Source organism: Rissa tridactyla, chromosome 9 (genome assembly GCF_028500815.1).
Source record: "Rissa tridactyla isolate bRisTri1 chromosome 9, bRisTri1.patW.cur.20221130, whole genome shotgun sequence".
In the NCBI taxonomy this organism is placed as follows: domain Eukaryota; kingdom Metazoa; phylum Chordata; class Aves; order Charadriiformes; family Laridae; genus Rissa; species Rissa tridactyla.
The window spans coordinates 725,694-778,638 of record NC_071474.1 but is presented as its reverse complement, the minus strand read 5'-3'; the positions used below and the strand labels follow the sequence as shown (position 1 = coordinate 778,638).

The 52,945-nt window shown below is 67.6% G+C and overlaps 7 protein-coding genes across 11 annotated transcripts; 3 read left to right on the top strand and 4 right to left on the bottom strand.

Annotated features, from left to right (window-relative positions):
• The first annotated feature begins 12,550 nt into the window (after window positions 1-12,550).
• Window positions 12,551-14,143, top strand: ANKRD34C (ankyrin repeat domain 34C). The gene has a single exon (XM_054214361.1). It carries the CDS (start codon window positions 12,551-12,553, stop codon window positions 14,141-14,143), a length of 1,593 nt encoding a protein of 530 aa, XP_054070336.1.
• A 2,186-nt stretch (window positions 14,144-16,329) lies between these two features.
• Window positions 16,330-19,331, top strand: TMED3 (transmembrane p24 trafficking protein 3). Its single transcript, XM_054214362.1, has 3 exons — window positions 16,330-16,511; window positions 17,183-17,431; window positions 18,010-19,331. The coding sequence occupies exons 1-3, from the start codon at window positions 16,338-16,340 to the stop codon at window positions 18,244-18,246; spliced, it is 660 nt and encodes a 219-aa protein (XP_054070337.1). The 5' UTR covers window positions 16,330-16,337; the 3' UTR covers window positions 18,247-19,331.
• A 1,359-nt stretch (window positions 19,332-20,690) lies between these two features.
• LOC128914917 (gonadotropin-releasing hormone II receptor-like) lies at window positions 20,691-22,947 on the bottom strand. The gene is made up of 4 exons (XM_054214628.1): window positions 22,905-22,947; window positions 21,929-22,482; window positions 21,335-21,539; window positions 20,691-21,145 (listed from the first exon to the last, which is right to left on the bottom strand). The coding sequence occupies exons 1-4, from the start codon at window positions 22,945-22,947 to the stop codon at window positions 20,691-20,693; spliced, it is 1,257 nt and encodes a 418-aa protein (XP_054070603.1).
• Window positions 22,948-24,535: 1,588 nt separating this feature from the next.
• LOC128914915 (mesoderm posterior protein 1-like) lies at window positions 24,536-25,935 on the bottom strand. The gene is made up of 2 exons (XM_054214626.1): window positions 25,024-25,935; window positions 24,536-24,598 (listed from the first exon to the last, which is right to left on the bottom strand). Exons 1-2 carry the CDS (start codon window positions 25,933-25,935, stop codon window positions 24,536-24,538), a joined length of 975 nt encoding a protein of 324 aa, XP_054070601.1.
• Window positions 25,936-29,888: 3,953 nt separating this feature from the next.
• LOC128914914 (mesoderm posterior protein 2-like) lies at window positions 29,889-31,046 on the top strand. Its single transcript, XM_054214625.1, has one exon. The coding sequence runs from the start codon at window positions 29,889-29,891 to the stop codon at window positions 31,044-31,046; it is 1,158 nt and encodes a 385-aa protein (XP_054070600.1).
• Window positions 31,047-32,095: 1,049 nt separating this feature from the next.
• Window positions 32,096-43,690, bottom strand: ANPEP (alanyl aminopeptidase, membrane). 4 transcript variants are annotated; one of them, XM_054215012.1, is made up of 21 exons: window positions 43,025-43,690; window positions 37,243-38,175; window positions 36,842-36,987; window positions 36,622-36,755; window positions 36,409-36,535; window positions 36,144-36,298; window positions 35,955-36,068; window positions 35,685-35,828; window positions 35,537-35,602; window positions 35,322-35,387; window positions 34,943-35,115; window positions 34,778-34,854; window positions 34,479-34,612; window positions 34,303-34,358; window positions 34,051-34,198; window positions 33,804-33,895; window positions 33,514-33,624; window positions 33,259-33,426; window positions 33,042-33,182; window positions 32,824-32,905; window positions 32,096-32,576 (listed from the first exon to the last, which is right to left on the bottom strand). In XM_054215012.1, exons 2-21 carry the CDS (start codon window positions 37,851-37,853, stop codon window positions 32,412-32,414), a joined length of 2,910 nt encoding a protein of 969 aa, XP_054070987.1. In that variant the 5' UTR covers window positions 37,854-38,175; window positions 43,025-43,690; the 3' UTR covers window positions 32,096-32,411. The 4 variants fall into 4 exon arrangements, with proteins under 4 accessions (XP_054070987.1, XP_054070986.1, XP_054070988.1 ...); XM_054215011.1 differs by lacking the exon at window positions 43,025-43,690 and adding an exon at window positions 41,690-42,979; XM_054215013.1 differs by lacking the exon at window positions 43,025-43,690 and adding an exon at window positions 40,906-41,107 and having other exon boundaries at window positions 37,243-37,924.
• Window positions 43,691-43,897: 207 nt separating this feature from the next.
• AP3S2 (adaptor related protein complex 3 subunit sigma 2) lies at window positions 43,898-51,783 on the bottom strand. 2 transcript variants are annotated; one of them, XM_054214983.1, is made up of 6 exons: window positions 51,208-51,392; window positions 50,802-50,893; window positions 50,571-50,682; window positions 48,861-48,932; window positions 45,272-45,379; window positions 43,898-44,734 (listed from the first exon to the last, which is right to left on the bottom strand). In XM_054214983.1, the coding sequence occupies exons 1-6, from the start codon at window positions 51,274-51,276 to the stop codon at window positions 44,606-44,608; spliced, it is 582 nt and encodes a 193-aa protein (XP_054070958.1). In that variant the 5' UTR covers window positions 51,277-51,392; the 3' UTR covers window positions 43,898-44,605. The 2 variants fall into 2 exon arrangements, with proteins under 2 accessions (XP_054070958.1, XP_054070959.1); XM_054214984.1 differs by lacking the exons at window positions 43,898-44,734; window positions 45,272-45,379 and adding an exon at window positions 45,386-48,436 and having other exon boundaries at window positions 51,208-51,783.
• Between the last annotated feature and the right edge of the window lie 1,162 nt (window positions 51,784-52,945).

Genomic DNA, 52,945 nt, shown 5'->3' with positions numbered 1-52,945 from the left:
CGAGCCCCAGCGCCGTAGGGCAGAGCAGTGCCGGCGGCGGCTGATGCCGGAGCCCGTTGGTGGGGTCTTTTCCCAGCACGGCTCGGGCACAGCCGCCCCGGCACTCACGGCACCACACCAGGCCTCACGCACACGCTGCTAAAATTCACCCGTCAGCTCCTCTTTGCCAAGGCTCAGGGTGGTAGACGGGGCCGGGAGGGCGAGCGGCACCGCACGTGCCTCCCACAGCGGGACAGGGAGCGAGCAGGGGGGCCAGGGAAGAGACCCCCCTCCTTGGTGTCACCCGTGAGTCTCGAGGAGCACCCATTCGTGGTGCAGGGGGGCACCAACCCTCGGGGTGCGGGTGGGCGCCCGCAGACCCCCCCAGGGCAGCGGCTGCCGGTCGTGTCCCACGGGTGCTCCCCAGGGAGAGCCGGGGTGGGGGAGACGCGGGCTCCAGCCAGTCCCCCCCAGGCCCCCACTCAGCCGCGGGGTCTCTCGGTTCCTGTTGGAACGCGCTGTCCTGTGCACCGCAGGATCTCGCCTGTCGGTCCGCAGCCCCGCGCCCCTGCCCGCCCCGGCACCGAGGCGCTGGGCGTTCGCTTTTGCTGTCCCGCGCGCTGCTTTGCGTTTCGCTTCTAACCTCACAGGGTGAGAAGTGAAATGCCACCCAAAGGCCATTGTAATCACTTCTCAAGAGAAAACGAGTTTCTAAAATTAAACCAGCGAAATGAGAGAATGGAATATTTTTGCATTGATTTCGTTGCCATGAACGTTTATAACATGTAGTTTAATAATATGAAATAGAATTAAAAAAAAGAGGAGCGGGTAGAGAACTACTGCCTGCATCTCTCTGTTCCCATCGAACCGCAAAGCACACATGAGAAAACACCTCGACGACGGCCACTCCGGCGCCCCAGCGATGGCACACACGCCGCGGGTCAGGGCTGCAGCAGCAAACCCATTCCAGCAGCTCGGGGCAGGGACCCGCCAGGTTAGAAACAGGTAAAATCCCCCGAAAGATCCACAAAACCCCATGGAGGTTCTTGCCCACTGCCCAGCTCACTCCCCGGAGAGGCCCTGAGTCCCTGGGCACCCACGTGTCTCGCCAGCCCCGGCGTGACCCCCCCATGGCCACGGCGGTGTCTCGGGGGCGACCGGCGGGCTCGTGGCCCTGCCGGACGCAGGCGGAGCGGGAGCGAAAGATGGAGCGGGGGGGGCGAGCGCTGGGCATGGCTGGAGACGTGCCGTGTCTCGGGCGCAGGGTGCCGGCACCACCAGCCCCGTCCCTTCCCCTGCTCGCCTTCGCGCTCCCACCTTCCCCTCCGCCTTTCCAACCCCTGTCCTCGGACCGCGCGGCCTTTTTCTCCCGTCCCAGACGCTGCCTGCGCACAACTTAATTGGCAAATAATCGCTACAAATTGAACTGCCACTCAGCTCCTCCTACGCCTGCCCGTTAACTCGGGAGTCAGCGGGTTCGAAAGCCCCCGTGTGAAACCGCTCTCCGCCACAGGCTCCAGCCCAACTCCAAGCTCCAGCCCCAGCCTTGCCCACCTGCTCCCAAACCCGCTGCGGGGACCTGCCACCCGGACCTGCCCCGGCCCCAGGAGACCCCGGGGGGGGTTACGGCTTTGGGGAGCGGGTGGCATCGTTGTGACAGCCCGCGGCGTGGGAAGGACACAGGACACCGTCCACCGGGGTGAGACGGAGCAGCACCGCTTCACCCAGCTGCGGGACGACGGTCCTCACCTCCCAGCGCCGCCTCCCTCCGCCCACCTCCGCCATCCCAGCCTGGCCCAGGGCGCAATTCCATGGCTCTCGACCCAACAGGATTCTCTGCGGATCCTCCAGAGCGCGGCCCAGACGAAGCAAACCACAACGTGGAGGTGCGAGAACAGAGAGATTCCAAAGGAAAAAGGATGAAAAAGTGCACGGAGAGGGATACGTTGCCAAGGCAACCACCGACTGTGGGGACGAGAGAGGGAGGCCCGGGGGGAGCGGGGGCAGAGGGGAGCGGGGGCACCCGGCGCTGGTGGTGGCCCAGGGGAGCCGGGTGAGAGGCTGCACCGTGGCCGGAGGAAACGCGGTTCCCCAGCTCCGCGCAGACAGGAGCCAGTTTGCAAATGCTCTTCCAGCCCCTTTCAAAATACATTCCCACCCCACCCGTGATCCTCGTGTGAGACGAGGGGGAAAAGGAAGGTTTTTCTGGAGTGACCCTTCTCTGGAGCCCGGGGCTCCGCTGATGGAGACAGCGGGGCCAGAAATCCCAGGGTCAAGGATGGGGCGGAGAAGGGTTGCCCCCAGCCCCTCTGCCACTGGGTCAGCTCCCGGGGCCACTCTGAGCGAGGGAGGACTCCCGGCACAGCAGCATCCCCTGAGCCCATCACCCTGTGTCCCGCCTGGTCCCGCAGCCCGGCTCCCTGGAGCCGAGCGGTCAGGATCCAAGGGATGGAAACTGCAGTTATCTGAGGGCCAGCACATTGAGTTAATTGAGAAAAATGTCAACCGTTAATTAGAAAATGAGAAGCAGTTGCTGTTCAGTGACACATGGCAGTGGCATTTCTATTTTCAGACCTTAACACAACTTATTAGAGTCGAAGTCTAATTAATGCACCACACTGTCGAGCAGAGATGGAGAGTGACCCAGATCTCCCCCATCTCCAAACAATCCCCGCTTACAGCAAGGTTTTAAACTTTGTTCACGCCTCAGACGTGGATCGGGAGGAGGCAGGCACCGAAGTGCCCAGGGCAGGGCGAAGCGCTGGCGTGGTACGGGGGCTCGCTCCCGGGCTCCTCCTCTCCCTGGGCAGGTGCCGTCTGGGGCTTTGTTTGCAAGTGGAAAATGAAGCGATGCCAGACCCGTCCCGCCGGGGAGCAGCTGGCAGAGCCGGGCCCGCGGAGGCGCTGGCAAAGGGGAACAAGTGGATTTCCACGTGTGGTCTCCATCTCCGCAGCAGGGAGCGATGCCGTGAAGCTGCTGGCCGCCAGCCGGGCTGTCCTCACGGCACGTGGAGGAGGCCACCAGTGCCCTCGGTGTCCCCAGGTCGGTGCGATGCCCAGCAGAGGATGCTGCACCCAGTTGCCCAGCCCTGGTCCCAGTGAGCATTGCAGAGTTGGGCCACCGACGGGACAGCCGCAGCCCTGGCACATGTGGCAACATGTGGCACCGGAGCGAGTGGGTCTGTGCAGAACAGGCAGAGCCTGCATGTACCAGGCGTCCCCGTCCCTGGGGAACACCCCCGGAGGGTCCCCAAAGCGTGGGGAGTGCTGGGAAGCAGCACAGCCCACCCCTGCCTGGGGACAGCCCTGCCTCGGTCACCACAGCAGCACCCCGGGACCGCAGCGAAGCCCCAGTTCTCCTGTGCGCCCCCCTCCGCAAACCGCTGGGGGTGACAGATGACCCCCCCCAACCTGCCCCAAACCTGGGCTGAGCCCAAGCTGGCTGTGGTGTAGCTGGAGATCCCTGTCTCTGACAGTCAGAATTGAGCCCCCAAAACCCCCTGGGGACCCTCAGGCTGGCCCCGAAAATCACTGCCAAAAATTTGGGCTGCTTCTGTGCTCACCTGGTGCCAGAGTTTTGACGGCTCCCGGCCTCCACAGGGTGGGCAGCCAGCGCCGCCGTGCAGAGCCCGGGGGGCTGAGCGCAGCCCCTGCCCGGGGGGCACGGCCGAGACCCAGGGCACGGCTCCTGCGGGAGCCCCAGGCGCGGGGAGGGGGACAGCCAGGCACAGCCACCCAGGACTCGTGGTGGCCGAGGCGGCTGCAGAGCTGCCCATCCAACATGGGGCGGCGGCAGGGAGGGCAGCCTTGAACCCACGCTGAGGAACACAGCGGTGACCGTGCGCGTGTGCTCCGGGCACGGCAAATCCTTGGCGCTCGGTCACCTAAGAGCATGCAAACGCCCATCACCGTGCCTTCGGCCAGGAGCCAGCACTGGGCGAGCACGGGTGCTGTGGGGCCGAGGGGACAAGCAGGGGCTCTGCGCCGCCATGCTCAGCGTCCTGAGCCCCACATCCTGCTCCCTCGGCCGCCTGGAGCATCCCTGGGACAGCCAGCAGCAGCCGGCAGCACGGCGAGCCCTGCCCGGCGGGTGAACGCCTGCTCCCCCAAGCACCGCATCCCGGGAGCTCTCGCTGCCGGGGCCGACAGCTCTGAAAAGCTGCTGCACTATTTTTACCCCGCGGTTGCTATAGAGACGTGAGACCCGCTCACAGTGATGCAGCCGCTTTCGGAAGCGCTGCATCGCCCGCTGCCTCCCACCTCCGACGATGCACGGGGCAGGAGGCCACCGGTTTGGGCAGAGCCCCTACGCGGCTGGAGATAACGCCGCCCTGCAGGACAGCCGGGCCTGGGGAGACCGAGGGGTCCAGCGGAGGGAGGGAGGTGGGGATGAGGGAGGGGGACAGCAGCGTTTCAGCGCCCCAGCAGCCTGTCCCTGCACCCCTCGCCCTGCCCACCCCATCCAGCCCCGCTGCTCTTTATCCCCTGGGCAACGGGGGCCTAGACCTTTTAAAAGCAAGAAGGGAAAGGTAGAGGCTGTCTGACTCGGGACGCGTCAGGAAGGGTTTGGGGCCCAGGAGCTCCCAGAGCCCAAGGTGAGGGAGCACAGGTGCAGGATCCATCCCCTCTGTGGGCTGTGCCCAGCCCTGCCATACCCAGCCCTGCAGATGCGAGAAGAGCTCGGTTGCAGCCGTGCTGGAGGAGGAATGGGATGTGGGCCCCCCTGAACCCCCCCCTCCAGCCCTGGAGAGCTTTGCCAGCTCCCCCAGCCCTGCCGAGGGGCGATGCTGCAGGACACGGGAGCAAACGGCCGCCTGCTCCATCGCTCCTGGTGCCCCCGCATCGAGGGTGAGCTGCTGCCCCCCCAGCCCGGCCGGGGTGCGGCTGTGCCCGGGCCATGTCCCTGTGCCCGGGCTGTTCTTCCCCGGCACTGCAGCCAGCTCGACCCACTGGCCAAAGCCAGGGACGGGAGGGGACGCAGAGGCAGCTGTACACAGCACGGGTGCAGCACCGCGTGGCCACACAAGGTGTTAGGGACAGGGCTGTCACCGGCAGAGGCCATCACGGATATTAGCTAATTCATCGCCATCACACCCTGGGAGCTGGTGCTTGCTTGCTTAATTTTTCCAGCAGGAGAAATCAGGGTCAGGGTTAAAGCAGATGCAAACCCTCACCGGGCTTTGGCCCCGCTCGGGTCCGCAGGGAAACGTGGGATGCCGCAGGAATGGCCGGTCCCCTCGCCCGCGAGACCCACCGAGGAGCACAGCTGGGCTGGGAGCCAGCAGGGACCTGCTGGCCCCCCAGAGAGCGCGGGCAGGGCTGAGGGCCTGACCCTGAACTTCATAAACCTGCCGCCCGTCCTAATTCGCACCACACACCCGCAGCACCCTCCCACCTCAGGGGCAAACACAGACCGCTGCGAGTTACAGCCACGCTGAAGGGCTGGGACCCCTGGCTGCCCCATGGCGGGCATGCGGACCCCCCTGTGGCCCGTGGGTCAGGAGACGCGGGCCGTGCCCCCGGCAGGGTGCAGGGTGGCAGCAGCGCCGGCGGTCCCCTCCAAAACGCCGGCGCTGGCAGCCCTCCCTCACCTGCGCTCATCCCTCCGGGGACGCGTGTTTATAAAAAGCGGCTGCGCGTGGATGAGCTGGCAGAAATAGCCGCACGCAGCCCTCCCCACGGCGGGGGGGATGATCACCAGCTGTTCTGCAAAACACCCGAAATAGAACCAGCACCACACGGCCCCCGGGGAGACCGTCCCTATTTAGCCGAAGCAGCCGGAGCGGCAAGGCTGGGCTGGCGTCCCACCGCGTCTGCGTCCTCCCCCTGCTGCTGGGGCACCGCTGCTCCCAGGGGAGCCTTCGGGAGAAGCCCCTTCCCCAGGAGACAGACCAGGCTTGGACAAGCCATGGGCTGGTCTGCAGCCCCTCCCGGGGCTTTCGAAGCACAAAGAGCCGCGATGGCCCCGTGCCACCCCGTCCCTGAGCCTGCACCCGCGGCCTCAGCCCCCTGCGGGATCACTGCAGCCCCTGCGGGTCACAGCTGCAGCACACACAAACCAGACAGGCCCATTATGGTCCCAGCAAGCAGCTGAAAGCAGCTCACTCCTCCTCTGGGCTGGGCCAGACTCTAATTATAACTTTGGAAAGCTGTAATAAGCCGATGAGAGCTGCCCGACGGCTCGTCTGCGGTGAGATATTGCTGGAGTGGCCCAAGGAAGCACTCGACATCTCTGCTATTCTCTTCGGTGTCACAGTTGTGTCACCTTCACCTCTCTCTCTGCCCGGGAGGAAGGCACAGTGGGGGAGAAGGAGCCCCTCCGCTGGGATAAGGGTTCTGGGAACCGGTGTCCCCCGTGCTGCTGCCCCAGGGCTGCTCGGGCAGAGCGGAGCCCAGAGCACGCACAGGATGGCACCCCAGGCACCTGCAAAACCGCCTCCACCCTCGTCTTGCCCCAAAATGGCCGGGTCTGGCCACCCCACCCCCCCGGCAGCCCCCAAGCCTGCCCAGGGCACTCTGCAGCACCGAGGATCAAACCGAGCACTCGCAGCCCTTGCACCGGAGCTGCGGCTTCTCCTCCCGCAGCCATCCCTGCCAGCCCCGTTGCCATGGCATCCTCAGGGATGGCACGGATGCCGGTGAGGATGAAGGTAGGTGGACCTGTTGGCTCTGCATAGCCAGGATGGGGCAGATCCAGAGGCTGTCCTGCAGCAGGCAGGGACCATTCCCATTCCCTCCGTGGAGGTCCCAGCTCTCCGGGATAACTGCAGCAGGTGTTCCTGGAGAGCCGTGTGCTCGCTGGGCTCACCGGCGGCCACGGGAGGTGCCGGGCTGGCCTTGGCAGCACAGCCATCGCGCTGCCCCGGGCTCCGCCGCTGCCTCCCCGATGCTGGCAGAGCTTCTCCTCTCCCTGTGGATTGACAGGGACGGGGGAAGGAATCGCCCCCTGCGGACACCCTGCACCGGGTTATAAACATCAAATGAGCTGAGGGCCCCCAGGCCCACCCCTGCTCCGTCTCCCTCGCTCTCCCCTGGTCAGACAGCACTGAGACCTACACCTGGGCTGGCAGCGACCAAAGAGCGAGTCACGCTGCTGCTGCTCCTGCAACAGAGGTGACCTAGAGATGCTCAGTCCAGAAGGACAGCGGGGTTAAAGCTGAGGCGACACAGATGACACTTTCCAGGTGTCTCTACACCTCCCTGGGCTCAGCCAAGCCCCCTTCCTGTCCGCTATCCTGGTAAACCACGGGGGGAGCAGGGATATTTAGCCCAAATCTCCTACTTAACCTATCGCCCATCTAACCAAAAGCTCCCATTTTAGGCACATCCCATCTTGCTTTCACAGCGACTGAACCTCATGCTTGGAGCCTGGTGAGCTGGCCCTGGGCGTGCTGTGCCCGAGCCCTGGTACCCAGGCAGGGAGCGGGAACGGTTGCCCGGATCCCCCGGTCAATCACCAGGGAGTTAAACCGCAGCCCGAGGAGCAGCGCAGACATTACTCAGCAAATCACTGTGAATAACTAATAGCTCTGAAAAAAACACAACCTGTGATCGTGTGCGAATAGGAAGGGGCGGAGGGGGGGGGAAGGGCATCTCCGTTAATCACTCATTATGAATTATTCAGCAAAAAAGGAAGCAGAAGACAAACACAGCAGCGGTTTGTGTAGAAAGGGGCTGGGGGGTATCATCAGCGCTCAGCCCCCTCCGCAGCCACCCCCAGGCCGTGGTCCCAGCAGCGCAGCCCCGTCAGGGCTTTCCCCAGCCGGCACATGGTGGCCCGCGTCCAGCCCTGCCACCGGAGCCAAGAGCAGGCAGCCCGGCCACGGCAGCCCCTCTCCGTCCGGGCAGCCGGAGCTCATCCCTCCCTGCTGGGAGCCGGGGCATCTCCCACCCCGCCGACACCGGGAAGCCAGTGAGTTCAGGCTGGCGGAGCAGGAAAGCAAACCTTCAGGTCTGAACACGGGCAAGGAGAGGTCACTCCTGCTCTCCAGCCAGGCCCAGCCCCGGCAGCGCTGCAGCCACTTGGGCAGCGAGCGGGAGAGCCCGGCACTGCAGCTGGGGCTCTGACCCGGGGACCGTAACTCATGGGAGCGGCAAAGTTCACGGATGAGGGAGGGCTGCTTGCAGGTCAGGGGGTGTCAGCTCCCCTTTGCTTGTTGCCGACACTCCTAATTAAGAGGAGAGCAACCAGGAGGAGTAATTGGAGCCTGGAGAGGGTTGTGTGTGACTCTCAGCACCTCAGCACCCCTCTGCCTCCAGCCACGGCCACCCCGCTCCTTGCTACAGCTCAACGCTGCACACTGGGGGCAAGCGACCCCCCCAGTTTGAAACAGCCCCGACAAACCTTTCCATGAAGCTGATGGCAGATCTCCTGCCCTCCAGGACGTGGCCAACCCTGGCACTGCAGAGAGAAGCCAAGGTGGGAGATGGGACCCCTCAGCACCCGCCTGAGGGGCCGGTTTCCACCTGCCTGGGGCAATTTCTGCCATCTCAGCCTGTGCCGGGGCTGCAGCTCCTCTCCCCGGTGACCCAACCCCAAGTCCTAAGGCAAAAGCAGGGCAGACAAAACGCTTTTTGGTATTTCATAAATTAATTATAAATTGCCAGGCATTTATGTAATCCCACATTACAGAAGTGTGTTGGTTCTAAATTTGTTTTGGGGTGGGTTTTTTTTTTTTAAGTCCAGCTTTTCTACAAATAATCTGGTTGTGTGCATGCATCTGAAAATGAATAGACAAACACACGCATTTTCAGGGCTTCTATGGCCAGTGTAAGAAGCTACTGAGAAGTCTCTGCCTTACTGGAGCTAACAAGGAAGCTGCCATAAGGTTTTCCTAAATGTTTGCTAGCGTAACAAAACCTACTTCATTTCTCTGTGAGCTCTGATTATTATTGTTATTATCATCTTTTATCAAAGAGGGTTGCAATTTTAGACTGTATTTTAGTAATCACAAGAGAAATTTCCCCTAATGTTAATCTAATCTAAGAGAGTGCTATGAGAAATACCGTTACAGCCAGCAGTAGTTGGGTAAATTACAGAGCCATGTGTAACTCTGCGTTTATTGTGTATTTATGACCATTTCCCCACCTTCCACCTAATTACCTGTTTCTGCTGGGACCAGTCCTAAAGAGCCAATCTTCCCAGCAGCCGCGGAGTAAAATGGGCTGGAGACTGCAGAAAAGTGGTTTTCTGCCTGGGTGAGGGATTCAGGGACCGGAGAGGCCTGCGCAGGGAGAGCAGAAGACCACTGGTCCCAGTAACTTCCCACCGCCATCAAGGGGAGGTTTGAGCCCCAGCGAGCAGTACGCAGGGACTCCGGCTTCCCTCCGCACCGCACCGGGCACTCGGGTACCCCAGATGCACACTCAGACCACAGGGTCACTGACATTGGAGGGGACCTCAGCGGGTCTCCAAGCAGGGTTGGCTGTGGACTCAGACCAGTTTGCCCACAGCTGGGTCCCGGAAACCCTCCACTGGCGGAGGCAGCACAGCCCCCCCAGGGAGCCCCCACCAGTGCTGGGGGGTCCTCGCAGTGATACCTGGGCACCGTAACACCCGTGGGGAGTGCAGCACAGCAGCAGGCACAGGGGCACTGGCAGCACACGCGCACCAGTGTGCGTCCACCCCCAGCGCCTGGGCACACATGGCACCAGGGAACACGTGTGGCACAGCTCCCCCCCCACTGCACGTGGGCACACGGACACACGGGGACATGGGCACCCCCCGCACACGCACACACCCTTGTGCATGGGCACACACGCAAATGCACACGCGCAAGGACATACGGACCTGGACACACAGACGCAAGGATGCCACCCACAGAGGGACGCACGCCCACAGCACACCCTCGCAGCCAGACGCCCGGCACACCCCCCCACGGCAGCACACGCAGGGCTCTGTGCCCGTCACACACACGCACAGGGACACACCTGGCACACACATGGGGACACACACACGGGGACAGACACACACACACCCCCCCCGCACACCGGCACGGACACAGACACCTCCGACGTGTGCACACACCCCACACCCCCCCGCACGCACACACACTCACCCCCACGGACCTACAGCCCGCACACGGACACCCGCGCACCTCCCACCCCGCACACACCCCACACACCCCCCCCCCGCTCGCGGCCGCACACACGGACACGCACCCCCGCACCCCCTCCGCCGGCGGGCAGGGACACAGACCCCCGCCCCCGGACACCCCCGGCGGCGGGCAGGGGGACGCACCCCCGCAGCGCACGGACACCCCCGCCCCGCCGCTCCCCTCACCCTCCCGGGGGCGGACGCGCCGCCCCCCGTCCCCGCGCAGCCCCGGTGCGGGCCGGGCAGCGGGTGACGCAGCCGCCCGGAGCGCACATAAGGGACGATGCGGGCGGGGGCGCCGGGGCGGCCGCAGGGGTAGCCCGGCACCGGGCGCCGGCACCCCGCCATCAGCACCGCGGACAGCGGGAGCGGGGCGGCCCCGGCGCGGGGGGGCACCGGCCCCGGGGTCCCCGTTCTCCCTCCGGTGCCTCCGCGGAGCCCGGCGGGACGGGACGAGGCTGCGCCCGGGCCGGGACCCTGCGGCGGCAGCGCGGAGCGGGGGACGCGACCGGCGAGGAGGCGGAGGTGAGAGCCGTCAGGGGGGGACTCTAACCCGGGCCCCCCGGGGGGAAGGGGCAGCTCACGGACAGGGCTGCGGGGAGGGGGCTGGGGGGTGACGCCCCCCGTGCGAGCAAGTCCCGGAGCTGCAGATCCCCGTCCGCCGGGGCACGGAGGGGACGGGCAGAGCAGCTTGTGCGTGCCCCGGGGGGGGCCTGTTGGGGGGCCCGAGGAGCGCAGGCTGCCCAGGGCTCCGGAGCGACCCGGGCAGGCTCGGCCGGGCCCCCCGCAGGTGGGGGTGCTCCGGGGAAGGGACGGGCACGGCCCGGGGAGGGAAAACTGCAGCTCAGGGCTGGGCAGGCAGCAAGGGGCAAGGAGAGCGTGGGGCAAGCGGGCAGCAGGGCCCCCGGCCACGCCGGCAGCGGGTCTGTGTCTGCGCCTCTGTGGTGTTTCCATGGTGCTGGGCATCTGCTGGTACCTCCAGTGCAGCCCTGAGCCGCTACCTCTGCCATGTGCACTGAGCCCACCAGGTCTCGGAGCTGCAGGGACGGGTGGTGGTATTCCTCAGGGACACAAGGCGCTTGGGGTGCGTAGCGTGGCTGTGGAGCGATGCTCGGGGGCCTTACCTGGCTGAATTTCCTGTGGCCAGCCCACGCCAGGCTGTGGCAGGGAAGCACTTGCCAGCAGAGACGATCCTCCTGTTGATCCTCCTGAGCTGGTGCTGCTGCAGAGACTGCCGTGAGCGGAAGCTGCTCTCACAGCACTCTCCTGCACGAGTGGCTCACACCACCGAGAAGCCGCATGGGGCTACGGACAGCGTGACCGCAGCTGCTTCGCATTTCCTTCAGCAGTGGGGAAGCAAAGTCCGTGGCTCCAGACCAAGAAGTGCTGGGAGATGCTCACGTTGTCTCCAGTGGGCTCTGCCTTACCGCCCGAGAGACCTGGAAGACGCAGTGGAAACCATCTCAGCATCAGGACCAGCCTGATTTCTCTGGCACTTGGGGAAATGGGCTGCATCCAGGCAAACGCCGGCGTGGCTACTGGGCAAGCAGAGCTGGAAAAGAGCGAGGCAAGATGAACTGAGACCTATCGCTGAGGCTGCTTCACAAGGAGGGGCGAGCCCCAAGCTGAGGGTGACCACGAGACAGGCTGGGGGCGAGACCTCACGAGCAGGGCAGGGATGAGCCAGTGACAGGTCCCACCAACAGCAATCATCAGGCCAGGGCAAGGTGGCAAGTCAGGTCCCAGGTCAATGAGGAAAGCCCAGTGGACAAGTCTGGTCTGACGGGTGGATGGAGCCTCAGGCACCTTCAGAGCTCAAACCAGCACTGGGGGCCTGGGCCAGCATTTAAATAGAGCCCCCAGCTCCAGGGCAGAGGGAGGGCGGGTCCTGGGGGTCTCAGCTGAGGCTGCTCAGGCCAATTAAGGGTAATTGGTGCCCTCAGGGCCCTGGCAGCCATGTCCTCTGGAACAAAGGGAGCGCAGAGGCTCCATGGCCGATGGGAAAACGCACTCTGTGCTAAAGACGAGATTATTGAGAGGGGGCCAACGCCATGGAGCAGATGCGCAGTACGGCGGTGAGAAGGCAGGGCTGAGGCAGCTCCCCGCTGGCAAAGATCAGCCCTTTCTCCCCAGGTGACCCCAAGGAGACCAGGCATTTGCTCCTGCGGCCACTCCCCTGCCTTGCACCCCCCCGGCACCCCCCCAGGCAGCAGTGGACCCCGTGTGCAGGGGGCTGTGGCGCTGCCCACGGGCAGGGGGGATGGCTTGGGGGGCTCCTGGTGCCACAGAGTGGGGTGGACGGGCTCAGGGACGTGGTGGGATGTGGAGCGGTGCCAAGAGCATGACCCCCCCCCGAGGAAGGCAGGGCAAGGTGAGAGCCGGGGCTGAGGAGCAAGCCTCATCTCTCCTTCACGGTTCCTTCCGCAGCTGCCGGCTGACGTCGCCTTTGCCCACCAGTAAGCGGCGGCCGGTGCCATGGATGAAGTGACGGAGCTGGAGGTGGGGGGGAACTCCCTCCTGAAGGCAGTGTGGCTCGGCCGGCTCCGGCTGACCCGGCTGCTGCTGGAAGGGGGGGCTTACATCAACGAGAGCAACGAGAAAGGAGAGACTGCCCTGATGGTGGCCTGCATCACCAAGCACGTTGACCAGCAGAGCATCAACAAGGCCAAGATGGTGAAGTACCTGCTGGACAACAGAGCCGACCCCAACATCCAGGACAAGTCTGGGAAAACAGCCCTCATGCACGCCTGCATCCGCGGCGCCGGGGGGGACGTGGTGTCCCTGCTGCTGGAGAACGGGGCAGACCCCAGCCTGGAGGACCACTCGGGAGCATCCGCTCTGGTCCACGCCATCAACGCTGACGACAAGGACGTGCTGCAGCACCTCCTGAACGCCTGCAAAGCCAAAGGGAAGGAGGTGATCATTATCACCATGGACAAATCGGCCTCTGGCACCAAGACCGCCAAGCAGTACCTGAACGTTCCCCCCTCGCTGGAGTTCAAGGAGAGGGCCCCCCCCGAGGGGTGCACAGCACCCTCCAGCGCCCACCTGAAAAATCCCGTCTCGGCACCTTCCCCCGCTGAGGAGAGCGGCGTTTTCAGCCCGCACCCGTCGCACCCCGGGGACGGTCCCTCTGCCAGGGCGGCCGCCGAGCCCCCCTCCCCGGGCCGCAGAGCCAGCGCGGCCAGGAAAGCCCGCCTGCCCCAGCTGAAGCGGCTGCGGTCGGAGCCCTGGGGTCTGGTCGCACCCTCGGTGCTGGCGGCCTCCGCGCACCGCGACGACACGCAGGTCTGCGCCAACGACGAGGTGATCATGGGCATCGGCGACCTCTCGCTCTCCAAAAAGGCCCCCCTCGCCCGGAGCAGCAGCAGCAAGGGCAAGGACCCCTCTCTCTTCCCCCCGGTAGACGAGCAGGCTTTGAGGACGCCGCCAGCCTCTGGGCCACTGCCGAGGAAAGCAGGCTACGAGAAGAGCCAGCCCACCCACCAGCGCCTGCCCCGCAGGAGCACTGTCCCCGAGGAGCCGGAGAGCGTCGGCCCCACTGCCGCCAGCTCGGCCGCGGCCATGGACACGCTGCACTGGCGGAGGCTGGGAGCCGAGCACTACGACTGCGACCCCCAGCTCTCCGGCGTCCCTAGCCCGGCGGAGGCGGGGAAGGTGCAGTCGGAGCGGAGGAAGCTCAGCGGGTCCCACCTGGCCTTGCTGGGCGGCTCCCGGGAGTCCCTGGACAGCATCGCCCGCACCTCGCCCGGGACCGCCCGGCGCCGACCGCCCGGCTTGCTGGAGAGGCGAGGGTCCGGCACCCTGCTGCTGGACCACATCTCCCACACGAGGCCGGGATACCTGCCCCCCCTCAACGTGAACCCCAACCCCCCCATCCCCGACATCGGCTCCAACAGCAAAACCCCCTCTCCGCTCGCTGCTGGCCTGAAGTCCCTGGTGCCCGTCGCTCCCAGCTCGCCCTGGCGGGGCGACTTGAGAGCCAAAAGGAAGCTTCTCCGGAGACACTCCATGCAAGCGGAGCAGATGCGGCAGCTCTCCGATTTCGAGGAAATAGCGGCCCAGTAGCCATGCCACCGTTTGCTTCCCAGGAAGGTCACCAAACCAGTGCTGTCCCTGCAGAAACGTGACGGTTCCCTCACAGAGCGGTCGCTCGGCCCCGGGGAAGCGCTGGCGGCCGTGGGGGTCAGATCTGTGCCCGGGGGGGGAATCGGGGGGTTCCTGCTCCCACTTGCCAGACCTGTAAGGGGAGCCCGGGCATCCAGCCCAAACAGCCGGAGTCTCTCTTGCGTTCTTCGTTCACCTCTGGACCTTTCCCCGGGAGGAGGTGGTACCTGGGAGATCGACCCCAGGCCATCTGGGATCGTCACCCTTTGCACCAAGGCTCCGGCCTGCAGCTCCCTTATTCCTCATTAGTTACAATCCGCTTTTCTTCCATCCCGCCGGTTCTGACACCAAAACCCGTCTGGAGCCCCGCGCCAGGGGGCCGTGGGGCTGGTGTGTTTGTGAAGTGCCTACCAGGAAGGAGAGGAGGTTAATGCTGCAGGGGGTTGGAAGAGCAGAAACCCCCCTCCCCAGCCACTGAATGTATCGGTCCCTCGCCGCGCTGGAGAGGGAGACAATTCTCCGCCTCAGAGATTCCCAAGCGCTTTGAAACTCCGGAGGCTGAGCTGAACCCGTTACTGCTGCAACCCGGCGCCTTCGGTGGGCCTGGATCGGGAACGGGTTCGTCTCTGTCTCTGAAGCGACCGAGGTTCGGGGGTATTTCCCACCGCACTGAGCAACTCTGAGCACCGAATTCCTGGGTGGGGAGCGCTCCCAGCCTGCCTGCGCAGGAGGTTCTGCCAAGGATGGGGGAGCAAGGATGCCACGTCGCCGAGGATGGCACGTGGTGAGCGTCAGGGGTTGGTCCCAGCAGAGGAAAGCTGCAGGCTCAGCACCGCAGCCAGGACAAGGGACCCAGCACCCAGCCCTGCAGACGGGGGACCCAGCGCCCCGCTGCGGGACTGCGCCTGCACCAGCAGCACGTGGCAGCTTTGCAGCATCAGGGCAGCGAGACCGTGCACCGCTGGACCCCCCCTTCCACCCCCACGGCCCCGGCCCCAGCCCAGCCAGGCACAGGCGGGTGGTGGGGTGGCTCCTCACCCCTCGCTCCGTTGGGACGGGGAGCTGGATGTGCGCTGTAGCTGCCGTCGGTCTCGGCCAAACCCACCCCACAGAGCCGGCTGTGGAGAGAAACCAGCCCTCGGCCCTGTGCCGCCGGCTCGGCGGGTGTTTCGGATCTGCAGCCGACCCCGAACGTGGTGCCGCTTGTGCGAGGCCAAGCGAGAGCATCGCCTGTGAGGTTACTGAGGGAAGCCTCACGTGCCCTGACGCCCACCACACGGGCAGCGGGGCTTTGCCACGCAAGTGGCAGCAGTGTCACCCTGCCGGGGCTGGTGTCGGGGTCTGCCCTCGTCTCCATCAGCCCAGCTCGCGCTTCCATCCGCCCCTCAAAACTGCTGGCGACCAGCCGGCTCCGTGCCCAGGGCAATTGCCCTCTTTCTCCAGGCTGTTGCAAAGCTTTGTACAGTTCCTGCACAGAGCAGCGTCGCAGTTTGGTGTGAACTGCACAGGAATGTTCTCTGAAAGTGCATTTTAGATTTAAATATGCTATTTAGAGTAAAGGTGGGTTTATATTTTTACAGCCTTAAAGTTTATACTTTCTGCAGGTCAAATGTCTTATAGATTGAATTTCAGGCCTATTTTCCCTATAACAGTGACGTTTGTCTTATATTTCGTAGCGTGCAATTTTAAATCCTGTAGTCCACCTTTTCCGTTCACTTCTAAATATTCTGATGTTTTGCGTTTGTCCTTTTTTTTTAAGCACCGTTTGGGGCCTTCGTCGGGCGCTGGGAGACGGGACGCGGCTGGCGTGAGGAGGGTGCCGCGTTCTGCGCGTGGGAGCGGGGAGCGCCAGCGGCGCGGGGCTATTTCGGTGGGTTTATTGCCCCCGGCGCGCGGTGGCGGGGGATGCCGTGGGACGGCGTGGATTTCGTATGTCATCGCGGCGTGCGTAAAGAGCTCGGCGTGGGCCTGAGCCCCGCCGTGCGGGGTCCCGGCCGTGCTCGGCTCCCGCTGCCGGGGGGTGCCCGGTGCCGGGGGCGGGGGGGGGGGGGTGGCGGGGGGAGGCACCGCCTCCGGGGCCGCCCCCAGCGGAAGCGCCGCCGGTGCCGGTGCCGGGAGGGCGCCACGTCAGGCGGGGCGGGGCGGGAGCGGCGGGATGCGTTGCGGGATGCGGAGCGGGAGCGGCGGGATGCGGGCGCTGGCGCTGGCCCTGCTGCTGGGCGCGCTGCGGGCCGGCGGCACCGAGCTGACCTTCGAGCTGCCCGACAGCGACAAGCAGTGCTTCCACCAGGAGCTGGAGCGCGGCACCAAGTTCACGCTGGACTACCAGGTACTGCCCTGCCCGCGCCCCGGCCCCTGCTTGTGCCCGTCGCCCTCTGCCCGTACCCCCAGCCCCGTGGCCCTGCCCGCGTTCCCCCACCTCTACCGCCATCCCCCCGCCCGTGGTCCTCTACCCATCCCCCTGCCCGTGCTCCCTCACTTGTACCCCTGGCCCCGTGCCCCTGCCCGCATTCCCCACTGTGTGCCCCAAGGCCCTGCCCGTGTTCCCCCACCCGTGCCCCTGCCATGCCCCGCAGAGCCCCAGACAGTGCCGCAGCTGCGCCTCCCCCCTGCACCCCCCAGCTCCCCCCGTGCAGCACCGGGCGACGTCCCCAGCCCTGGCCCCCTGCCCGGCAGTGCCCGCCTCAGAGACAGTACTGGGGTGTGCCCACAGCGGCCACGGGAGCCCCCGGCCCGGCCATCAGGGCTGTCGCCCTGTCCAGGCACCCCTACCTGAGCCCCGGACACCCCACCTGAGCTGCAGGCACCGTGGGGCACAGCTTCCCCTGGGGCTCCCCCAGCCTGGGCCCCCGTCCCGTGGCGGGCAGCCATGGGCACGGCGCCTGCTCGCTGCGGGCACGGCTGTGCGCACAGGCGTGGGGCCGGGCAGAGCTGCTCCCTCCGGGGCGGGAGGCTCTTGCCACGTAGTTCAGCAGGTGCCACCTGCGTCTCCCTGCGCAGGTGATCACTGGGGGACACTACGACGTGGACTGCTTCGTGGAGGACCCCAACGGCAGGACAATCTACAAGGAGACCAAGAAGCAGTATGACAGCTTCCCGCACCGCACCGAAGTCCAGGGCGTCTACACCTTCTGCTTCAGCAACGAGTTCTCCACCTTCTCCCACAAAACCATCTACTTTGACTTCCAGGTGGGCGACGAGCCACCGATCCTGCCCGACATGAGCAACCGCGTCACCGCCCTGACACAGGTGGGTCACCGCACGCCGCTGCGGGAGAAAGGTCCTGCCCCAGCTCCCGCTTGCGGCAAAACGGCCCCACAGGATGGCAGTTGGGGGCTCGTCCACCCTCCCCTCCACCAAATGCAGAAGTGCCAACCGCCAGCCAACCGCCCCGCTGTGCGCAGGCCACGTCCCCCTCCCAGCGGCGCGGGCAGAGAGGGATGGGGGGGCTGATCTGGGCCTGAACCTCCCCTGGCCTGAGCACCCAGTTCCGTCCTGCACAAGGGAGGAGCAGCGGAGCTTTTCCATCCCTTGGGGTGAGCCCGCAGGGATGTCAGTGCCCCGGGCTGGGACCCAGACCCTGCCCTTGGCCCCCAGCGCCTCGGCTGTGCCCCGGTGCTCAGAGCAGGCTCCCTCCACCAGCGGGTCTCCAGCATTGCCCCTTTGAGCGGGACCGCTCTCGGGTCGGGGCTGGCAGAGACGCAGCAGCACAGGGCGCTGCTGTCCTGCGCTCGGGTGCCCCAGCACGACCCTCAGCTCCCTCGGCCGCGAGCGCCGGGCCCGAGCTGTGCCGCATCAGGAGCGATGGAGCATGCTTGTCTCCCCAGATGGAGTCCGCCTGCGTCACCATCCACGAGGCTCTGAACACGGTGATCGACTCCCAGACTCACTACCGCCTGCGGGAAGCGCAGGACCGGAGCAGAGCCGAAGACCTCAACGGCCGGGTCTCGTACTGGTCGGTTGGGGAAACCCTCATCCTCTTTGTGGTCAGCATTGGGCAAGTGATGCTGCTCAAAAGCTTCTTCACCGAGAAGAGACCCGGCAGCGGCGGGGCCAGCACCTAGAGCCGCAGCCGTTCTGTGCCCGAACTGCGGGGGGAAGACGGGCGGGCAGCGTCCCAGCGTCCTCCCGGCTCACATTTACCTCTGGTTTTCACAAGGTGCTGCTGCGGGGAGGCGGCTGGAGGGGAGCAGGGGATGATGTGACGCTGCCGAGCCAGGTGGAAAATGGTCACCCAAGCAGGGGCATCCCTGAGCCCGTGGGCCACCCCAGCATCACCTCCCGCTTTCCCTTCACCTGCCCTGTGGCCCCGTCCCCTTGCCCGGCCACTCTGTCCCTGCTCGCCAGCCCCACCTGGGCCCTTGTCCGACGCCTGGTGCACCTTCAGAGCCTGATGTGACTGCAAGGTGCAGCCGGGCATCCAGCAAGGCCAGGCACTGCCCGCTCGCGCCCGCGGGGCGGGGAGCTGTGCCCGGGCTGCCGAGGGGACGGGGCAGCGCTGACCCACCCAGCGCCCACCTCCCGAGCGCTCCTGCATCGAGCCGGGTGCCGTTATCCCAGAGGGAGCTGCCCTGCGGCTGCTGGCTCAGTGCCCGCGGGCAGAGGAGGGGCGAGCGCAGCTCCCCTTTCTCCCCGGGGCAGGCACACGCTCCCCGCCACGGGGCCCACGCCGGCAACAGCGTCCCAGGAGCCGCTGGCTCAAATACGGAGGCGAGGTTTCAGCAGGAGCTTTTTGCTGGGTGATTTCCTTTGCTTTGCGAGCCCCCGTCCTCACAGCAAAGCATTTCCCAGGCCCTTCTCCGTGCCCCGAGCAAGATGGTAGTTTCATCCTTGCAGGAGTCCATGCCTGGGGTGCCCAGCAGACAGCGGCAGCGGGCACAGCTCTGCTCAACCCGTGCTGAGGAAGCCCCATCCCCGCCCCAGCAGCAGCGAGGACCCCCCTGCACCCCTGGGACTGCAGCCTGGAGCCCCCCAAAACAGAGACCTCCCCCCTGAGACCCCGGGGAGGCCACCGTGTGCGAGAGCCCCATGGAGACCAGAGCACTGGCCGCTGCCGCCAGCCCTTGAGCGGGTTGAGGATCACTCCTCCAGAGCCGGAGCAGCACCACCACTGCTGTTTTACTTTGCCACTGCGTAATAAACCCCCGCGACTGTGGTTTGTGCTGCCATTATTGGGCACCGCTCCCCGGATGGGCACCCCGATGTGGCCACGGTGGCTGCTGAGCTGGCTGTCCCTGCCTGCAGCCCGCCCTGCCTGTTCCTGCCTCATCGGGCACTCGACCCCCCAGCACGCGGCAGACAGGCTCGGTACCCGCCGGGGTGATGCCCGTCTCCCCCCAGCCCTCGGCAGACCCCTGTCAGGAGAAGACATTTTGATGTAGGCAGTTACCGCAGCTGCCACGCTGGCAGCGCAACTTCCCCGGGGCTAAGGGCAGATCCCCAGGTCTGGGTCCCCCCTGGCAGCAGGGACCGAAGGGGGTGATGGAGCCCAGCGACCCACCGCAGCAAAGCAAGGAGCTCCGGGCAGACGCCTCTTGCTTCAGTCCTGGCTCCAGCACACCCCGGTTCTGCCCCCAACCCTTCCCTGCGCCGGGGGGAGGCCGGGGCCGTTCCCATGAGCCATCCCTCACTCCTGGCATTGCTCCCGGAGCCATGGGCAGGGCTCAGACCAGCTGCTCCGAGGTGCAGGGGGAGAGCAAGGGGCCCAGGCACCCACAGCCCCGCTGCAGCCCCCTCCCCAGCTCTCCCGGTCCCACGGGCCACGCCAGCTCCGGTGGCAGCGCTGGCCTTGGGACAGTTGCCACGCAGCCAGGAGCAGCCGGGCCCCCGCGCCTCGCAACGACCTTCACCGGGAGCCAAGAGCTCCTGTTTCGAGCGGAGCCGCCGGCGGGTGCAAGGCTGCTGCAGGCAGCACGGTGCCCTGGGACTGCTGCCAGCTCCGCGCCACCAGGGGGGACCAGCCCCACGCACCACCGCGGCCAGGAGCCCCACGGGGACAAAAAGCCCCCGCAGCCGCCGCAGAGAGGGTAGCACCCAGCCCTGGGCACTGTGCGGGACACCCTCGGAGCTGCCCATCCCTGGGGGCCATGGGACCCCCCGGTGGCAGAGACCGGAGCAGCCAGGACCAGCTCTGGAGCAGCCACCCCCAGGGTTGGGGCTCCCACCCACCCGTCCCAGCAGCGCTGGCTCTGGGGACCCCAGCCCGGCTCATGGCTGGGGACACGGGCAGGACAGGAGGTGGCTGCGGGACTCTTTATTGCTGGGCTGGGCTCTGCTCCAGCAGCTGTGCAGGGCTGGGCAGGCACAGAGAGGGGACTGGGGGGGCCCCCAAAAGCCAGCCCCGCAGCCCACAGAGGCACTTCGGGGTGTGGGAAAAGAGCGGCAGTGACCCCGTCCCCACCAAGCCCGTGCTGCCCTCGCTGTCCTGCCACCGGTCCCCTCCTGCCCGCAGCCTCGGTGCCTGCTGAGCACCCCGGGGCACCCCCATGGGCGCGGGGCCGTGCCCGGCTCACAGGGAGCTGCTCTGGCAGGAGCCGGCCCTGGCAGGCAGCCCCGGCCCGGCGGGCACCCGCTGCCCCCGCGCCCCCGGGACACCCCGCTTGCGTGGCAGGGAGGAGGCCGAGCAGCGGAAGGAGCCGGTGGCCGGGGAGGGCGGCTGGGGCTCGGGGCCATGCCCACAGGGGCAGCCCCAGCCCCTCCGGAAAGGGATGGTGAAGAGCCCGTAGGTGATGGGGTCCAGGCACGCGTTGAAGAGGCCGAAGATGAAGAGGATGTGGGCGAGGGCTGGCGAGACCCTCTTCTCCATGGCCCGCGGGCAGAACCAGTACCACAGCCCCAGCAGGTAGTAGGGGGTCCAGCAGAGGATGAAGGAGGAGACGATGACCAGGCTCATCTTCAGCATGCGCAGCCGTGCCCGCGGGATGTTGTTCCTGGAGCACCGCAGCGACATGTCCCGGGAGGAGACTGGGGGGCACAGCCCGGAGTGGGGGATGCTTAGCAGCCCGGCTGGGACAGGGACCCCATGCCCTGAGGGAGGGCTGGGGGGGTCCCCACACAGCCCCAGCCAGAGCTCCCCTCTGTTCCCCCCATCCCAGGGTCCCTGCAAAGCCCCCCAGGCACGGGGACGTGGCAGCCGGGTGCCTGGGCACTCACAGAGGCTGGAGCCCATGCGCCGGGAGATCTCCAGGAGGATGCGCGCGTAGCAGCAGACCATGATGAGCAGCGGCAGCAGGAAGAGGCAGGTGAAGCCGAGCATGTTGTAGAGAGTCTCGTGCCAGGGCCGGGGGAAGCTGCCCCGCGTGGTGCACTGGGTGAAGTTGTGCGGGGGGCGGAGGGTGACGGTGCGGAAGAGGAACAGCTGGAGGCAGAGCAGAGGTGGGATGGCAGCCCCCTCCCCAGGGCCGCGGGGTGATGGGGGACCCCGCGCCTTCCCAAGGCAGGGTACCGGGCTCTGGAGCCGGGGACCACCGGAGCCACAGGGTCAGACCCTGCCCGTGGGACTGGGTCCCTGCGCCAGCTCCGCTCCCCACTGCCCGGGGCTGGGGCACACAGCAGGGCGGGGGCTGAGATGGAGGGGGCACGATGCCACAGCCCCTCCTTCACTGCCCGGCTCGGCTGCCTCCCTCCAAGCCTTCTCCATCCCCATCCTGCAGGGTTTGCGGCGGCACCAGCCCCGGGGGCACCCTGGGGGGCAGGTGGGCATCTGCCACGGGGCACGGGCTGGAGAGGAGCCCCGGGGACGGGTACCTGCGGCACCGAGAGCCCGGCACTGAGGAGCCAGGCGACGTAGAGCATGATGCGGTTCCTCCTCCGGGCACGGGCGATGGCCAGCGGGCGCAGGATGGCAGCCTGCCGGTCCAGGCTGATGACGACGGTGACGAAGGCGGAGGCGTACATGGCCAGCAGCCGGACGTACATGAGGAGGCGGCAGGCCAGGTCGCCCGCCCGCCACTGCAGCGTGATGTTCCAGACGGCATCCAGCGGCATCACCGCCACCGTCACCAGCAGGTCGGCGGCCGCCAGGTGCAGCAGCAGCAGGCGGATGTGGGACCGCCGGCCACCCCGCCGGCCCCCCGCCGCCCGCAGCACCGCCAGGTTGCAGCCGGCGGAGAGGGCGAAGAGGAGGAAGGTGACGGCCACGCGGGCCTGGGCAGCGGGGGAGAAGGTGGGCAGTCGCAGGGGCTCCTCGCCGCCCTCGGCCTGGGGGCTCCAGGCGCAGCCCCGCTCCGGGGGGGGCAGGCTGCTGGAGGGGTCTGCGCTGGCGTTCCCCACTGCAGGCTCTGCGTCCGCATGGCTCCTTCCTGCCGCAACAGGCAGACAGGCAGCGGCAGCCTGCCCGGAGGGGACCCTGGGGTGGGGGCTTGGTGGGGGGGCAGGTCACGCTCAGTGTAGGAGGTCCGTTCCCTGGAGCCCTGCTCCCTGCCCCACACCGCAACCCCCACCTTATCTCACTGCATTCCCATCTTCAGCTGCTCTCTGCAGCCCCGCGGCTCCTCCAGACACCCCCCCGCCCCATAGAGCTTTGGGGGTCCTTGGCACCAAGCAGGGCAGGGGGAGACAGTCTCTGCTGACCCCAACCCACCACCTACCCCAGGCCATTCCTGCTGCCCACCCATCCTCCACCCCCGAGCATCCCTCGTGGTCCTGCACGGGGACAGAGACCCTCCCAGCCCAGTTCTGGAGCCCCCCGGGACCAGGTACCCCCTTCCCTCTCCCACCTCACCTCCAGCCAGGGTGTCCTGCCCAGCACCGCCCGGCCCGGCCATGTCGGGGCCACTGCTCACGCGCTGCCGGGTCTCCGTGCCGAGGGCTCCCGCATCCGCGCCGTGCCTGCTGGCAGTGAGCTGGCGGGGGCCCGGGGAAGAGAGGGAGCAGGGCAGGTACCGCTGGCGCCTGCAGCCCCCTCCTGCCTGCTGCTGGGCCACACTCAGCAGGCGGGCGGTGGGATGCCCTTGGTAGCTCAGGTTGCTCCTTGACGTAGCCAGCCCGCTTGGAACGGCTTGGTCCTTCGCCCCGCGCCACCCACACGCGCACACGGACACGTAAGCGTGCACAGTGCTCACACACGGGGGGACACACACACACACACACACAGGGACACGAATGCACGTTCCTGTTGGTGCAGACGCAGACGCACACGTCCCTGGGCATGTGCACACACAGCTCTACCCTGAGCTCTGCCCCCCCACCCGCCCGCAGGCAGCTCCGTCCCCCTCTGCCTTCTCCCGCTCCACCGGCTCATCCCAAACCCCAGCGGCACGGGGCTGGCGTGGCCCCTGCTCGGCACCCTGTACGGCTGCCGTCCCCAGGACACGCACGCGGGGCAGGGCAGTAGGTGCGGGACGGGGGAGCTGGGCGAGGAGCTGGGCAGAGGGAGATGCCCAGCAGCCATGGGAGGGAGCCCCCCAGCCCGAGCGTGCCCCAGCACTGGTGGGTGCTGCACTGGCCTCCCCAGGGCCGGGGATCGGGGTGCACAAGGCCCCTCACTTTGGGGTGCATCTGGGGAGCCCAGAGACCCACAGGTCCCTTCTCCCAGCCCTGCCTCTGCCAGCTGCTCCCCCAGACCGTGGCTGTCCCCACGGCCGGAGCATGTCCCCATGGCCGCAGGGTGTCCCCAAGGCCCATGAGCCCTGGCCAGGGGGGAGCTGCAGCCTGGGGGAGGGCAGGGGACCTGCTTTGCATCTCAAAGGCTTCGCCCCCCTGGCAGAGGGAATTAACATTATTAGCAAGCCATTTCACAGATAAGTGGGGCTCATTAGCCCTGCAGACCCCCTGCCCCAGGGCCCCCGGAGTGGGCGGAGAAGGGCCCCCCCAGCACATTCGCACCCGGCTGTCAGTCCCCACCATGGCCCCTCTAATGGACTCCCCAGACCCTGCAGGGAGCCGACGAGGGGCTGGGGGGCAGAGGGGCCGGTCTTCAGCCCCCCCGCACTCCCCTCCGCCTGCGGGGTCTCCATCCCGATGGGGTCACCTCGGACCCACGCTTCTCCCTGTTGCTGGACCCCATGTGCCCACATTTAACCCTGCTCAGCCACCCTCTCCCGGCCCCAAACCCACTCCCGGAGGTGACGCAGTGGCCCAGACGTGCTGCACCCCATCCCGTGCCCAGCTCCTGCCGCAGGAACAGCCACGCGGTGACACACGGAGGGGCACAAGGGTTTATTTATGTACAGTCGCGGCCGCCCCGGCACGTCCAGCAGAGCTGCGGGCTCACACAAGAGGTAGCTCGTCCCCCCACCTCCCAGCTGTCCAAGGGGGGACACGCTTCCCCGAGCTGCAGGCATCCGGCCGGTGCGTCGTGGGGCCGCGTGGCAGCGGGTTCTCCGGCACCAGGGAGCCGGGGGCTCATCCGAGTCAGTCCTGGGGCTGTGGCGGGAGCAGAGCCTCCAGGAGGGAGAACAGGTCCGTGGAGAGGTCCTGGGGGAGCAGAGGGTGGGTGAGAGGGTGACCGGCCAGGGCAGGGTCCAGGGCAGGGCTGGGGTCTGGGGGGGTGCTGGAAGAGGGGCTGGCAGAGCCCACCCGCCAGGAGGACTCCGGTCAGGGCCAAGCAGGACCACGGCCTCAGGCCTGTCCCAGCTGATGGGATGCCACAAACGGGAGGGAGGATGGCACCGGGGAGGATCGGAGCAGGCTGAGGGACCCACGTGCACTCACTGCAGGGAGGAGGCGGGACACCTCCCCGTTCCCACCCCCAGACAAGGCTGCTGTTACCCCAAAACCAGTCCCCGCACTGCCCCAAGCCAAGGCGGCTCTGAGCGCACCGCAGGGGCTGAGCCCTGCCCCATGCCAACCCCACACTGGGGACCGCCAGGGCTCCCCCCGATCCCTGCCAGCGCACGTACCTGGGTGACTGTCCCTGCATCCACGAACTCCGGCAGCATCAGCCCCGCGTCCAGGAGGGGGCTGCCGAGGAGGTCTGGGGGGGCCCCTGCCCCTGCGCAGTGAGGAGGGGACAGCCAGGAGGACACGCTGGAAGCGACAGCCCCGTGCAGCTCCGAGGGGGTCCCAACCACAGGGATGTAGGGGGGCGACCCCCAGGCCTCCATGCCCGTGTCGGGAACCCCAAGCACCTCTGGGGGGGTCCCCGCAGCAGAGCCACACGGGGGTGATCCCCAGGCACCCGTCCCCATGCCAGGAGCCCCGTGAAGATCCAGGGGGGTCCCCATCATGGGAGGGGACCCCCAGCCCACAGTATCAGGGGGCGAAGCATCCCGTGGGGCTGGGGCTGGTGGGTGCAGGCGGGGGTCCGGGGCCTGGCAGCACCCCAGACCCTGTGGGCAGAGGGGGCAGTGCCGGGGGGCCGCCCCCCGCCGCCGGGCCAGCGCCTCCTCGCTGAGCCCCAGCAGGGCCGAGAGGTGGGCGATGTAGCGGATGGCGAGGCGCAGGGTCTCGATCTTGGTCAGGCTCTGCCCCGCGGGCACCAGCGCGGGCGGCAGGTAGTGCCGCAGCCTCAGCAGCGCCTGCGCCAGCCGCCGCATCCGCAGCTTCTCCCGCTCGCTGGCGCTCTGCCGCGGGCCCCCCGGCCCCGGGCCCCGCACCCCCTTTCTGCCCCTGGAGCCGCCTCGCTGGCGAGGGGTGGCGGGGCCGCGGCAGGGTCCCCGGGTGGTGGCGGGGGACGAGAGGCCGCAGGAGTCGGGCGAGGGTGCAGGCGAGCTGCTGCTGTAGCCCTCGGGGTCCGGGGGTCCGCGGCAGCCCCAGTCCTGCAGCAGGGCGGTGGCGGGGAGCGGGAGGCCAGGGGCTGCCGAGCGGGCCATGGCTGTGGGGCCGAGTGCCAGTGTCCCCCGGCCGCCCTGGCTTTATGCAGGGCCAGAGGTGTGAAGTGGCACCTTCGTGGCCAGCATCAGCAGCACTTCAAAGGCCGGGGGGGGCTGAGGGCAGCCGGCTTTGAACACGCGGGTGACGAATTTTACCCCAGCGGTGTGAGGCGGCTCTGTGCTGCCCGCCCACCCCCCCCCGGCAGCCCTCACCCCCCCGGCACCGACCTCAGGATGGGGCTTGGGCCCCACGCGGGGGCTGCAAGGAGGCTGGCAGCGGGGCTTGTAGCAGGGCCTTCAGCGGGGCCTGCAGTGGGGGTCTGCTGTGGGGTTTGCAATGGTGGGGGGACGACTGCCGTGGGGTCTGCCGTGGGGTTTGCAATGGAGGGGGACTGCTGTGGGGTCTGCCGTGGGGTTTGCAATGGGGGGGGGTCTGCCGTGGGGTCTGCCGTGGGGGGGACACGACTGCCGTGGGGTCTGCCGTGGGGTTTGCAATGGGGGGGGGACTGCCGTGGGGTCTGCCGTGGGGTTTGCAATGGGGGGGGGACTGCCGTGGGGTCCACACAGAGGGGTCTGCAGTGGGGCCCGCAGTGGGGTGCGAGCTGCCGGCTCCGGGTGTCCACGTCCCCCACGGCGCAGCGAGGCCCCAGCGGGGCAGCCCCGGTGCCCAGCCTGGCTCTGTGGGGCACCGACCCCCTCGCCCGGTGCCGGGGGCGGGGGGGCACGGCCCGCCCTCCCGCGGCAGGTCCCCCGCAGCCCCCGCTAATGGCGTTTCACACGCTGTCCCTAATGAGCCCGGCCGCCCGCGGGGCCTCGGCGCGGAGCCGCGGCCGCCGCCCGGTGCCGTCGGGTGCCGCCGAGGGGCGGCCCGGGCGCGGGGACCCTCACGGGGGTGGCCGGGGCGGGCGGGGCGGGGCTGGGAGGGGCCCCCCCGCCGCGTTCCCAGGCCCCGCAGGTGTCGGTGCCGGCGGGTGCGAAGGTTTCCAGGGAAACCCGGCCCCGGGAAGGGAAGGAAAATCCATCAGGGAGCGGGCGGGGGGGCCGGAGCACCACCCCCGGCACCGGCACCGGCACCGGCACGGCCCCCCCCGGCAGCACGGCCCCCCCCGCCGGCAGCACGGCCCCGCGGTGCCGTGGGGTACGTGACCCCCACACGGCGCTGTGCGCGGCGACGGGGGTACAGCAGGGGGCACGGGACCCCTCCATACTGGGTGGGCACAGCCCCGGAGATACGGCAGTGGGCACGGGACCACCCCGTACCGGGTGTGCACGGCCCCGGGGATACGGCAGTGGGTGTGGGACCCCCTCATACTGGGTGGGCACAGCCCCCCCAATGCCGGGTGGGCACAGGCTTCCCCAATATCAGGTATCAGCCACGGAGCTGGGCATGGGGCACAGGGCCAGCAGTGGGGCACGGGGCTGGGCACAGGACCAGCTGTGGGTCCGCGGGGTGCAGGGCCAGCAGTGGGGCACAGGGCCAGCTGTGGGGCCGCGGGGCGCAGGGCCAGCAGTGGGGCGCAGAGCCAGCAGTGGGGCGCAGGGCCGGCCCCTCCCCGTGGCAGTGTTGGCGACGGGGCGGGTGAGCGGGCACCTCGTTGCTCACCATCTCGTGTTTCCTGGTGGTCACATGGAGCTTGTTCAGTTTTCCTTGGCACTGCCATGACGCAGAGGCAATGAGATAAACCCTGCTTATCGCCCAGCGCTGGCCAAGTGCTCCTGCCGTCCTCGCCACGCTGCCGAAGCCGGGCACGCTGCTCAGCCCCGTGGCAGCCCCGGGTGCCCCGGCCTCGTGGGGAGCCTGGGCACGGCGATCTCCAGTGTTTCAAACCCGCATCGTGCGGCTGTCGCAGGGTCCTGGGCATCCAGCGGTGCAGGGGCTGCGGGGACCCTGTGGTCCCTTGCCACGGTCCCATCCTGCCACCAAGCCACACCGTGGCACCCAGCCCTCGTGCTACTCGGAGCCACCTGCACCCTGATTTGTCACCCCTGCAGCCTGGCCCTTAGCCAAGCCCTGCTCCAGGCATGCATGCCATGAGGATATCGGCATCTAAATTGGCATTATCTCCCACGGACATCGCAGACATGGCACAAAAGAACCAGAGTTAATTGCTATTAATTCCCGCTGCCATCTCGCTGGAGGAAGTGCCGTGCCGCTGCTCTGACCAAGGTCCAAGGGCACCGGTGCCGACCCGGACCCACAGCACGTCTCTGGGTACACAAACATCTGATGCCATCCCAGAGCCCGTCTCTGCGGCTGGGGGCTGCAGTGGGGGTCCATGGGCAGCCTGGCCTCGGGAGTGCGGCGGGGTGCTCTGCGGGGTGCCCTGCACCCAACAGCACGGCCTGGGGCGCAGGCCCTTCCCCGCACGCCCCTCGGCACTGCCCCGGCCCCGCTCCCCCCGTTCCCAGGCCCCCTCCTGGGTCTCATTAGCTGATGAGCTCCTGGGTAATGAGTTCTGCGGCCCCGCTGAGCAGCCGCTTCCCACCTCCCCCTGTGTTTAGACAAGTGCTGGAGCGCGGCTGGGCTGTCACAGCGCTGGCCGTGGGGTCAGAGCCCCCCCAAGGCAGAGCCCACAGCCCCACACAGCTCGGGGGGGATGGGGTCACCCCCGTGTCCCTCCAGCCCTTATTGAAGGAGCGTGGGCACAGGGCCGTGGGTGGACGTGGAGAGGGCACTGGGATGGGGCTCAGCCACAGGGCTCCTGATGGTGCTGCTGGCCAAAGCTGGCCAAAGCCCTCCTCGGGCGGTCGGTGCCCACTCGGACTCATGTCCCCAGGAGCCGCCAGCCCTCCCACTGAGGGGGTCCCGCCGGGCACGGCCGGGGGCCCTCCCCAGTGCACCTTACTGTCTACCTTGGACTCACCATCCCTGCTCTGGCACACCTCCTGGGCATCGGACGGCCGCAGGGCTCCCGGCCCTGGCTGTGCGCTCCTGTACCTCCGGCCGGGACGTGGACGGCTGGCAGGGATGGTGCCCAGAGGCTGTGCCCAGCCCGCGGGAGAACTGCAAAAGCATCCCGGCAAATGGCCCTCTGCAGCCGGGAGCGCTGCCCACCCCAGAGCAGGGCCAGTAGCTGCCTCACCCCTGCTCCTGCCGCGTCCCCAGCACACGGGTGCTGGCAGCGTCCCCTGCCCTGGAGCATCCTAAAGGGCTTAGCACCCCAGCACACTGCTGCCCGCTGCCTCGGGGACCCCGACCCGGGTCTGGGGTTTGCACCAGCTGGACAAGCAGCACGGGGAGCCTCAGCTCCATTCGGGGGGGGGGGGCACAGCCTGCTGGGTCCCCACAAAAACTCAGGCTGTGCCTCCAGCTTCTCCAGAGCACGCCAAGAGCTCAGAGAGCCGGGGCTGCATCCCGCTGGGTCAGGGAGAACAAGGCAGTACGGCCAGGGCAAGGGACGTCACCCGAAGAGGAGCCCACTGGTCCCGGCACCAGCGCACCAGCCCCGCTGCCACATTCCTGCGTCCCCCTGCCCCTCCAGGCGGTTGGTTGGAGCTGGGGGCACGCTCGGGACCCCCGGCCCGCGGGGCTGGGAGCTGTGCAGAGGGCAGGGGAGGTGTGGGGACACTGCTGGGTGTCAGGGCTGGTGGCTCAGCGTCCCAGCACTGGAAGGTCAAGTCCCCACTGCCCCCAGCAGCACAGCAGAGGTGCCGTGCGGGGTGGTGCGGGCCCTGGCAGGGCTGGTCGACGCGTTAGCATCTCTCATGGCCGTGTGAATTGGTCCCTGCACACTTCCCAGCGCCAGGCAGCACCAATTAAGGGCCGGAGGAGTCAGAAATGACACCTCTGCAAATGGGCCCAGCATTCCCAGGCTCCCGGCCGGCCCCAGCCAGGCTCTGTAGGTTTTGACACCTCCAGGTGGTCGCAAAGGTGTCACCTCGCGCCCCTGCCCCGCATAAAGCCAGGGCTGCCTGGGCACCCCCAGAGGCGGGCGGCAGAGCAGACCCCAGCCATGGATGGACCCCCAGCTCCACTCCTGCCCCGAGGTCCCCAGCCCCCAGCAGGCCATGCCCTGCTCCAGGACCGGGCCAGGGGGCTCGTCGACACCATCTCCCCAACCCCTTCTGGAGAGCCCCCCCGTGCGTCCCCGTGTCCCCCGCGGGGCCGGCAGCCGGGAGCCGGGGGGCAGCATGGCGGTGGGGATGAGCCAGGGCGGCGCGGGGGGCCGGGGGGCCCGCGGCAGAGCGCCAGCGAGCGGGAGAAGCTGCGGATGCGGCGGCTGGCGCAGGCACTGCTGAGGCTGCGGCACTACCTGCCGCCCGCGCTGGTGCCCGCGGGGCAGAGCCTGACCAAGATCGAGACCCTGCGCCTCGCCATCCGCTACATCGCCCACCTCTCGGCCCTGCTGGGACTCAGCGAGGAGGCGCTGGCCCGGCGGCGGGGGGCGGCCCCCCGGCACTGCCCCCTCTGCCCACAGGGTCTGGGGTGCTGCCAGGCCCCGGACCCCCGCCTGCACCCACCAGCCCCAGCCCCACGGGATGCTTCGCCCCCTGATACTGTGGGCTGGGGGTCCCCTCCCATGATGGGGACCCCCCTGGATCTTCACGGGGCTCCTGGCATGGGGACGGGTGCCTGGGGATCACCCCCGTGTGGCTCTGCTGCGGGGACCCCCCCAGAGGTGCTTGGGGTTCCCGACATGGGCATGGAGGCCTGGGGGTCGCCCCCCTACATCCCTGTCGCAGGGATCCCCCTGGAGCTGCACAGGACCCCTGTCTCCATCTCGGGGTCCTGGTCATCACCGCTGTGCAGCCTCGGAGCAGTCACCCCGCTGGAGCCCCCCCAGAGACGCGCCACCGCCAAGGGCACCGGGACGGCTTCCTCCTGCTGCTTGGAACCTGCAGCCCCCCCGCAGCCTCCTGGGGTAGGACTGACGGACGCAGGGCCCCCCGAGACGCCCACGCGTGGCTCCCAGCTGCCTGCGCACTGCCAGGTACCCACAGCCCCCTCCCCAGCCCAGCCCCTGCTCCCGCACCCACCACCCTCGGGGGCAGCGGGGCTGGGGGGTGGATGCTCCTCGCAGGGCGCGGGCAGGGCTGCTTCAGCAAATCCCCCTGCACGCCATGGCCGGGGGGTCTGCCTGCGCTGGGGGGCACAGACTGATGCGTGCTGAGCCGGAGAGTCAGCCCGGGTGCGGGGTGGGGGGCACCGGGTGTGGGGTGGGGGGCGCGGTACCGCCCCACGGCCGCTCGCCTGACACAGCTCTTTCTGCACAGCTCGGCAGCCCACCCGCCCTGCACAGGCTCGTCTGCCCGGCCCCCCGTGCAGACCCCGTCCTGCCCAGCTGCACCCCAGCACGGCACTGGGGGGGCTGGAGCTGATCCTGCACCCCCAGCCGCAGCGGCCGTGTGGGGGACGGCGGCGTGGCCGTCCCATAGAGCCGTGCCGGACGGACGCCGGGGAAGGGCTGCTCATTAAAGCTGCCATTGCACTGTTGCGCTCCGACTCGTTACTGCGGGACCCCAGTTGCTGCGCCAGGGGCACCCCACGCTGCGCCAGGTGCTCGGTGTCCCCAGCCAGCCCACCCCGCAGCTCAGAGATGTCCCCAGAGCTGGGGTGACGGAGGGAACCCCCACCCAGGGCGCTTCCCCAGCCCCACTGACCGCTGGAAGAGCAGCTCCCACCCGCCCGTCGGGTCCCTCTGCCCAAACCATTCCCTGTGGGGACCTGGGCAGTCCACGGGGGACGGTCCCCAGGGGGGCCAGCTGCTGGCACCCCCTCCTGCCAGGGCAGCCCAGGGAGCCGTGGCTGCCTCCTGCCCCGACCCCACAGCGCCTGCTCCGAGGGGACAGTGGGGAGACCTCCCATGCCCGGAGGGACCGGGCAGGCCAGGCGCCGTGCGGTGCCGGGGCCCGGCAGGAGAAATCGCACCCAGCCGTCAGACGGAGGGGCCGGGGGGCTGGCGTCGGCAAAGCCCCCAGAGCCACTTAGCACCGGGCTCCTAACGGCCCAGGGGGCTCTGCGTTCCCGGCCCCCACCCCGTGCCCACCGCAGGGTCCCAGGCGCTTCCTGCCCGGGCCCCAGTGCAGCCCCCCCAGGCCAGTATGTGCCCCCCGTGTCCCCCAGCACCCCAGTCCAGTGGTGAGAGCTGTCGTGCAAGCCTTTATTTACACCCCCCCAAGCCTTGCACGAGCCTGCAGGGCCCAGCGCCGCTCCAGGCAGCCAAGGGCAGCGGGACCCCCCCACCAGCCAAAAGCCCCCCATCCCCACCCTATCGCCCATCATACAGGCGCCAGGCCCCACCGTGGGCATTGGCCCCAGCCCCTCCCGAGCAGCCCAGGACCCGGCCAGGCTGGGCCGGGGCCACCAGGAGGGAGTGTTTGGGGCCGGAGGCTGGAGTGAGCAGAGCTGGGGAGTGGGTGAGGGTCCAGCCCCACGGCCGTGGGGCAGTGGGGTCCATGAGCTTCAGTTCAGCCCCCGCCAGCCCATCCTGTGCCAGCCGGGTCGGGCGGAGAGTACGTTGCGTGGCATCCGCGCGTTAGCGGCGGGGAGCCATGATCTCACCCTGGAACCAGGACAGCACCGTCTGCTGGTTCTCGTTCACCCAGTTGATGTTGGCGCGGGTCCTCTCCAGCGCCTGCTCCAGCGCCCGCGTCCCCGACCCGAAGCCGACGTCCTGGTTGTCCTCCTTGAATTGCTGCAGCTGCAGGGGAGGAGAGGGGCTGGAACGGGTGCGGGGCAACCCCGGCAGCCCCCCGACGGCCCCCCGGCACAACCCCGGCAGCCCCTGACAGCCCCCAGCAGTGCCCCGGCTGCCCAGACCCCTGGGCACAGGGGGCGCAGGAGCTGTTGGCGAAGGGCGAGCTGCAAGGCACCGCCAGCACAGAGCCGTGCCCCCGCCGCAGCCGGGGCTGGGCATCCCTGGTGCCAGCTCCAGGGTCCAGCCTCACCTGCTGCAGCTCAAACTCTGTGGAAAACCGCTGGGTCACTGACAAAATCAGCCGGGAGAAGGAGAAGGAGCCGCCCCCATACCTGGGAGAGCAGAGGGACGGCTGAGCCGGGGGTCCCGGGTAGAGCAGCACCCCCCAAAGGGACACGGACAGATGGGGGATGCTGCCCGCCCCAGCCAGCCCCCCGCAGCCCCCTGCAGCCCCCCCGCGGTGCTCACTGGCTGAAGAGCATCTTCCAGTTGCCGCGGATGAAGTCCCAGGCCAAGGGCTGCCCCACCACGTTGCTGGCGATGCTGTTGATGGTGGCGGTGGCATCCTGCTTCCGGATCTTCTTGGGGTCGAGGGTGTACTGCAGGTACCTGGGGGGGCACACGTCACCGGGTGAGGGGCCGGCAGGGGCAGAGCCGCGCCGCCCAGCTGGGACCCCACACCCACCGGTTGAGGATCCAGGGTTCGCGGCTGCAGGAGAGGGCCGTGCGGAGCTTGTCAGCCTCGGACACAACGGTGGCCTCTTGGAACTTGTCCCAGATAAAGGTCCAGGCCTCCTCCCCGCCCGTGGCCACTATGCTGCAGTAGATGGAGGAGCGCAGGTTCGGGGGGATCCTGCGGGAGAGAAGAGCCATCTCAGCTGGGAGCCCCTCGCTGGGCGGTCGTCCACCATGGTGGCACGGGGGCACCCTGGGGACTCACGGGTTATGGCTCATGTTTTGCTGCCACTGCACGTAGTAGTCGGTGGCCAGCTTCTGGCACTCAGCGATGCCGTAGGAGCAGGCTGTGCTGATGGCGTTGATCTCGTTGTACCTGGGGAGAGAGGGGCGGCGCGGGGCTGGGGACCAGCACATGACAGCCAGGCACCAACCAGCCAGTGCCGAGTCGCGAGCGGGGCCGTGCCCTGTCCCCAGCACACACTGGGGTGACCATCCCGGTGCGGCCGGGGAGACCCCGGGGGTCCAGCCCAGCCCCGGGGCCGTGGCACTCACTGGTCCATCAGGTCCTCAGGGATGTTGCTCCAGTTGCCGGTGATGTTCTTGTAGTGGTTGAAGAGGGGCGTCACCTGTTTCTGTATGTATTTCTGGGGGGCAGGAGGACGGTCAGCGCCCGGTGGCACCAGCAGCAGCCCCCAACCCAGCTCTGGGTGCGGACTCAGCCCCTCGCCCCCGTGTCCCTGGCACGGGGCTCTGCCAAGCTGCAGAAGGGGGCCGGGGCTGGGCGGGTGGCACCGCTCACCGTCATCACCCCGAAGACCTCACTGCGGTCAAACATCAGCTGGAAGTAATGGAGGTTGTTGAGCGCTGCCTCCCAGGGCATGTACTCCGTCTCCTGGCTCAGGAACCGCGTGGTGCTCAAGGCCAAGGTCACGTTGACGTACTTGGCCCTGTGAGGGGGGAGGACAGAGTCAGCCCTCCGAACCCACGGCCGCTGCCCGCTCTCAGGGCTCCCACCCCGCTGGACCCCCCCGGGGCAGCCGGCGCGGCTCACCTGGCCAGGTTAAAGGCGTCATCGATGATCTGGGCACGGTTGATCACGGGGATGACCTGAGAGAGGGCAGAATCGATGTCTCAGGGCAGCCCTGAGTGGGGTGCGTGGGGTGTGGGGGTGTGCGAGGTGGGGGCCCACCCACAGCCCACGCCATGGCCCCAGCTGGCCCCGTGTACCTGGTGGTTGCTGGAGAGCTGGGCGAGGAGCTGGTCCCAGTTCTCCTGGTTGTAGTTGACGCGGAAGTACCCACTGACGTTCAGGTTCAGCAGGAGCCACCTGGCGCTGCCCACCTTGAATGTGTCGTTGGTGTCTGGGAGGGGGAGAGGAGGGTCTGACAGAGTCGCCCCCCCACCCGCGAGGGAGGCCAGGCTCAGCCCCCCCTACCGGTGTCCCCCCCGGGGGACCCCAACCTCCGCCAGGGCAGGGGAGGTGGCAGCAAGACACCCGCTCCCAGCCTGGGCAGGACACACCATACCTGAGACTTTGGTCAGCCAGTACCTGTCCCCCATGGTCTCATTCGTCATCCAGGTGACGGGGACGATCCAGCTGTAGCTGTGCCAGGGACAGGCAGGTGGTGGGACCAGCCCTTGCCCCCTGGCCCCCCCAGTTCCCCATCACCAACAGCCCCCACGCCACTCACTTGAAGGGGGAGGGCCTGTCCACCTTGGAGTTGGGGTCCAGCAGGAAGTGCTTCTGGCTGATGGTGCCATCGAGGGTGTTGACGGTCACCACGGGGAAGCCCATCTGCAGCGTCCAGGTGTCCATGATGCCGCCGATGGAGCTGGGCAGCACGACATTGTTCTTCTCGACAGCCTGCGGGGGGGGGCAGCGCCGCGGGTCACCGGTGCCGTGGGGTGCGGGTGGGGCACGGGGCTCAGCCGGCGCTGCACCCCTCGCCCAGCGCGCAGCAGCCACGTGGCTGGGACCCCGTCTCACCAGCAGCCCCCGAGAGCTGGGGCAGCGGTGGGGAAGGGGCCGGTGTTGGGGGGAGCAGACGGGAGCCGCCATCCCCCTCCTACCTGTTGCAAATGCTGCCAGAGGTCCGTGTACTTGGTGTTGCCGTAGGCAAAGGTTTTGATGTAGGTCTGTGGGAGGGCACCGGGAGAGACATGTGGGCAGGGGCAGGGGCAGGTCCGGGGTGCAGGACACCCACAGAGCACCCGGGGAGGGCCCTGCCATGGGCCACCCACCCCACGCTGTGGCTCGGTGCCCCCCGGCACCAGCAGAGCCTCACCTGCAGCCCCTCCCGGAACACGTCCTCGGTGAGGAAGTCGGAGAGCATCCGCAGCACGGACGCGCCCTGCAGAGACGGCGGGTGAGAGACCCCGGGCGTGCGGGGCACCCCGCAGCCCACCCCACCGCCCCGGTGCCCGTGCGCCCACCTTGCTGTAGGCGATGCTGTCGAAGACCTCGCTGATCTGGGCCGGGGTGTTGATCTCTTCCTCGCTGAAGGTCAGCGGGTGGGAGGTGGCCAGGGCGTCCGTCGCCATCACCGCGTACACCTCGTTCAGCACCATCAGGTCTTTCTGCGGGGGTGAGTGCCAGCACCCGCTTCAGCCCTGCCTGCGCCCTCCTGGCAGCGGGGGACGCCCCCGGGGGTGCAGGGGTGGCGGGGGTGCCTGCACCCCCTGCCCGCTGGCCCCAGCACTCACGATGTTCCAGGAGGGCTCTGCCGAGTCGGCGCCCAGGTACTCCACGTAGGAGGCGAAGCCCTCGTTCAGCCACAGGTCGTTCCACCACCGCAGCGTCACCAGGTTCCCGAACCACTGCCGGGGGAGCACAGCACCCCGTCAGCCAGGCCCAGCCAGCCGGCAGGGCAGGTGGGGGGTCCGGGGGGGTACCTGGTGGGCCAGCTCATGGGCGATGACGGTCACCACCCGCTCCTTGTTGCTGATGGAGGAGTAGTTGTTGTCAAAGAGCAGCGAGTTCTCCCGGTAGGTCACCAGACCCCAGTTCTCCATCGCGCCCGCGTTGAAGTCGGGGAGGCCGACCTGGTCTGGGGGACAGAGGGGTCCCGTTGGTGTGCTGCTGCCGGGGAGCCGGACTGCCCGTCCCCCCCGCGGCAGGCAGCTCCTCTCGGAGACCTGGCCGCCCCGTGGCACCCACCGGACTTGGGCAGCGGGTACGACATGTTGTAGCTTTCCTCAAAGAACTTGAGGATGGGGCCAGTCACCTTGAGGGCATAGTTGCCCTGGCCCTCAGCGATGGCCTTGGGGCGGCCCCAGATGCGGATCTGGAGGGGAGAGACATGGGGCTCAGCTGCTGCCCGGGCACAGACCCCCCCGGCGGGCAAGGGGGTGTCTCCCACCCCCAGCCTACCAGCACGTTCTCCGAGGTATTCTCCACATAGTCGAACTCGCTGACGATGAAGGCCAGCAGGTAGGTGGACATTTTGGGGGTGGTCTGGAACGTGGTGATGTTCCAATTATTGTTGTCCTTCATCTGCTGGGTGCCTGCGGGGAGCAGAGGGTACAGGGTCACCGCGCAGCCCTGCCAGGCCCCTGGGCCCCCCCGCCGGGGCTCCCCCCGCCCCACTCACTGTTGACAGGCATGTTGGAAATGGCTTTGTGGTCAGAGGGATGGATCAGCGTCACCGTGAAGGTGGCTTTCATGGCCGGCTCATCAAAGCAGGGGAAGGCTTTCCGCGCGTCTGCTGCCTGCATCTGAGTGGTGGCCACCACCTTCCTGCAAGCAAACCCCGTCAGCACCCGGGGGGGCCTCTGCAGGGCCAGCACCCCCCTGGGTCCCTCCGCTCCCCCCACACCCTGCCTGCTCCCCAGCCCCCTCCTCGCTGGGGTGGCATGCAGACACAGCGGGGCACGGAGGCTTCCCCGCACCCATCCCGCCATCCCAGTGGGAGGGAAGCCCCAAACCCCCCCGTGCCCTTCACCACCCCCAGGCCAGCCCCGCACCCCCCTCGGCCCCCTGCCCTCCACCTACGTGTTGCCCAACTCATCCACGTATTCGCTGCGGTAGAAGCCGGCCAGGTCATCAGCCAGCTCCCCCGTGAAGATGCTGAAGAGTCGGTAGCGCCGGTCCTTCTGCAGCTGGCCGTCCAGCTGCACCACCAGGTACTGGGTGGGGCTCTCCAGCCAGGTTTTGGAGATGAGAGGGGCACTGGAGCCATCCACTGCCTCCAACGAGACGAGGAAGGACCCCTGCATGGTGTAGTTCAGCTTGTTGCTGTGGATGAGGATGAGGTTGGTGGCTTCCTTGCAGACAAAGACCACGCTGCTGTTGCCCTTGAAGATGTACATGTTGTTGGCGTCGGGCGTCAGGAAGGGCTGCAGGGTCACCTCGTAGGATTCTGGCATCAGCGTCGCCGGCAGCCTCCACCGGTTCCAGGGGTTGTTGGGGGCGGCGGTGGTGCTGGAGGCAGCCGTGGTGGCGGGAACGGCGGCGGTGGTGGTCTCAGCATTGCCAGGATCTGTCCCCTTGTTCTTCTCCTGGGCATACACCACCGAGAGCGCGATGATGGTGGCCACGGCCCCCAGGCCCAGCACAATGGCCACGATGCCCACACTCTTGCTGATGAAGAAACCGGCTGCCATGGTGGTGCTGCGGCGGCGGTGCTCACGCAGGAGGTGCTGCCTGGCTGGCACGGCTTTTAGCCTCTCGCTCACTCGAGGTTTATTAGTCCAAGTTAATGGGTGAAGTATTAAACGAGCATGAGGCTCAGGGTGGCGACGGCCCCCAGGATGAGCTTTCCACCCGCCCGCCTCCTGGCCTTGCAGGAGCACTAAAACCCAGTGCCACTAGAGCAGGAGGTGAAACCAGCAGCTCGGGATTGCACCATTGGGGATGGGCAGCGCGGGCGTGGGCACGGACTGTGGGCCAGGACTCCCAGGGTCCCTCCCAAGCACCTGCCTGGCCCTGCAAAAGGAGGGACAGAGCAGGTGGTCACAGCCGGCGGCCACATCCCCACCTCACCGCGGGGCAAGGTGGGCAGCCCCGGCACCCGAGCCCACCCTCTGGTTCAGCATTGCCCTGTTTGCCCTCAAGTGACGGGGTCTGCGCCACCGCCGGGGGGGTCCTGGCTGCCCCTCTGCCTGCGAGGGACCTGCTGCTGGGGCTGAGGGCACGGTGGCACCCGCGGCCTGGCAGGGGTGCACCTCGCCAGGCTGCCCAGGCACCAGGGGCAAAGCGGGAGGGCGCAGGGTGCAGCCGCGGGGGTCTGGGCGGTGCGGGTGGAGCCTGGGCTGTGCTGGGGAGCCCACCTTGCCCGCAGCCCTCTCAAAGTCTAGGGCTGAGTCACCGGGCTCGCACCTGGAGGTCAAACGCCGGGCCCTGTGAACCCAGCCCGTGCAGGCACATGCCCGCTGCCACCCACCGCGGGGCACCCAGCAGCCTGCACGTGCCACAGGCAACGCTCAGCCCCCCCGCCAGCCACAGCCCGGGCGAGCTGGGGGTCCCGAGTGGCACAGCACGTGGCTGGGAGATGGAGGGTCCCATGGGCACAGCCTCACCCGCGCCCCACGGCGCAGAGCCCCTGGCCAGGGGTCTGGCTGGAGCCACGCAAACACCGAGCCGGGGCTCAGGGCGCACACGTCTCCTGAGAGCTCTGCCCTGGCAGGGAGAGCAGCCCGAGCCCCCCAGGCCCTGCGGGTCAGCCCCGGGAGCTCTGCCAGAGGCGTCCCTGGGCTGGGGCGTCAGAGCGGGCACAGCAGAAACCATGGAGCAAAGTCCCGGCGAGGGGCAGGGTGGGGAGGGGAAGTGCTGGTCTCTCCCTGGGAACCGAAACTCCTCTTCCCAAGATCTGTCTCTCCAGCGGGGTGACATGGGCACGTCCTGCTGGGAGAGGCACCTCTGGGGCAAAGGTGGGGTGAGGCTGAGCGTGTCCTCAGGGAACCGTGCCCTGTCCTCAACAGCGCCCAGCTGCACCCACCAGTGTCACTCTTCCTGGCAGAGCAGGCCCCGGGATGCTGCGGCGTTCCTGGGCAACCCCTGCGCTGCGGAGCCCGGCCGTCCCCACGGCCTGGCTGTCCCCGCGGCACAGCACAGGGACGCTGTGCCCCGGTCCCTGCCCTGGCCGAAGGCCGAAGGCCAAAGGCACAGGGTGTGGGGAACAGCAGACGCCAAATCACGGCTGGGACAGTCCCCCAGGGACCGGGGGCCGCAGCAGCCGGGAAGGTGCCAGGCACCCCGCACGCCCTCCGTCCCGCACTGACGGGCACCCTGTGCCCCTGCGGGCACTGGCCCTCCCCACACGGAATCACGGAATCACGGAATCTTCAGAGTTGGAAGGGACCTCTAGAGATCATCTAGTCCCACTCCCCTGCTAGAGCAGGATTGCCTAAAGCACATCCCTCAGGGCTGCATCCAGGCGGGTCTTGAAAATCTCCAGAGAAGGGGACTCCACAACCTCCCTGGGCAGCCTGTTCCAGTGCTCTGTCACCCTCACCGTAAAGAAGTTTTTCCGTGTATTTGAACGGAACTTCCTATGTTCCAGCTTGTGCCCATTGCCCCTTGTCCTGTCGCTGGGAACCATTGAAAAGAGCCTGGCTCCGTCCTCCTTAAACCCACCCTTTAGATACTTGTAAACATTAATCAGGTCCCCCCTCAACCTTCTCTTCTCCAGGCTAAAGAGTCCCAGCTCTTTCAGCCTTTCCTCATAAGGGAGATGCTCCAGTCCCAGAATCATCTTGGTTGCCCTACGCTGGACTCGCTCCAGTAGTTCCCTGTCCCTCTTGAACTGGGGAGCCCAGAACTGGACACAGTACTCCAGTTGTGGCCTCACCAGTGCAGAGTAGAGGGTGAGAATGACCTCCCTCGACCTACTGGCCACAGTCTTCCCTATGCAGCCCAGGATGCCATTGGCCTTCTTGGCGACAAGGGCACACTGCTGGCTCATGGATAATTTGCTGTCTACCAGGACCCCCAGGTCCTTCTCCTCAGAGCTGCTTCCCAGCATGTCCGCCCCTAACCTATACTGGTGTTTGGCATTCTTCCTTCCCAGGTGCAGGACCCTACACTTGCTTTTGTTGAAAAAAACACAGACTCCCCTCGGGCATGGCGTGCAGTCACTCACCCCGGCTCGCCCCAGGGCCGGCCCCCTCACACACTTCTCCCCTGTTGACACCAGCGGCCCCCACACCCTGCTCTGAGCCCCCTCCCCGGGCTGCCTGCACCACCCCACGCCCCCCATCTCCCCCAGCCCACGCCGGCTGCTGCTCCCCCCACTGCAAAGCCTCCTCCTCCCGCGGCCCTTGCAGACGGCGCACACGCGTGTCCCGTGTCCCACACACAGGGCACACGGGTGTCACGCACGTGGGCACACAGCTCCCTTGAGGCTCTGGCCCCACGCGCCCCATAACCTCGCACGCGCGCACATCCCGCAGCCCCATAACCTCACGCACCCTCATGGACCGACCCCTCCCCCCAAAGCCCGCCCCATCACATACGTGCTCTATGACCCCCCTGCACACGAACCCCACAGCCCCACCGCCTGCCCCGCACCCCACAGCCCCACGCCGGCCCCTTCGTGCACCCACACGGCGCCTTTCCCCAAGCCAACGACCCCCCCAGGGTGGGGACCCCCAGGACCCCCGGCTCGGCGTCTGCCCCCCCGCCCACGACGGCAGTGGCATCGCTCCCCCCGCTCACCTTCCTGCGCTCAGCCGCGGGCAGCGAGGGGCCGCGGGGGTCCCGCCCGCCCCGTCGCCATCGAGGCACCCAGGACTGCGCGCTGCCTGCGCCCTGCCTGCGCGCTGCCTGCGCCCTGCCTGCGCCCGGAGCCGGGCTCTCCGCTCCGCCAGCTCAGCCTCCAGCGGGAGGAAACTTCCCTCCTAAAGCTCCGAGGGAAGTAACCCGAACCTCCTCGCCCCCTTAACCCCTGGGCTGCTGGCCGGGACGGGGGCTGGGGGGCACGGCCCGGGGCGGGGGGGGCCGGGCAGCGGGGGGCAGCGCGGGGCAGAGCCCAGCCCGGGCCCCCGCACACCCCCTGCGGGAGCGGGACTCTGCTGGGGGAAGGCGCCTCCAGCCCCGGGTAGAGCGGGTCCCCCCCTCCGGGGCTGCGGGACCCCCCCCGCGGGGCTGCAAGACCCCCCAGCGCCACAGCTGGGAGGCGTTGGCCGGGGCTGCGTGCCGGCCTGGGGACTGCAGTGCCCCGCTGCTGCGGACAAAAAGCCCCCGCCCGCTCAGCCCCTACACCCCAGAGCCCCCCCGGGGTCCTGCTAAGGGTCCCCTCCCTCACACCAGCCTTGGCCAGCACGCTCATCCCCGGGGGGGTCGCAGGAAAGGGGACAAACCATCACCCAGCAGCAACCAAGCCAGGCTGTGCCACCTGCCCACAGCACCCATAGCACCCGGCGTGCCGGGAATGGTGTCCCTGCTTGGGGGGTGCCCCTCGCCCAGCCCCCCAGCCCAGCACCCTGTGCCCCAGACCCACCTGGCACCCCCTGCCCAGGCAGCAGCGGGTTCAGAGACGTCCCGGTCCTTGTCACAACCTGCGGGGCTGTGGTCAGGGCACGGATGGCTTTGCGGGTGCAGCACCCTGAGGCAGCCGGTCCCCGAGCTCCCCCCGCTCAGGGAGTGACCCAGCAGAGCCTGGGCACGGGGCCGGGACTCGGACTCGCCCGGTGGCTTGGCAGGGCAAGGATAAACATTTGCCTACTGTACTGCAGGTACCTGCGGAAGGGCTGGGCCCGTGCCAGGCTCCATTGCGCGCTCCCCTCCGCCTCGCTGCCGGGGAGGGGGCCCTGGCGTTGGGGGACACGCTCCGGCAGGCACCCCGGCTGAGCTCAGCACAACCCAGCAGCCCGCAGTGCCAAAGCAGAGTCCGGCCAGGGACAGGCCACAGAGCCGGGAGCCGACAGCCGGGAGCCAGCCCCAAGACACAGCCACGTCTCCCACCTCCGGACCACGTCGGCAGCTCAGATGGGAGAGCACTGACCCCCACATCCCTGCACATGCTGCGTCCCCCCAGCTCGCCTCGGGGTGCGGGAGGGGTCCGGTGACCCGGCTGCAGCCCCTTGGGACACGCAGGGTCACGGCCAGCGCCCCATGCCTCACAGCCCTGCCCTGGGCAGGAACGCTGCTGCCCGCAGCAGCCAGACCTCACCTTCCTCCCTCCTCCCTGCGCCCTGCCAGGTCACCCGGGGCTCCCGTCCCTGGGCAGCTGAGGAGCCAGGGCTTGCAGGGCCACCTCTGCCCGGGCCAGGCTGGGGCTGCTCCCCGTGGCCACCGGGGTCAGGGCTGCAGCCCTCCTGGGTGGCGAAAAGGGCGTCCCGGGGTTTGACCGTGCTCATCCCGGGGTGAGCCACCCCATCGTCTCTGCCCACGGGCAAGGGGAAAGCGGGCGGCCGGGAGCAGCAGAGGGACTCACCCTGCCCCGGCCCAGTCCTTGCTCCTCGGCCTCCCGCAGACCCGCGGCTCCGGTGGGACATGGGAAGGGGCAGCGAGGCCAGAGCCGTTACCGGAGGCGGCCAAGCACAAACATCTCCTCGCTGCAGAGGAAGCACGTGTGGACGAACACGTCCTGCACCGGAGACTGCCGTGCCACGGTGTGGGGCTGGGCACGGCCATGGCCCATCGCAGCCAGGGCCACTTGCCCCAGCCCGACCCCCCCCAGCACCCCCAGCATCCCAGGCCTGGAGCAGAACAGGACGAGGGCACCACGCCAAGTTCCTCACTGTGGGGCAAGCTGGATTTTTCCCTCTGCCTGTCCCAGTGCCTGTCGGACCCCGTGTCCCAGCCCCAGGACACAGCCCGCAGCACTGCTCACCTGGTCCATCCACCACACTGCTCCGGCAGCTGACAGCAGGAGCAGGAAGAGGGCTGGCAGAGAAGAGGAAGCAGGTTGCCCGGCTCCTTGACCTCCACTAGCCACTGGTGGTGGCTCACGGCCAGCTGGGGAAGGGTTAAGCTGCAGGGAGGGGAGACAGCAGGAAAATTCCTTCCAGGCAGAGTCACGGTTTCCCTGCCAGGGGAAGTGGAGGCAGAGCCCGGCGGGAGCGCAGCTGGACCGGCCGTGGAGGGGAAGCAGAGGAAGGGGCCCCCTGAGCTACCCCAGAGGCTGGTGGCCAGATGGAGCCGTGGCAGAGCCAGGGGCACAGGGCACCCAGCTCAAGGAACCCGCTGCTCAGGGACCTTGCTGCCTGTCCCGTCCCCTGCAGCCATGCTCAGTCTGACCCCCAGGGACCAGCCCCGCTCCCCCCAGGCTTCGGTGGGGGACACTATCCCCAGGCCCACAGCCCCCACCGAGCCATCCGGGGCTCACAGCTGCCCCGAGAGCGGACCAGGGATGCTCTGCGGCAGAGAGAAGGCAGGAAAGCTGGCAGGAGGGCAGGGGGCACTGGCAGACAGGCTGCTGCCCCTGCCCCCAAAGGCCCAGAGCAGCGGACGGCGCTGTCACAGCCCAAGTGGGGCAGCTGCAGCCAGGGACCCTGCCCTGCAGCCCATGCTGCAGCAACCCCGTCCCTCCCCCAGGTGGGGTCCAGGACCCATTTCACCCCCTGGGCCCCAGCCTCCCCGCCAGCCGAGAGTCCCCGAAGGCTGCAGCCACCCTGCAAGAGCTGCGCAGAGCCCCCGGCCCCCACAGCCCCCTCCTGGCGCTCCCCCCGGCGCCGGGCCAGCAGCACCCACGGCAGACATGGAGGCAGGTTCACAAGGCGGTTTATTAGGACACAGGGACATGCTCCAGCAGGCCCCAGCCTGGCCCCAGCCCTGCCAGCCCAGCAGGCGGCCCCCCCTCGCTGCCAGCACCCCCTGCTCCAGCAGGTTCCACCCGCGCTGGCCCCAGCTCCAGCCCTCGCAGCTGCCCCATGAGTAGCCCCGACCAGGCTGGTTCCACCCCCAGCCAGACCCCAGGAGCAGGACCAGGGCGGGCGCAGGGATGCAGGGCAGGGGACAGTCCATCCCGGGGAGGATGGAGGAGATGACAACCTGTGGCTCCTCCAGGAACCATCAGCTACAGGTGCATTTTTACAGCCAGGAATCCCAAGACGTGCTGGGAGAGGCAGGAACTGGCTCTTCCCCTGTGAGGGGAGATGCTGGGCATCCACAGGGAGGGAGGAGGGAGGGGAAGAAAGGCCACCCTTGTTGGGAAACCAGAGAGCGGAGCCGAGCCCAGGTCCAAGGTGACGGACAGACAGGCAGCACCACCACCTCAGCTCCCGCTGAGCCCCATCACCGCTCCCTACCCTCTGCCAGCCAGCCCGGCACCCCGGCAGCACACCGGGCTCTCCGTGTGCCGCGGGGGCAGAGACCCAGAGCGGGCAGGGGGAGCCCAGCAGAGCCCAGCTCCTCTCCCCAGCCAGCCCAGGCCACAGCCCGTGCCCAGGCAGCCCTCCCCGCCGTGGGACGCTCACATGAACTGTGACAGGTTGGGCACTTTGATGTTGATGTCTCCGATGTTGATGTTGCGAGGGATCTCTGGCAGGTTGATGTTCTTCACAGCCGAGACTGCGCGGGAAGGAGCGGCCGAGAGGCCTCCCTGCGACGGGAGGGACCAGTGACCACTGTCCCCTTGCCCCCCGCAGCCCCCCTGCCAGGGGCTCCCGGCTCTTCCCGGCTCAGCCCCGTGCTTTGCAGCAGGAGCATCCCCAAACCGAGCCCTGCTCCGTGCTGCCCTGCCTCCCCCGAGCCCCTGGGCCCGGCCATATCCCCCCAGGTGCAGCTCGGCGCGAGCGCACGGGGAGCAGCCCCCACGTCCACCTCCCACCCTGTGGTGGACCCCGTCCCACGAACAGCGCGGGATCGGGAGCCGGAGGGGCAGCGTGGTGCTTCCCTGCGACCGCAGCAACGCTGCGTCTTCACAACAACAGGGCAAACAAGGGCAATAAACCTTTCGCTGCCTCAGATTATAAACCTTGATGGGAACAGCCGTTGCCACACTCCTAAACTGCAGGAAGCACAGCTGCGGAGGGGTGCCCTCCCCAGCCCTCCCCCCAGGGACTCAGGCAGAGACTGGAGACACCCACACGCGGCAGCTCCCGACCCCCGCGGGGAGAGCCACAGCATCGCCGCTCACCTCCGCCTTCTCCAGCTTGCTCTGGGCCTCCACCTGCGCCACGATCTCGTTCATGTTGGTCTCCAGCACCATGCCGCCGATCACCACCTCCTGCAGGATGTGGTGAACCTGCGAGGGAAGGGAAGGAAGGGAAGGCTGCGAACCCGGCGCAGCGCAGGGACGGCCAGGAGCAGCCCCAGTGCCTGCAGGCTGGTCTGGAAGCGCGCTGGGTGCTGGCATTTCCCCCGAGAGACGCAAATCCAGCCCCAAATCCAGCCCCATCCTGCCCTCAGCCCCACAGCCCTGACACCAAGAGGGCGGTCATGGTCCCCAGCATGGGGGGCTCCAGCAGCCCCGTTCACTGCTTGTACCTCTGCTCTGGGGGACACCCACCACAGGGGCCGGAGCGAGTGTCACCCGCCGGGCCAGCAGGCACAAGGCAGCCCCTGGCGAGGCTCGTCCTGGCCCGTGCCGCTGGCACACCCTGCCTGCCCGTCTCCGACACCTCGGCTGAAGTCTGATGCCCCCCGGGCCGGGGACAGGCAGGAACCCTGCGTGCTGGGGAGGGGCCCAGGGGCAGCAGAGACGCCAGGGCCTCCGGAGCCATCGGGCAGGACGCTCCTTCCCAGAACCAGTTTCTTCAACCCAGAAAGCCAGGCCAGAGCCCAGGTTCTTTGCTTTCTCTTAGGAAACGCGGGACCGCGACACACGCACAGAAAAAGCACGATACTGCTAAGAGAGTCTGCTCCCTTGCCCGTGTCCCGGGATGAAGCAGAGCAGCCTCACGGCCGCGAGCTGCTCCCACCGGGGACCGGCCGTGCCCCGCAGCCACCACAGGAGAGAGCCCATCGCGGTCGCCGCCGCGCACGCTGGGCCCCGCTCGCCCTGCTGAGCCAGCAGCTCCCCACCCCCGCCCAGCGCAGATAAACCGTTTATGGGTCTCCGCTTACTTCCGCGTAAGAGGCTGTTACTGGAAGATGGTTAAGTTGTTATCTTGTTTTATGGTTTCATGAGGGCAGGTTGCACTGTGTGGCACGTACCACCAGGGCAATGCCATGAAAAATAAAGCATGCCAGAGAACCTGCTAGAAGGGGGAAACGCGGCTGAGTGCGAGCAGGAAGCCTGGTGCCCACAGGTCTCCCCGCGGGGCCCGTCCCGCTCCCACAGCACCAGCACGGCGCGGGGTCAGGCAGCACCCGGGGCGAGCCACGGGCGACACCGCACCTTCCCGGCACCCGCAGCGCTGCTCCCGCTCTCCCTCCCTCCGCTCGGCCCAGCCCCGGCAAACGCCGCACCGGACGGTGCTACCAGCTCCCCACAACCAGAGAGCATTCAGGCCGCAGGAAATGCTGCTCCTTCCAGATCTGGCTTCAGCCCAAGTTGGACCAAAACCAAGAGGGAAGACATCCCAAGCAAGCTTTTGTTTTCCAACCCGAAACACAGCACTTCCTGAACAAACCGTGCCCTCTCCAGGACCTTGCAGCTGCCTTAGCGAAACTCACGTTCTCCTCCAAGGTAGGAAGCACAACCAGGGGCTGGGCCAGAGCCTCCCCGCAGCTTCGTGGCTCCAGCCTCCCCTTGCGAAAAAGGGATCCCCGCAGCCCTGCGGCTGCGGCTCCCAAAGCCGACAGCCTGGAAGCGCTGGTGTCACTGGTGCCCGAGAACCACACACCCAACCGCCCCGTCCAGCTGCCCGCTGCAAGGCCAGGGACCCAAAACCCGCAGCAGCTCCCATTTCAGGGACAACACAGAGTGCAAGGTGTACCTTAAGGCAATAACAGAAAATCACAGGACCCAGACAAGGCTGCGCCCAAATCCCCGCCAGAACCTGCTGGGCTGGGGATGTTCACAGCCAACGTCTCTGCCTGACACATCAGCGCTCTCCCGTTAACGCTGCCCTCATTTCTCCTGTTCCAGTCGGGAACTCGGGAGCTCTGCAGTCCATGTGAGAGCGGAGGGCAGCACGGAGCCCCATGCGGCTCCTGACACACTGACGTCCTGGAGGCAGGGCTCTATGGGAGCATCGCCCTGCCCGGGCATCCGAGGGGCAAGACCCGGGGAGCGGCAGGACACTCCTGTATTCCCAGCACCCCTTACGCTGCCCAGCTGTAACCAAGCTCTTGGAAGCACCGGCACTCAACACGAACACATCCGAGAAATAAATACATGCCAAATATAGAAAGAGAGATAAAAGGACCAACTGATAGCCGCCAAGGACTGAAGTCACAGCTGATAGGCAGCGGGAGCACAGGATGGGAAGTAAACAACCGGACTGGCAGCACAGCCCCGGGGTGAGGAGCCCAGGGCCTCCCCTATCCAAACCCTCCGACTCCCGTCTCCTTCCAACCCCCGCTTGGCAGGAGAGGTCGGAGGAAGGGAGATCCGTGCTACCGCCAGGGAAACAGACACCAGCAGGGTAATCTCTTCTGCCCGTGGGCTGCGGACGGAGTGTAAAGCTGCCCGGCCTTGGCCACACCACAAGATAATTAACCGAGGGCTCATCCTCCGCCAGATGTGGGCAGAGGTGAGCTGGGCGGCTGCCATGCCCTCTCCGGCAGCACGCCTCCCTCCGCCTCACTCCTCCTTCCTCGCCTTTTGCTTGCTTTGATAAGAACGCTTTTGCTGACGAGATAATCAACCTTGTAACATTTCTTGAGGTTTACACTCGGGCAAATTATGAAATAAAAGTTGCGAGTACATTCAGCTGATGCGGCTCGCCTTCTGAGAAGATTTGCTAACTCCCCTCCTCTGCCAGAGTTCGTAAGCTGGGATCGCCAACAGAAAGGGAACGTTTTACAGCCTTATTGATTTTTTTTTCCTCCACTCCTCTTTTTGTTGGCACGTTTTGTTCTTCAACAAAGCAAGAAAACCCTTATCAACAGCAACACAAGTCCAGCACACGTCAGCTAAGCCTCTCTCTCCAAGTCCCGGTTATCTTCAGCCCCATCTCCGAGATAATCAGAGGATAGGTTTCCGCCCAGAAGATCTGCCCAGCTATAGAGGAAGCATCAAAGGCTGTGGCTCAAACAAAAGTTTACCAAACACTTTGTATTCCAAACACTCCCATTGTTCCTTCCCCTTTTTTTTTTCTTCCTGCAGCTCTAGTCCAATGTTAACAGGAGTCCCAGCGGGTCCCCCGGCACAGGGGAAGAGGCGAAACTCTCCTGCACGAGGCCAGAGCCTGCCCTGCAGAAGAGCAAGAGCGAACCCTCAGCGCGGATCCCTGTCACCAGGCAGCAGGGTTACCCAGCGTCGGTGTCAGCCCCCGGGACAGCCCCCCCGCCCCCAGGGCTGTGCTGCAGCAGAGAGCGCAGCCCCGCAGCAGCAATGCAACAGGGCGAGTGTCAGCGTACCCGAGGGCTCAGAACACAGCCCAGCGTCTCGCATCTCGGGGGCCACAATGTGAGCGGCTTAAGAAGCCCCCACACTGCCAACAGCCAGGATTTCACTCTCTCCCAAAAAAACGACGCCTAACGCACCACCGGCCTCTCCTAAAGAGCTCCAGAGCTCAAGGACTGGCAGCTCCTGTCCGCAAGAGCACGGGCTCCAGGGAGGGCAGGGCTCCGGGGCAGGCAGGCGCTGGGAGGAGCACACAGAGCCTACAACCCACCTTGTCCATGTGGAAGATGAGGTCCAGCTCGCAGACATTCTCAAAGCACTTGTCCAGCGTCTCCACAAACACCTGAGGAGGCGGAAAGGGCAGGTCAATACAGAAGACGCGGCAGGACGCTGCCCGCACGCAGCCCCAGGGCCCGCAGGCACAAAACCCTGCAGCCCTGACCAGAAACTGCAAGAGCAGCCGCTGCACCCCGAACTGGCACTGGAGCGGGGACAAACCCCCCTCAACAACCCCATCTCCCCTCCGTGGCAGGGAATTGCCAGTTCCCGGGGCAAACAGGCAGCTCCACCCGGGGGCTGCCCAGGACCCCCAGCGCCGCAGCAGCAGCCGGAGGCAGCGCGGGTCAGGGATTGCCACGCAGGCACCGGTGCCAGTCCCTGCTGCACCACGGAAACCGGAGCGAGAAGCGCAGAGCTGCTCCAGGAGAGTCTGTCCTGGGAAGGGGCCGCAGATGGAGCGGGAGCCCAGCCATGGCTGGGCCGGCTGCAAAGATGGGGCACAGTGGGGCCGGGCTGGGCAGCAGGGAGGGCTCCCTCCCAGCAGTGGCATGTGCCCACCCGCTGGTGCCGTCAGGCGCCGCCTGCGTCCCCGGAGCCGCTCACTGCGGGGACCTGGTCAAGCCCCAGTGCCAGGGGCCCGGCACGAGGTCAAGGGCACTGAAACAGGGGGCTCGGCCGTTCTGGGGGGAATCCCAGGCGTTGACGTCCTGATCTGCTGCAGCGCTGGGACAACGGCTGTCACCATGTCCGGGGCAGGGCTGCAGCCACCCGAACAGCCCGAGTTACGGGAACTGCATGACCACAGGGCGGGCGACCCGAGGAGGGCAGGTGGCTTCTGCCAACTCCTGTGCCAGCACTGCCGCCTGCCCTCAGCTGGATCTAGCAAAGGTCTCTTCACAAGTCCGCAGCGTTTGCACACTATTTTTAAAATACACTTGTAGTTTTGGGCCCCTCACCACAAGGAAGACACTGAGGTGCTGGAGCGTGTCTGGAGAAGGGCGATGGAGCTGGTGAGGGGTCTGGAGCACAAGTCCTGTGAGGAGCGGCTGGGGGAGCTGGGGGTGTTCAGCCTGGAGAAAAGGGGGCTGAGGGGAGACCTTCTCGCTCTCTACAGCTCCCTGAAAGGAGGGGGTAGCCAGGGGGGTCGGGCTCTTCTCTCAAGGAACGGGCGATGGGACAAGAGGAAATGGCCTCACGTTGTGCCAGGGGAGGTTTAGGATGGATATTAAGGAAAATTTCTTCACCAAAAGGGTTGTCAAGTATTGGAACAGGCTGCCCGGGGCAGTGGGGGAGTCACCATCCCTGGAGATGTTTAAAAGCTGAGCAGACGTGGTGCTGAGGGACATGGGTCAGTGGTGGGCCTGGCAGTGTTGGGTTAGCGGTTGGACTCGATGATCTTAAGGGTCTTTTCCAGCCTAAATGATTCTATGATTCTATTTTTTATAGAAATTCATTTGGATTGACCTCCCCTGGTGCTCCCAGGTGGAGGGGCTGTGTATCGGCTGACACGCTGCAGCATCCCCTGCCCACGGCAGCCCCCGAACAGCTTCAGCCACCTCCAGAAGGTCTGTCACAGGGATGCCACAGACACGAAGTGCACCGGAACGCTGTGGGGGCCGGGCCCCCCAACACGGACTGTGCTTCGGGGGAAGGCACCCACCGGCCACCTCGGGGCAGTGAACGCGGCTGCGGAGAGACCGACCTGGATGAGGTCCAGGATGCCCAGCTCGCTCTCCGAGGAGTCCACGCAGAAGACGAAGTACAGCGTGGCGTAGTGGCGGTAGATCAGCTTGTAGTCCGAGCCGCCAAACAGGCTGCGGAGACACGAGGAGGGGTGAAGGGCTTTGGGGGGGGGACACATGCTGCCACGGGGCTCCCCCGGCCACAGGGACGGCCCTGCGCGGCCCCCATCGCCGGAGGAGACGTGGGTTACCTGCCGCACTCCAGGAAATTGCAGATGTGGTCATCCCGCTTCAGCACCAGGTGGAAAGTCTCCCGGATTATCTGCTGCTGGACCTCCTCTGCCTGACGGGAGGTGAGGGCAAGCACCCATGGGTGCACGGCCTGCAGGACCCGCGGCCCCCGCTGCCCCCGGGACGCCGTGAGCCGCCGGCTCCGGGTGGCAGCAGGTCCCAGCTCCTGGCCGGCCCTGCCACCGCAGGCACAGCCATGGGGGTGACCTGGCCACGGGGCACCCTGAGGGACCAGCACCCCCTGAACGCGGGGACCCCCGGCACCCCCAGCCCCACACCGGGCTCAGGGACCCGCTGCCACCAGCCCCACGGGCAGCCCGGTCCCCGTCCCGGTCCCTGTCCCCATCCCCATCCCGGTCCCCGCACCAGGTGCTGGTAGAAGCGGACGAGCCGCGGCTTGCCGTGGTTGTTGAACACCAAGATGGCGTTGATCATCCCGGCGGCTGGACGGGCCGGGCCGGGCCGGGCCGGGAGCAGCACCAGGGCCGCCGCGGCCGCAGCCTCCCCGCAGGAAACCCCTCACCCGCCCCGGAAGCGGCGGCGGCGGCGACGGGGCGGCGCTCCGGCCCGGGCCCCGGTGGGCTGAGCCCGGGCGGCCCCGCGGGGACCGTGCGCCCCGGCAGCGCCCGGGGACGGGCCTCGGCGACCGGCGCGGGGCTCGGGGACCGAGGGGGACCGGGGGACGCTCAGAGCCCCCTCTCCGGCAGAGACCAGCCGGGGGCGCAGCCGCTCTCCCGCTGCCAAGGCCGGGGGCTCCCCGGGACCGGGCTACTGGACCGGGGGCTGACTCGGCCCCCTCCGGGAGAGCGATAGACACTGGGGCGGAGCGGGAAGGGTCAGACGTTCCCCGCGGGCTGCGATGCGGCAGGGCATGGGCGGGTCTAGAGCCGGGCTGACCCGGTTCCGGTCCCGGTCCCGGTCCCGGCCTCGGCGTCCGCTCCCCGCCCGCGCCACCAGGGGGCGCACCAGCCCCGGCGCGACGGAGCCGCGCGCTGCCGGGCCGCGGCGGCGCGAGCGGAGGGCGGAGCCGGGCGGTAGACCACGCCCTCTCTTAAAGGACCAGCGCCCCGCCCGGCATGGGGAGGGCTCGCAGGCGGGGTCAGAGGTCACCGGCGGGACCGGCCCGCTGCCTCCTGCCCGCACCCTGCCTGCAGCCTGCCTGCTGCCCTCCTGCCCCGCTGCCTCCTGCCCTCCTGCCTGCTCCCTGCCTGCTGCCCCACTGCCTCCTGCCCCGCTGCCCTGCCAGCCCCTGCCCTGTTGGGAAGGGAGAGACCCCCCAGTCCCGTGGCGTGGGGACAGCCGGGCCAGGCCAGGCCACCGAGGGCTTTACAGGAGGACACTCGGCTGCCCGCCGCTTCCTGCCCTCCCCACAGCCCCCCTCCGGCCCCCCAGGACCAGCCCCGCCAGCGGCGGTGCCCAGGGTGCGCCGCTCCCGAGGCCCCCCCCGGGTCAACTCCCGCTGCAATGTCCCATCAGCCGGGCCGGGCCCTCGGGGCGGCTCCGGGGGACGAGTGGTGTCATGGGGCTGCCGGCCTGGGGCTGTCCCAGCACCGAGCAGTTCCTCCCGGTGAAGGGTCCCACCGGAGCCCGTGACCCGCCGGGACGCTGCCTGCGTGGGCACCACCAGTGCCAGATCTCTGCATAACTCCCTCTGCGCGAGGGTTGTTCTGGAGAGGGAGGGGAGAAGGGATCACAGACGCCCGCAGCTGCCCCGGGTGCTTTTTGAGGAGCAGGAACTGGACAAGCGGGAGCGAAGGGCGCAGGATCCCAGATCTGTGTGAAGAAACGGCACAAGCAGGTCGGGTACAATCTAAAGACCATGGCGTGTCCAAGTCACGAGTGGCAAGGGACTCCTCGTCACCTGTGTCTCCCTGAGGACCTGGAGCAGAGCACGGGGTCACCAACGCGGTGGGCGGCATCGAGCCAGGACGGGCCCGAGGTGGCGGCAGGACGGGCCCCGGGTGCAAACCCATCCTGAGGAGTTAAAGATGTCGTCCGAAGCCAACAAGCTGAGATTCGGCAGAAACGTGCGGGGGCCGCCCTGCGGGAGGACTTGGGGGCGCGAAGGGCAGGTATCCACCAAGCGTGGCCGTCCCTGGTCTGC

Coding starts and splice junctions, on each gene's coding strand:
- ANKRD34C (XM_054214361.1), top strand. CDS start 12,551: ATGGATGAAGTGACGGAGCTGGAGGTGGGGGGGAACTCCCTCCTGAAG.
- TMED3 (XM_054214362.1), top strand. CDS start 16,338: ATGCGTTGCGGGATGCGGAGCGGGAGCGGCGGGATGCGGGCGCTGGCG. Junction 16,512..17,182: donor AGTTCACGCTGGACTACCAG/GTACTGCCCTGC, acceptor CTCCCTGCGCAG/GTGATCACTGGGGGACACTA. Junction 17,432..18,009: donor GCGTCACCGCCCTGACACAG/GTGGGTCACCGC, acceptor TTGTCTCCCCAG/ATGGAGTCCGCCTGCGTCAC.
- LOC128914917 (XM_054214628.1), bottom strand. CDS start 22,947: ATGGCCGGGCCGGGCGGTGCTGGGCAGGACACCCTGGCTGGAG. Junction 22,483..22,904: donor GCAGGACACCCTGGCTGGAG/GTGAGGTGGGAG, acceptor CTGTTGCGGCAG/GAAGGAGCCATGCGGACGCA. Junction 21,146..21,334: donor GCGCATGGGCTCCAGCCTCT/GTGAGTGCCCAG, acceptor TGTGCCCCCCAG/TCTCCTCCCGGGACATGTCG.
- LOC128914915 (XM_054214626.1), bottom strand. CDS start 25,935: ATGGCCCGCTCGGCAGCCCCTGGCCTCCCGCTCCCCGCCACCGCCCTG. Junction 24,599..25,023: donor ATGCAGGGACAGTCACCCAG/GTACGTGCGCTG, acceptor CTGCTCCCCCAG/GACCTCTCCACGGACCTGTT.
- LOC128914914 (XM_054214625.1), top strand. CDS start 29,889: ATGGATGGACCCCCAGCTCCACTCCTGCCCCGAGGTCCCCAGCCCCCA.
- ANPEP (XM_054215012.1), bottom strand. CDS start 37,853: ATGGCAGCCGGTTTCTTCATCAGCAAGAGTGTGGGCATCGTGGCCATT. Junction 34,199..34,302: donor GACGCCTTTAACCTGGCCAG/GTGAGCCGCGCC, acceptor CCCCCCTCACAG/GGCCAAGTACGTCAACGTGA. Junction 33,896..34,050: donor AGGTCTTCGGGGTGATGACG/GTGAGCGGTGCC, acceptor CCTGCCCCCCAG/AAATACATACAGAAACAGGT.
- AP3S2 (XM_054214983.1), bottom strand. CDS start 51,276: ATGATCAACGCCATCTTGGTGTTCAACAACCACGGCAAGCCGCGGCTC. Junction 48,933..50,570: donor GCATCCTGGACCTCATCCAG/GTCGGTCTCTCC, acceptor CCGCCTCCTCAG/GTGTTTGTGGAGACGCTGGA. Junction 44,735..45,271: donor GCAAGCTGGAGAAGGCGGAG/GTGAGCGGCGAT, acceptor CTCCCGTCGCAG/GGAGGCCTCTCGGCCGCTCC.